Source organism: Equus quagga, chromosome 7 (genome assembly GCF_021613505.1).
Source record: "Equus quagga isolate Etosha38 chromosome 7, UCLA_HA_Equagga_1.0, whole genome shotgun sequence".
NCBI classification, from domain to species: Eukaryota; Metazoa; Chordata; class Mammalia; order Perissodactyla; family Equidae; genus Equus; species Equus quagga.
This window is the reverse complement of record NC_060273.1, coordinates 36,301,186-36,364,821: the sequence shown is the minus strand read 5'-3', so window position 1 is coordinate 36,364,821 and position 63,636 is coordinate 36,301,186. Positions and strand designations below refer to the sequence as shown.

Genomic DNA, 63,636 nt, shown 5'->3' with positions numbered 1-63,636 from the left:
TCAAAGGTCTACAGCTCTCTACATGGAGTCCGGCACAGTCCTGGAAGACAAAGTCATGTAGGGAGACAGCACACAGAATTTGTGTGTTGGAACAGATGACATGTCTAGAAGGAAGAAAGATGGAACTGGAAGGAACAGGGCAGAGATTGAGTGAGCACCCCAAGATCAGCAAAAGTGTTGACTAGGGCAATCTGTATCAGCTCTTTTCCAGGAGGGGCCACCTCTGGAGATGGAGAACAGATCTCAGAAGATGACGATGCCAAGTGGACAAGCCCAGGCCTCCAATCGGCCTCACCCAGAACAGCTCGGTAAATTGAGGCTAAGCCTTGCTGCTAAGCATAAGGTCAAGGGGCACAGAGGGTTTCTGAGTCACAGAGTGACCTATGGAAGGGGACATTGGAGAAGAGAGGGAGTTGAAAACAGGAAACAATCAGATCAGACCTGACAAGAGATTATGAGGAAATGAAGGGACAATTATAACAATCTTGTTGGAATGAAATCATCACGGGAGTCTGGACCCCAGGGTATCACTGCAATCGGTTATTCATTCACTTGACCATGGACAAGACCTTTTCATTCTCAACTCCCCATCTGTCATATATTGAGGCTGAACTCCATGTTCTCAGTGCCCAGGTTCTAGGAGTCCATGAGCTAAATTCAAAACTTTCAATGTTGCAGAGATAGAGAGATGAGAATGTAGGGGTGGTGGCAGAGATCAGTAGCCAGTTGGAATATGTTGCAACTCAAATCAAGTCACCAATGATGAAACATATCTGATGTTTTCCTACAGCACTGCCTAGCTGGCAACATCTTTGTTGAATATTAAACAATAGCCTCTACTTAGCACATGAACCTTAGGAAGTTCACTTATAATCAGATTAGTTCAGGCAGGTTGAGAATATGAAATCAGCTCACACCAGGAACACACTGTTATGGGGCAAATCTAATGCCTGCCACCTAAAGTCAAGCTTTCTTTGACAGTTTAAATTCTCCCAGAATATAGCCACTGAAGTAGAACCTAAAAGGAAATAACGTGTATGTCCAGACACGATAATCACCAAAGAAAAGTTCTTATGGAAGTTGACTAAAACATGATAGGTTCATACTTACTAAATTGTCTGTGGGACTTTCAATAAACCCCAATGCTGAGGAAGTTACTTTAGCAAGGACAGAAATGAAAATTTTTCAAATACCTCTCAGAAAGGAGGCAGGGACTGTGTACCATTCTCTTGGACTCTGGTAGCCTGGTTGAAATGGATTCTCCTTTAATTTTTCTCTCCACTCTTACTCAAAACCCTACAAAAATATACAGTTCTCTAGCAAAGGACAAATATAAAAACCTGTATTATTGTAATTTTGGTTTCTAACTACACTTTTTATTCCGTTATAGGATTTAAAAGATAAAATAATAAAACTAAATCTCTATTAATGAGTACACACTATATAAAGATGTGATTTATGACATCAATAACATAAAGTGGGCAGGTGCAGAGTGTACGAGAGTAAACATTTTTTATGCATTTGAACTTAGTTTAAAGTTATAAATAAGTTTAGGATGCTTGAGGCAATCCCCATGGTAACCACAAAGAGAATCTCTATAGAATATGCACAATAGGAAATGAGAAGGGAATCAAAACACTTACCAAGCTCAAAGGAAGGCAGTAAGGGAGGAACAGAGGGACAAATAGCTGTAAGACACATAGAGGACGTCAAAGTGGGAATAGCAAGCCCTTACCTATCAGTAGTTAATTTAAATATAAACATAAATGGATTAAACTACTCATTCAAAAGACATAGATTGTGAAATTGAGTAAACCAAAATAGAATCCAACTATGTTGTATCTACAAGAGATTCACTTTAGATCTAACGACATACATAGGTTAAAAGAGAAAGGATGGAAAAGGATATTCCATGCAAATGAAAACCAAAGGGAGCAGGGGTGGCTATACTAATATCAGATAAAGTAGACTTAGTTTATTCCCCATTCCCTCTGCCCTAATAAGACCCTTATCATCTCTGATCTAGACAATAATCACAGCCTTCTGGGTGATCCCCTTGCAGAGGGCCACCTTTGCACGTCTAATCAGGGTCCTTATGAATTTGACCCCTCCTACAGTCAGGTGCTGACCATTCCTTATTCAGTGAGAAATGACCATGCATAAGCTGGGTGTCCAGCATCCCTCCTCAACCTCATGCAATGTCAGACTGGAGTCTTTGCCGGTCCCTGCACACCCTGTGCTCTGCACCTTTGCTCAGGCTGCTCCGCCTGCCTTATTCTCTCCCAAAGGCCTCCTCAACTTTAAGATTCCTTCAGGAATTTGAACATCGTGGTTTGAACACACACATTTACTTCTCAAGCCACCTGAAACCCCAATAAAAATGAACTAAAGGGCTGTCGTAAGGGCATAAATCCACAGGGACAAAGACAATCAGAGAGGAGTCAAGAACCACCAAATGTTTGAAAGTAGAAAGTAGATGTTGCCAAAAGTCACCATGAGCTCTTCATGACAGATATCTTCCTAAACAGTCTCCTTAGTCCTCAGAACAACTGTATGCACTAGGTACTCTTCCCATCACTGCCTTTTTACAGGCACCAAGAGATTAAGTCACTCGGGCAAACTCACAAAGCCAAAGAGCCAGAATGTAAACCCAGATGATCTGGCCGCAGAGTCTATGCCTGTGACCACTGTATATCTTCCATGAAAGGTCACTCACTTGGCAGAGCAGAGAGAGCTGAAGATGAAGCCTGCAGCCCTGAAGAGGCCAGAAGCAAGCAGAATCACACTACTGGAGCCAAGAAAGACTCAGTAACCTATAAATCAGAAGGTGTGAGACTGAAAACAGAACACTGTCTAAAGTCTGCATAAGAAAGAGTTAGACTTCCAGATTCCCTCCTGTGCTGGATTGAATAGTGTTCCTCCCCAAACTTCATGTCCACTCCAAAATTCATGTCCACCAGCAACCTCAGAATGTGGCCATATTTGGAAATAGGGTCTTTACAGATGTAATTCATTAAGGTGTGATCATACTGAAGTGTGTGGGCCCTAATTCAGTGGGTAACGCTCCTCAAAGAATAGGCACAGAGACGCACACAGAGGGAAGGCAGCTGTGTGAAGACGGAGGCAGAGATTGGAGTGATGCTGCCACAAGCCAAGGAACATCAGGGACTGCTGGTAACCACCAGAGGCTTGGAAGAGACACAGAACAGATTCTCCTTCAGAGCCTCAAGTAGGAATCCTGATGACACCTTGAGCTCAGAATTCTGTCTTCTAGAACAGTGGAAAAATAAATTTCCATTGTCTTAAGCCAGCCAGTTTTTGGTACTTTGTTACAGCCACGTCATCTGCCCTGCAGAATACTGAGGGACTGTTCTCTTTATATGTTGAACTGGATGGCCTCTGGCCTTGAGGTCCCCTGGTAGAAAGGAGAAAGAGATGTTGGACTGAAAGTGGGGGTATTCGCGAGATTTCCATCACCCTCTGCCACTTGAAAGGCAGGCCAGATTTCCACTTCCTCGGAAGACAACCAGAGAATTCCTCCTTGAGAATCTGCACAGCCCAAAGGATACACAGATCCTGATATTTAGGAGTTCTTCATCCAGATGATTCTACACCAAAACCCAACATTTGAAAAGCTCACACACTATCAAATTCAAGCATACAGCCAAGGACTAGCTGTAGCTCAAAGGAGAGATCAAAACAAACCGAAAAAAGAGCTGAAAGGAACAGAAGAAATGTGGGAGGAGGAAGGGAGCTTCAAAAACAACCACACCAGCCTGACAACTGTGCTTACATGAATTCAGAGCAGAGAGCAAAAAGGAAATTTTGGAAATAAAAAACATAACAGAAGATATAACGTTATTCAGAAAGTAGAAAGGGGGAAATACGGAACTCACTTCAAAAAGAAAATAAAGACAAAGAGATGGATAATGGAAGAAAAGAGATAACAAAAGTAGAGAATCATTCCAGGAATTCCATCATCTAACCAAAAGAGGTTTCAGAGCAGAAAATAGAAAAAAAGAAAATGAAAGAAAGAATTTAGGAAAATTTCCCACAACAAATGCCATCAGTGTGTCCAAGAGAATAGCCCGAGCTACATGGTGGTAGTTAAATTTAAATATAAACTTATTAAAATTATACAATATCAAAAATGCTGTTTCTCGGTCATATCAATCACATTCAAATGTTCAATAGCTTCACGCAGTGGAGGCCACCACACCAGACAACACAAATATAGAGGATTTGCATCACTGAAGAAAGGTTGGTTGGACAGCTCTGCCTAGAATAACGGATGAAAGCATATCCACTAAAGCACATGGTCATGGAATTTTGGAGCACCAGGGACAAAAAGAAGATCACAAAATCTTCCAGGAAGGGGAGTTGGGTCAAGACATTGAAAGGGTATCAAACTTTTCAACAACAATGCTAGAAAAAAGACTCTGTGTCTTCAAATTCAGAGAAAAAAGATATAGCCCACCTAGATTCTGTGACCAAATCATCAATCAAACATGAGTGTAGAACATAAAATTATCCTGACATGCACGTTCTTCAAAAAAATTTTACTCCTTGCATTATTCCTCTGAGAGCTACAAAAAGATGCTCTCTACCAAAACAAGGGAGAAGACCAAAGAACAAGACACTCATGGGATTTAGGAACAGGCAATTCAGCACAGAAGAGAGGTGAGGGGAAAGTCCATGTCAATGGTCCTGCAGAAGCCTCCAGAGCAAGCATCCTAGGCCAACGCAAGGAGAGAGCCTTGGGAGGACTTGAACTTGCAGAGAGCACAGTTACACTTTGGGTGGAAAATGGATGATGGGGCACAGAAAACTCATCAAATTACAACAAGGAACTCTTGATTCCAAGGAAAATGAAAAGTTGTCAATAACAGAAGAGAAAACATGGATGTGTGTGTTGCTCAACTGTGAATAGCAAGGACTTAAGTCATATTGATACAGACACCAAAAAAAAAAAAAATCCATATCCTTGTTTTGGGAAGGCAGAAGGTGAGTGTGAGGCAAGGAACATATTAGAAAATCAAACTCTCATCTTCCAGAGCAATCAAGAAACAGCTATATAAGCATGTCATTTAATGAGACAGCAATAAACAACAAAAGAAACTTGTAATTGTGTTGAGAATGGATTCGGGAATGCCAAAAAAAAAAAAACCAAACAAACAAAAAACAAAAACAACAGAGTGAACAAGACACCTCTAGTTTTCTTATAAACCTTGTAGAACCATTTGTTGTTTTCGAGCATGTACGTTGGGAGGAAGTCATTGTCGGTGTCCAGGTCCCAAAGTCCCACTCGAATCTGTCATTCACTCAATCAACCATGGACAAGACACTTCCAATCTTAATTCCCTGTTGTCACATAAGGAGGTTGGACTCCATGTTCTCCATGTCCAGGTACTAAGATTCCATGAGACAAGTTCAAAATGTCCAAGGTTGCAGACCTAAAAGATAGAGATAAAATGGAAGGATGGTGGCTGAGATAAGTAGCCAGTTTAAATATGTTGCAACCCAAATCAACTCACCAGTGATGACACATATTAGGTGTTTTCCTATGGCACTGCCTCACTGGCATAATCCTTGTTGAATATTAAACAACAAACTCACTTTGGCAAATGAACCTTTGGAAGGTCAGACCATAATCAGAATAGTACAGTTAGGTTGAGAATAGGAACTCAACTCACCCAAGGAACACACTATTATGAGACAACTCTAGTGCCTGTCACTATAAGTCAAGATTTCTTTGGAAGTTTCAATTCTCCTAATATATAACCACTGAAGTAGAACCTAAAAGACAGGGACGTGCATTTCCAGACATTATAATCACCAAAGAAAATTCCCTATGGAAAGTCACTGAAACATAATAGTTTCATACCCATTAAATTATCTGGGGTTCTTCCAATAAAACCCAATGCTGGGGAAGTTACTTTAGAAATGACAGAAGCCAGAATTTTTCAAATAACTCTCAGAAAAGAGGCAGCGACTATGCAGTATTCCCTTAGGACTTTCATAGGCTGATAGAAGTGGGTTCTCATTTTTGTTGTTGCTGCTGTTGTTTTTTGCTACACAGTCACTCAAACACTTACAAAAATATATAGTTCTCCAGTAATGGTAAATATATGGACAAATGTAAAAACCTGTATTATTGTAACTTTGGTTTACAATTCAACTTTTTATTCCCTTATAGGATTTAAAAGACAAAAGCAGAAAAAATAACTATAAATCCATGTTAATGGGTAGACACTATATGAAGATGAAATTTATGACATGAATCATATAAAGGCGGTGTGTGGAGCTGTAAAGGAGTAGAGTATTTCTATGCAAATGAATTTAAAGGACATTGTTATAACTGTAGGATGTTTGATGTAATCCCCATGGGAACCACAAAGAGAGTCTCTATAGAAGGCGCATGATAGGAAATGAGAAAAGAATCAAAATGTGTCAGTAAAAAAATCCACCAAACTCAAAAGGAAGGGAATCAGGGAGTAACCAAGGGGCAAACAGCTGCAAGACATTCAGAAGACATCGTAATGGTAACAGCAAGTCTTTCCCTACAGTAATTACTGTAATTATAAATATAAGCGGATTAAAGTATCCATTCAAAAGACATAGATTTTAGGATTGGGAAAAACGGAATCCAACTATTTTGCATCTAAGAGATTCACTTTAGATCTAATAACACACATAGGTTGAAAGTGAAAGGATGGAAAAAGATATCTACACAAATGAAAACCAACAGGGAGTAAGCGTGACTATAGTAATATCAGGCAAAATAGACTTTTATTCACTCCTCACTCCCTCTGCCCTAGTCAGATCCTCATCATCTCTGACCTAGACAATAACCACAGCCTCCTGGCTGGTTTCCTTTCAGACAAGACCTTTGCACATCTATTTAGGGTGCTCCCAGTTTATACCCCTCCTGCACTCAGGCATGACTTATGCCTTATCCAGTGAGAGGTAACCCCCCTGCTGAGTTCCCAAACCCTCTTCTCAACCACATACTACATTAGACAATGAGTATTTGCATCATAAAAGAAAGACATCCTCAGAAATCCAGTGACTGAGTCATCCAGCAAATTGACTTCCAGCAAATTGATCTGTGCCAAATTGAGCAGCTTCCTTCACTTCTGCATCTCAGGAGTGTGAATCTTAAAAAAAATTACCGGCTCTATGGGGTTTCATCACATTCCTGGAATAATTCTCGGAACCTAATTTGTATAACTTTTCTTAATCCTCCCAATTGAGGCTCACCAAGTTTAAATAACTAGATCCACCAGCATGCAAGTGGCAAAGCTGGTTAATGAATCCAGGGAGAACCTACTTTCTCAATCATTACATTCTATAGGCAAAGTAATCTTTACCCTCACATCAGAACAACTGCAGGGACCTCACTCTTTCAAATGTGTAACACACCCCTGTAAAGACACACATATACCTGTACACATACACACCGTTGCTACCATCACCACTAACACCAACTCCCTCCCTTGCCCAGAAAGTTCAGCTGATGGTCATGCCCCTGGAGAGTCCCCAGTGTTCTCTACTGCAGCCACGCAAGATGATGTCTCAGGGCCTCTGTTTCTGTATTGGTTATTGTTTGCTCTGTAACAAATTACCCTAAAACTTAATGGCTTAAACAATAATTTCATTGTCTCATAATCTGTGGCTGAGGAATTCAGAAGTGTCTTAGTTGAGTGATTCCAGCTCAGAGTCTCTCATGAGGTTGCAGCCAAGCTGTTTGCTGAGGCTGTTGTCATTTGAGTCATTTGAAAGCTGGAATGGACTAAATAATCTATTTCAAAGGTAGCTGGCTGATGGGCCTGGAAAGTCAGGGCTGACTGTGGCAGGAGGCCTCAGTTCCCTGCCATTTGGCTACTTGGGTGTCCTCACAATGTGGCAAATATTTTCCCAGAGTGAGTGATCCAAGAGGGAAGAAAGTATGAGCCTCCATGTCTCTTATGACTCATCCATAGAAGACACACATCACCATGTCCACAGTATCCTAGTGGCTCCATAGATCAACTCTATCTATGTAGGAGGAGACAATACAAGTGTGTGAATGTCTCAGCAGGAAAGAATCACTGAGGATACTCTTGAAAGCTTGCCACCACAGCCAACAGCCACAATGTGCTCTACTGAGAGGTATATCATGGAACACGAAGACTTGGAGTCATGATGTCCCAGCATGTGATAGGTGGTCAATAAAGTCAATACTCTTTTTTTCACTTTTCTCCTGAACCATGTGACTGTCTACCAAAATGAGCATTTTTACCATGCAAAGATCAAGTTTTCTTTAAAGAAATGAGAAGCTTCATTTAAAAGGTTTACAAACTGGGGAAGTACACCCCAACTAGCAAATTGATATGTGATCCCCCCTTGATATAGGGTCGCTGGGTTTTAAAGGCAAAAATTGCATGGTATACAAGGCTAAGTCTGAGTTCTGTTCTGTTTGGTTGCCCTTTCTCGTTACAGTTTGTCTTGTGTCCAGGACTCTGCAAATGTTCTAACCACAGGGAAAAACTACTGGATTGTTCTCTGGCCATCTGGAGACATTCAAGGTTAAAATATAATTTTCTGTTTCTGCCCATAGTTCAGCCTTGAGGTCATCATGGTAACAGTCACATTGATTCTGGCTTCATCATTTCTCTTTTTTATCATTTTCCCCTTTTGATCATAGGTTCACAGGATTACACCTTTAATCAATTCACAAACTATTCAGGTCCCTCGATGCAAAATTGCCCCTTGGCTGTTTGGGTTCCATCCAATCCCACATAGGAGGCATCAAAGGGCAGCATAGGCTGAACATAGGTGGTTACTGGAGCCAGCATCATGTGTGTTGCTTGTGGTGGAGTGGCATCCAGGTGCTGCTGTATCAGACTTAGTCAGAGAAGGGAGGGCTTGTCAGCAAGCTACTATTTTATCAGAAGTCTTTCTGTAGTTCTGAAAAACAAGTTCAGAAACTTGATTACTTTGTTTCCCTCATCAATCTTGTGGGTAAGAGGCATGGTTTCACCCTAATCCAGGCAAAATTTTAACTCTTTTGTTCTTGGTTTCAATCGCCACTGTCTTATTGATCCTTCCTCAATCTTAGAGAATGGGGACAAAGACCACTCTGGTTAATTCCCGCTGTGAAAGGGCAAAGATTAGGGTCAATGAAGTTGCTCTACTTTTGTTTAAAAGGACTTTTTGGAACCAAGTGGGGATAATGAGGAACAACTTGCATGACTAATATTTTAGTACTCTAGCCAATGACTTTGGAAGAACAATTAAGTCCACATTTTATGATTGCATAGACAACCATATATATTAGCAAAATAGCCAAAATTTTAGAATCCCCTCCATAATGGACCTCAGTTCTTTGGGAATCTAGGAGAAGAGGCCTGTACACCAACAAGTTTGGTTCAAGAAGTAAGGTAAGAATCTAGCAGTCATTTATTACATATTTCTAGAAGATTGTCTTCTGGACAGTAACTTGCAGTCTGTCAGGGGTTCATTTGTCCATTCGGAGAAGTCAGTGTTTAGAGTGTGAAGCCAGCCAAGGTTTGAGTGACCCTGGTTGTGATCTTCTTCTATAGCAAAGTTCTCCTTCCTGTGGCATTGCTAATATGGGTTCACCCAGTGGGGATGATCTTCTGGGTGCTTGCACTTCCAGGATTTGAATGGGACCCAGTCTTCATGAGAAAGATAGTGAAAAGGGACATCTGACAGTGTCTAGTTACTTAATTTCAGTTCCCACCAACTCTTTTGGATAAGCTCTAGAACAAAGGAATTGTCTCCTAAAGTTAGACCCATACTGTGTAAGCAAGTAACCAGGTATTTAAGAAAAAGAATTTCTAGGTAAAAAAAGAGAAAAACAAGGGTAAGGGTTGGAGCAAAGTATACATCAATTTCTGAGCCCAGAGAACAGCCAGGTAAAAAAAAATTCTGGATGTTAGGATCAAAGTATCTTTTGCAATTTGAAATGTCTCTGATAATGTCATTGGTTGTTCAGGCAAAATTTTGAATGGCTTACACAGCAACAGGCATGAGGATTGTCTAATCATTCCCTATTGCGTGATCTGTCCTAAGTTTATATCAAGTTTTCCAGTTTCAGTTTACAGGGCTTCAGGAAAAAAAGGTGGTTTCAGTTCTCAATATTCCAAATGAGAAGGTTGGAAAAAATTGAAAATATTAGTTTGCAGATCTTTACCAGATATTTGAGGTGAGTAGGATTCAGGAGCCACTACACATTACAGATAGAAAACAAAAACCTCAAAGACAATTAACAGAACCAGAACCTATTATCCACAAATGTGTTATACTTTCTACTGAAACATAAAATTTCTCCCTAAAATCGTCCTCATTTCTACCAATGATAGCCAAATTGAGGCTCATTTGTTTGTAAAATAAGTCTATCTTTATTAAACTTGGCCCAATTATTTACCTAAGTAGAGCAAGAATAGCAATTGATTATATAGGGTCTTTTCAATCTGCTTTGCTGGAACTTTTTACAAGGAATCTCGGATTGAAGTTTCAAACTTTCTTGAGGCCAGGAAGGTCAGGCAAATGACTTGTCATCAGACACCGTCTGCAATTCCTATAGACCTCAGTGAATTCCTCTCTTCTTGAGATACCCCAAAATATCCTGAGGTTTGTACACCTGTCAGGGAAGTGACCTTCTTTACTCACCCCAAGGTTGCTGGGAACCCTGTAAGCAAGGTACCAAGACAATATTTCCAAGCAGCTTTATTTGTCCCATAAAGTCAATCCTTGTTTCTTCAAACGGTTTGATCATATCCAAGTTTTTGCCTGCTTTTCAAATATGGCATTCCAGTCAAAGCCTTGGTAATATACCCAGTTTTTCCAACTGTGTCCTGTTATAAGGGGAACCAATTCTCTTTGAACCTGTGCAAACAACTTTATTGCCATGAAAATAAGAATAGTTACTTATCAACAGTTTCCAAACTCTGGAAGGGTCAAGTAAGGAGAAAAAGATAAATTCTTCAATTCTGCATACAAAATGCTAGGTCATAGTTAGCTTAAGAGAACATATTTCCTTAAATTAAGAAAAACAAAACATTAGAACCTCTTCCTCAGTTCAAGTAGTCCCATGTAATTTAATATTTCTTCCAGTTGAATCTAGTTTTTCCATTAGCTTTCCTATGTTTTCCTGATGATTGAGGATTATAGATACCAAGAAGTTTAAAAGTTTAAAAATCCAAGAAGTCTAAAAGGTTTTTCTTAATGTTTGTATGGTTTACCCAGTGACATGGGTGCCTCAATCACTGGAAACTGTGGAAAGTATATTCCAGGTGGGTAATACGTTTTCCAACAATGTCTTTGCCATTGTGACATTATCAGCTTTGTGGCAAGAGAGGGCTTTAAACCATCCAGAAAACATACGTATAATCACAGGAGCATAATGCTAACACATATTAACTAGAATTTGAATGAAATCCAGCTGCAGGTGTTCAAAGGACCCACAGGGAGTAGTTGTGAGGCCTCTCGGGACTGAAATAGTTTTTCTTCTTTTTTTTTTTTTTCTTATAAGGATTGGCGCCTGAGCTAACAAGTGTTGCCAATCTTTTTTTCCTGCTTTTTCTCCTCAAATCCCCCCAGTACATAGTTGTATATTTTAGCTTTGCTTCCTTCTAGTTGTGGCATGTGGGATGCCACCTCAGTGTGGCCTGAAGAGTGGTGCCATGTCCACACTCAGGATCTGAATCTGTGAAACCCCAGGCTTCCAAAGTGGAGTGCACAAACTTAACCACTGAACAACGGGACTGGCCCCAGAAATAATTTTTCTTAATGCATTATTGTGAGTGAAAGAATGTAAAAACAAGAAAATGGGGTTGCCAGGCAGCCAGAATAAACAAGCAGCCATCTTGGGTTTCCTATAGCCCTTACTGTTTAATTTCCCATAGTCCCAACTGTTTTTATAATTTACAGCTTTTGTTAACATGACTGAATTTCTCTGATTCAAGAGCAGACTGCTGCTGTGTTACAAGGACATCAAGATGGCAAAAGTCTAGCAATGAGGAATTCTTTTTCCCCAGAGAAGCAAAATGACTTTATCCACGTGTCATAAGTTTTATAGGTTCTGTTCTTGCTGCCTTTGCATGATAGTCAGCTAAGGGCACTTTCCTGAGGTTTAGTGTGAGCCTCAATTTTGATGACACACAATATTTTGTACCAGGAATTTCACATAATTTGTATTAGGAATTTGTACTAGGAATTTCACATAATTTCCGAACTCTTATAACAAGTCCTTACAAAGACATAACATAAAGAAGGCTTAATGTTATTTCTTATTTGATAATGCATTCCATGTCATATAACATATCAAATAAGTCTAAGTGGTTTACAGTCTCCTTCTCTACAGACGCAGAGAGAGCAATGTTTTGAATAGTCTGAGGGCCCACTGGAAATTCCCAAAGTTCCTTTTTCAGTCAAAAGAAAAACTTTAAGTGGGATTCAAACTATTGGAGAAATTTGTGAAAAATATCAAAAGGTTTTAAGCCACTTGTTCAAATAGAAAACAATACTTAGTTATCCATTCAATCAAAGTGACAACAGAAGATGTCAAAGGCAAGCAGAGAGAGTAAAACAGTTTAAAAAACACTGAACAGAGAGATTTCAGTCTTTTTGTATAGAGGAAATTATTTTAACACAATATAGATTTTCTGTCTTTTAGGTAAACTTACCCATAAATTTAAAAAAAACGTTTTGCAATTTCTCTATCAAGAGCAGACTAAAACTTCAAGAAAATTATCCCTTTAAGAGATGGAAATCCAAATTCTACCTTTGCACCAATATAGTTTTTTTTTTTTTGAGGAAGTGTACCCCTGACTAACATCCACCACCAATCCTCTTCTTTTTGCCAAAGAAGATTGGCCGTGAGCTAACAACCATGCCAATTTTCTTCTACTTTATATGTGGGATGCCTACCACAGCATATCTTGACAAGTGATGCATACGTCTGCACCTGGGATCCAAATTGGCAAACCCTGGGCTGCCAAAGCAGAATGTACGAACTTACCACTGGGTTGGCCCCTGAACCAGTATACTTTTGATATTAAAGCTTATTTACTTTATTGGATTTCTTGTAATCTTAGCCAACTTGATCATACACAAACTCTTTCCTCTGGGTTTTACTTCTACAAAGCACATGTCACTTGCTTTTTACATTCAGAATTTGTTCCATGCCTCCTTTGCATTTTTCTTTCCTGGTGTTTAAGGATAAATTTATCTTTCTTAACAAAACAAACAAAAATATGTTCATTCTTTATATCTTCTTACTGAAAACATATATCCTATTGTCTACTTTTCATAAACATTTTCTCAATTTCAAAACTTACAAAATTTATCTAGAAAAGAAATAACGCCAGCCAGTTGTTACAGAATATTTACAGATTTGACTTATAGAGCATAGCATAATTGCCTGTGCATTACATTAAATGAATATAAACTCCTTCTATGTACTATAGTTGAAATAAATCATACACATTTGGAAATTACAGTATGAGATTCACTTGTGTGTATAGGTTCATCCTGCATGCTCTGCTTAACTGGGAGTGATAGAACAGGCAGAGGTAAGAAGATTCTCACGTTATTGCTGAAGTGTGTCAGCCTTTGAAGAGCAAGCTTTTCTTTCAATTATGTTCAATAGCTTTTCTGGGGGTATTCTCTGTTGTTGTTGTTAATATCTAGTAAAGCCATATATGATGACACTCATCTGTGTTGTGTTGACTTCAAAAGATGCTTATTGTGGCAAAGTTCTGCTGCTCAGATCCCCCACTCCTCCAGGAAAAGCTTCTTACCTTAAGATTGGTCCCAGTCATGAAGCACCATGGCTAGAATGTGGCTTTTTCCTCTCCAGAAATGTATTTCTGCTTCTTCCACCTCAGTCAGTGCTGTCCATTGTTGTGGGGTTTCTTTTAAACCAGGTTCTTGTTCTCTTTCAGGGGTAATTGTTCCAAGTGTAGTTGTAAATTTGTTGTGTCTCTGGAAAAAGGTGAGTTTGGAGTCTTCCTACACCACCATCTTTTCAGCAATCCAAATAGAGCTCTTTTAGAAATTATACTATACACAGGCAGACAAATACATATAAAGAAAGACTTACATACATAGACACAAACAAAGATCTTAAAAACTTTAGCCATGTCTCAGGAACAAAACTCAAAAGTATAGTTAGATCTAAATTGCTCGCTGGCAGATGGATCTGCTCAGATGGCTAAGATTTTTACTAAAGAGTCTTTTCTTTCTTCTGTAAGGATTCTTTTTAGAGCTGTTTTTGAAGTCATTTTGTCTTCTAGACAAATTCAGCATATTAATAAAAGAATGCATTCCATTGTCTCTGAGAGGTTTCAAATCCTCTCTTTTAAGGGTGACTCTTAAGGTGGACTTATCTGACAAAATGTTTCCCCATAATGACCACTATAATTTCAAATTATCTCAAAACTTTACCCATTTTCACTTACTTAGTTTTAGATCAAGAATTCCATGGGACTTGAATTAGGGCAGCTCAGCAGAGGAGAGAGCAGCAGCAGATTTGGTTTTGTTTCACTGGCGTGGTCACCAGTATAGCGGATGCCCTCCAATCTGGTATGATTCTTATTTAACTATTTCTGTCTTTTCTTTTCTTTTCTTTTCTTGTCTTTTTTTTTTTCTCTTTGGTTGTCAAAGATCTGCCCTGAGCTAATGTCCACTGCCAATATTCCTCTTTTGGGTTTGGAGCCACCACCACAGTGTGGCCACTGACAGAAGAGTGGTGTAGGTCCACACCCAGGAACTGAACCCAAGCCACCACAGGGGAGTGTGCCAAATTTAACTACTATGTCATCAGTGCTGACCCTTAATTATTTTTTTAAAGATGAAAATAGAGATTCCTTATTTTGTTTCTAAGCCTCAAAAATATTAAAATATGCTTTCCATTGTCTTTGAGAGGTATGATATCCTCTCTTTTCCAATTGCATGTGCAATCAAACCAATTGGGGAATATGACAGCAGCCTAACTGTGGCCAATGTAATTTTACATCATCTCTAGTAATTTGGACCCAGGTGACAAGGTGCATGCAAGTATTTGGTCTATAATTTTTCTACACAAAGGCCACAGAAGAGTGGAAGGTGACTGGCCATCTGTTCCCTCTTTAGAACAAGCTTTAGAACAAAAGGTGCCCATTCTAAATTGAGAAACATCTCTGAATGGAGCAACTTTCCTTTAAGCCAGCTGAACCTTAAACAAACCTGAAGTTGAGGGATTTCCCCTCTTAAGGAAACCTGAAATTGAGCAATTCACCTCCTGAGTGATTCCCCTCCTTAAAGAAAACTTCAGACTCCACCAAAGGATGGAACATCAAGGATTTGAGAGGGCCATAACTTTATCCTCTCCCTGAGGCCAACAGAGATGCAGAGGAGAAGACAAGGGGCTCCATACATGCTGGCATGCAGTGTCTAGTGGTCACCAGGAAACAATCAGGTGGGAGCTTCACATCCCCTCCCTGTCACCAGAAATGTCAACTGAAATGAACAGCTTTACAAAACAAACATATAAAGTTTTAAAGAAAAGAGAGACTTTATTTAAAAGGTTTACAAATCAGGGACATATACCTCAACCCACAAGTAGGCCCCTCAGACTAGGGTGGTTGGGTTTTTAAAGACAAAAAAATTGCAATGTATACCAGGCTAAGTCTGAGTCCAGTTCTCATTGGTCACCCATTCCAGTTACAGTTCATCTTTTGCCTAGGGTTTTCCAAATGTTCTAACTGCAGGGAAAAATCACTGCATTGTTATCTGGCCACCTGAAAACAGATAAGGTTAAAAGGCAATTCTCTATTTCTGCCCAATTTTCAGCCTTGAAGTGGTCACGGTAGATATTACATCAACTCTGGCTTCATTCTTGTCTATTTATTTTATCATGATTCTTAGTGTCATCCTGCTTACACCCCAGCACTACTTCCCCTGAGTTGACGCACTACCCCTCTGCTGCTTCCTGTGATTCATAGTAACTTAAAAGTTTATTCCTTTCTCCAGTTTCCCTGAGTTCTCATCTCCCTTCTGGGTCCTATATATCTTATTCTACCTGAAATGAAGAAGAGATGTTCCATTTATCTATTGTGGCATAATAGAACACCCTAAAAGAGTAAACAGTAAGGATATTTTATTTTGCATGTGAATCTTGGGTTGACTAGGTTCAGCTGGGCAGTTCTTGCTTGGAGTTTCCCATGAGATCATAGACAGGCTAGAGTAAAGGTATCTTGAAGGTTTTCTTCATAGGTCTGAGTTGGAAAGACTCAAATAACAGGGGTTGAAATACCATACCTGGGTCTCTTAGGACATTTCTGTCTTACTTGATAGATACACAGATGATAATAGATAGCTAAATAGACAGATATATAGATAGATATAAATGATGGAGTAATGGATAAATATAGATAGATGACTGAGTGATAGAGACAGATAGATAGACAGATAGATGGTGTGTAGAATGATATATACATTCATATACATTTACACTGTTACACTCACAAGAACTTTTGGTATGCTCAAATTAGATTTTATTTTGACAGGAAAATTCTTGGCCTAAAGAAGCGAATATGGAAGTTTAGATAACCAACTGATGACCTTCCAACCCCATAAGCAAGCATGTGCTCTGCAGAAGTTTTCAGCCAGCCAGTCAAGGAGAGGAAGTAAATCACTGAATTAAGCAACATAAAACTGACAATTCTGTGGTGCTGCCTATTTCTGACCCTTGAATAGATAAACCTATCTCATCTAAGCATTTCATGTATCCTGAACACCGTACAACCTGAACATGACCAGCAACACTTGTCGGAACTCTGGGACCAGAAAAGCAATTCTAAGGGAGGGCAGCAGAGGGCCCACATGAATGCAGTGGGAGCGTTTCCCTTGAGTCACTGCAGCACATCCTCCTCAGTGTTTCCCATGCTTAGCTGTGATGACAAAGGCACTCCTAAAATGGGGATGTGTATAGTGTTCTTAGGGAACTTATTAAACAGCATCATTTGTGACACCAAAGATTTCATACTTAAATCTCAATGAGAGATGTATGCAATGATTTTCTGAAATGGTAGATGAAGCTGGACTTGAGAATTGTGGAGCCCAAATTTCAAAACCAATATTGGCCTCCTGAGGTCTCAGGATAATATGTCAATCAAAATAATAGCTGACATTTGTTAAGTGCTCACTGCATGCTCGGTGGTCTATGTCATATATACTTCACAAACATCATCTGATTCCATTGTAACTTGAGATAGGTGCTGTCATTATGCCCCTATTTTGCAGATGGGTACTCTGAGGCACTAAGTACTAACATATGAAGGTTTTAAGTAACTTGCTAAAGGTTGTACTAGTAAGTGTATGTAGTGTAGGGAGGTACCATACCCCTTTCATTGGGCTGTGTACCCATCCCCAATTGCTGGGAGTATTGGCTCTTACTAGCTCAGAGATGCCCCATTCTCTGGAGAATCACCTTGGTCAACTAAAACCACATCACCTGGGAATTTAAGCATTTTCCCAAAGCCACTGATTGCTCTAGACTCAGTGATGGACTGAGCTGGGATTCAACCCAGGACCTCCAGCTACAGAGCCCTCCATCTCTCAATCACTCTGTAGTGATGCTTCCTTATATTAAAACAGTACAAGTAAAATTAAAGTGAGAGAGGGGGAGAACTGTATAAGCCAAAAGGTTCTTTTGTGGCTCTTAGCCCCACAAACAATCACAAACTTACTAAGATCTCTTCAAAGAACTATTTTCCTAAATCGTGTCAGAATAAATTGCAGATCTGGTTATTTCATAAACCTCTGTATTTCCTACAAACAAGGATATTCTCCTACATTACCACAACATGACCACCAAAGTCAGGAACTTAATGCTGCTACATTACTGCCATCTAACCCTCAGAGCCCGTTGAATCCTCTTGGTTGTCCCAACAATGTCCTTTACAGCAGAAGAAGAACCGTGCCCATCTGTTGTGATTTGACGTCATCTCTATTTAATCTCCTTGGATCTGGAACACTTTTGGGTTTCATGACTTTTAGTCTTTGAAGATTACAACCCAATTACAGACCATGAGTAGAACATTCCTCAGTTTGGGTTTGTCTGACTTCTTTTAGGATTTCTTTCAGGTTTTTCTCCTTGGCAGGACTATCACAGAGGTAATGCTGAGTTCTCACTGAGTCCCATCAGGTGACACTCAATCAATTTATCCCATTTCTAGTGAAGCTCTCTCTGACCACTTGATTAAGGGGCTATCTGCAAGGTTTTTCTACTGTGAAGCTACCCTTCTTCCTGGTAATTAATGGGTATTTTGAGCAGCAGTATTTTGAAACTGTGTAAATGTCCTTGTTGAACTACAAATTATCCACTTATTTATATATTTATGTATGTACACATTTTCCTTTTTTATTCAATGGGTCACTGATCATGCAGTGAGAACTTCTTTATTATGATTGTTAAACTGCCCGATTTGGTCAGTGGAAGCCCCTAGGGCTGGCCTCCATGTCTTGTTGACATCTCCCCATCACTGTTTAGCATTCTCTTGCTCTCTAGCACAACAAGATGTTTGAGGTTCATCTTGTGCTTTCTTCATCCCAGTCCTGGAATTCTCTAAGGAGTCCTAGTTCCTTGTAGTGGAAAATGGTATTTATAAGCCAAGATGTGGCACCAGGTATACTCACTGCTATTAGGGTGTCACTGTTTCTAAGCCACAACAGTAGAGATAAGTAGGGAAAGATAGTTTTTATTTCTACACACATGCACACCCCTAACTATCTATTATGTATCAATAATCTATCTATAAAGAAAAGCATGAATTTACACTGATACATTCAGTTCCAATCTCTGATACCACAGGGTTCATTCTGATTTTCTCCCTTTTACAGTCAGAGACTCTATTCTCCAACAGTGAGAAACCTGGCCCTCGTCATCCTTAATATAATTACTTATTTGATCAATCCCCCTTTATATGGCCAATCCTGACTCTATCACTTTCCACTCATCACACCGTCCACACCCTACTTTTGTTCTCCACACCCTATTGAGGCTCTGGCTTCTCTTGCCATACCATCTTTTCACAGGGACCCCCTTCGCACCTTGCTTGGGCTCCCACACTCGTTCCAAACTACCCCTCAATGTGCACAGCCTCCCCACACTACTTGGTCTCTGACTTGGAGACACTTTGACTCCCTTCTTTGCTCCCATTTCCCAATGTGAGGCTGCTCACCTTGCTGTGTGCCACCTACTGGCTTTAGGATTGAATTATCCAGAAAGGGAAAAGGAGGGAAGGGAAAGGAGAAGAAGGAAGGTGAGGGAAGGGGCAGAAAAGGAAAAAGAAGAACTTTGCACCTGCTGATACCCACTGAGACTGATGAATATTTGTAGCCTCTCTGCCCAATCAACTGACCTATCAACCATTCCTTATTTCATCTCCGTTGTGTTAAAACAGTTGGGAGCTGGGGATAAAGTGCAAAGAGGTATAAGAAAACATGTTGCCAACCATCAACAAAGTCATGGGAGGTACGATAAAATCATTTAATCAAAACTAATAATATAAGTGCCTCGGATGAGAGTTATAAAAAATATGCGCCCCCAAAATTGGAGAATTAAACTATGAATACACTTTCCAAGCACGATGCAAAGTCATGGTGGATTAACTCTCACATACCTTAAAAATCAAATGGGAGCCCTGAAAAAGGCCCCACTCAACCAGTGATTGTGATGCTTGAAAATCTTTAGTTACTGGATCACAGATTCAGTTCTATAGATTCTCCCTAATATGTATGAAGGCATCAGATAATACTTTTGTAAACAGATGTTTATAAACTTGTTTAATATAAAACTTTATAGAATATTCAAAATGAAAATGTGATATAAATGTCTCTACTACAATCACTACAATAATTCTTGTTTTCATTAAAGTTTGTTGATAAAATTGTTGAGAAAGTTTTATTCTTGATCAGTGCTTAGGAAGAGTAGATGGTACTAACTGGGGGTGAATGGAGAATCAGATAAGCTGAGTCCACATATCTGGCACTTACTTTGTCCCCCCCTTTATATCACACAAACATGTGATACTCTAAGTAGACACTGAGAAAGCTCAATGAATGTAAGAATCCATAGGCATCCATCAAGTGGAGTAGGTTAAGATAATCTTTATTCTGGATTTCATTCACAAAGTAAATTGAGGTCTCTCCTGTTCTGGGATACAGCTTCCTTGAAGACCAAAGCAGAAGACCTCAGGGAAAGTCAGGCTCCACTCATGGTCCCAGCTCTGGACTCAACTTTTAGAACAATTGGTTTTTCTGGTTGAAGAAATCCATAAGTGACTAATTTCAGGGGAATCTGAAACAGTTAAAAAGCACATGAGAACTGAGTAATGAAGTCCCACCAAGAACAGAAGCAAAGTATACAAGCTACATTAAGGAAAATAATGCTTCACAAACATGTGGACATTAATTTTAGTGTCATGTATCTTTGATTATTTACATTGATTCTATAAGCTGGGTCAGATTGGATACTGAAAGTTTTAGCTGTCCATTCATTCAAAAAATTATCTATTGAACATGTATTCTGCACCAGGCTGGACACTAAATCATTCTGGTTTGTATTCCTTTTAGATCTACATTTTAAATAAAAGAGATGAACATTTAAAATTTAAACCAGAATCTGAAGCATTATAGCAAACTATTTTTAAAAGCCATATAGAATTAATTTTGTATACATTAGCACTTGCAATGTAATCCTGAATGGGCCTTACACCTTTTTGTTGTATAAACAATCCTTGACTTTCTAAAGAGTCCAGTCACCTCTTCCATTGGAACTCATCCAGCTTCATGGTGAGAAGAGGTCTTTGTGAAGCATTTTGCCTATTCTCTAATATCTCTTGGCTCCCATGTGCAGGGCAGATGGTGAAGTTCTGAAGACCTACAGTGTTTTGATACTTTTAGCTCCATTCTCACTCAGTCACCCCTTCAGTGCTGTGGGACCCAGCAGAAGAGCAACCTTCTGAACTCAGTTGATAAAATACCAGTAAATTGCCATGAAGGGTGAGAAGCACCAGCCTGTGGATGACTGGGAGCTCACAGGGAGTGTCTGCTCCATCACATGTGTATGAGAGACCTGTTTTTTCTCAGGACTTGGTCTCCTGTTGGTTCACACTTACAGGACTGCCACACAGCTTCCCTAAAGTCACAAATGAGATGGAAACTATCTCTATCCTCCTCTACCTGAAGAAAGCATACTTAAGAGAAGGAACTGTATATTAAATGCATAAGTCACAGAAATAAGCCTTATCACAGGGCCTTGCTTGATATGAGTCAATGTCTTCTGTTCTGTTCTCCAGAGGACAGATTCCACATCTTTCCATAAATATAAAACCTCGTTATTTTATAATTTCAAATGGCATACGTATCCTCTGCAAACAGACACACACAATATGCACATACACAAATGTCAGTTGTTAAATTTTTCAAATTAAAATTGTTTAAAATTTGTCTCCAAGAGCTCTAAATCAACTTCAAACTACTCCTTAATCATTTACTGGATGACTGCAAGGCACCGTTGGTAGTCTATGAAAGCAATAATGTGAGGTGCTAAAGTTAAAGATATTCATAGGTACAAAGAAAACATAGAGAACAAAACTGGCTTGTTTCAGGACAAAGTATAAAGTTAGGTGGTCTGACCAATGACATCAGCCTGCAGTAACTAATAATAGAGCAGAGGAGAGGGTGGGCTCTAGACTGTGAGTGGAAGACTCCATGGAGGGGCTTGGGTATTGAAGGAGGACTTGAAAGGTGAGAACATAATGTGGAGAAAAGCAGGAAGAATATTCGTTGAGTCATTATTAGGACATAAAAGACAGACTGGAGCAGCGTTCCTGGAAGGTGAGATCAAAGAGGCAGGATGACCCTGGACTATGGAAGTCCCTCACATCTGGTATAAATGCTTTCAATCCATGATTCTCAACCTAGGCTGCACATGAGAAACTATGGGGATGCTTTTAAGCCACATTCTGGGAGAATTATTTTACAATTTCTGAGACAATCTAGGCATAAGGATTTTTTTTTTTACTAATGTTATGATAGATTACAACCTTGTGAGATTTCAGTTGTACATTTTTGTTAGTCATGTTGTGGGTACACCACTTCCCCCTTTGTGCCCTACCCCCACCCCCCCCTTTTCCCTGGCATAAGGATTTTTTAAAGCCCCCTGGTTATTTCATTATAAAAAGAGTGGTTGAAAACCACTGTCATGAAGCTTTAGTAGGTTCTGGTGGAAAAGATCATCCTTCAAAAGTCATGACGTGGTAGTCACTGCACGTCTTGACTGTGCACACTTCCCCTTCCTTCCAGGGGACTTGAAACCAAATTTAAAACTTTGCTCAGCTTCAAAGTACTGGGCATAATCACACACGCTAACTGTGTTGACTCTACCTGACTTTTACATTTAGGTCTTTATAAAGCCACAGTCTTAGCAATCCAGAACAAAGGATCCCTAAAGTTCACAGATGGTTCAAAATAGATTCTCTGGCCAATAGAATGAATTACTATTTGAATAGAATACATTCTTTTATATATCTATCTATCTATATATATAAAATAAATATATATGAATATATAAAAATATATATTTATAAATATATATAAGTATATAAATATAAATATATATAAAATATATATTAAATAAATATATATATGTAGAATATATATATGTAGAGAGATACTCCTTCAGTTAAAAAAGAAAAAAAAACCTCCCAATAAAACATTATTTATGTAGGAAGTTAACTGTCTGACCTGTGTTTCTTTACAAGGTTTGAAGGAGAAGTTCTGCAGCACTCTGACAACAGCAACTTTCATGTTCATCAGAGCAAACCTCATGCCAATGCAGTTTCGGGGGCCATTTCCAAAGGGCATATATATATAAGGATTTATGCTGTCCTTGTTCTCCTTGCTGAACCTGGATCCACAATAGTAGATGAAAATAAGTTATTGAAACATAAAAAGCACAAGAACTACAGGTTTGGAGTTTTCACTTAGACTCCTCAACCAATGGTATACAAGATGCCCTTGTGGGTAGTCATTGACATCCTGCTATCGGTATTTTACTGAGACAGTTAAAAGCTACAGATCCTTTCCATTCCCATGACTCTATAGGAGCTTTCAGTCTTGTTGAGGAGATGAGTCAAATGCTGTGTAAAAACAAAATTTATCTTTAAACATTAAAACTGTTTCCAGGGTGGTGAGATGTTCACAAAAAGAAATGAGAGTGATTGAAGGAAAAGTAGGTCTCTACCTGAGCTAACTTATGTTGGTCATGTGCGCATGGAGGAAAGAAGCAGGAGAAATGTCTCCCATTATTTTCATTGCCATTTTCCCTCCTCCCCTTCCCCACTCCTCCCTGTCTCTCTCTTTCTCTGTCTCCCATAGAATAGCTCATATCAGATGATTTTCATAGGAGTAAGATGCTACTCTACAATAGCATAATCACTGACTTCCTTGTCTATGCATTCCACTAGGCTTTAAATTCCTTCAAGGTTAGACTCATGTTTTATCCAAATTTCATTGTTCAATTTTTTATTATATTAAGGAAAAAATGTGGATTTGGAAAAAGTGATAATGACATTGTGGTTATGTATTCTTTAAAGAGCCTTCATATTTTGGAGAACATTCAAGAAAATTTCATATGATGGGCCTTAAAATAACATTAGAGTTAGGAGAAGGGTAGCAGCGGTGTGTGGATTGGGTAGCTGACATGGGTTGATGGTTGCTGGGTAAGTTTTGTTGGGCACATATAGATGCATGAAAACAGTTCCAAAGACGTGTGTAGGGAATACGGTGTGTATATGTCAAATACACATATACTTGTGTTTGTCGAAAATTTTCCATAAAAAATTCCATAGAGTAAATCGTAACAATGTTTAAAAAAATAGAATGTAGGAATGTTTGTGGCAAAATCAGAGAACTGAAGAGAGCAGTAAGGAAAACCATAAAGGAAACAAAAGTCCATATTCCTAAAATCAGATAATAGTTCACCAAATAATGGTATATGCATAAAATTACACACACAAACACATATAGCGTAACATGGATGTTGTTTATAGTTTACTGTTACATAAAGTAAGCAGTTCAAAATCAATATAACACAACTTTAATTTCTAAAAATTAATATATGCAAAGAACCGTGTCCATAAAGACATACATCACACTATCAGTGAGATTGCTCTTAAAGTATTGGAACTGTGGACGGCTATAATTTTCTTTTATCTAGTCTAAAGATTGTAAAATTTTGAAAACAAATAATGATCATGCTTGTAATGAGATTAAAAAACATACAAAAATTAAAATATGTACAAATAAAAGATTGTACAATCACAGGTTTGTCATCTATATTAAGAGGCATCAGAATATCCTTGAACCAGCCTGAACCAACATGGGTTCCCTTTCCCAAGGGCCTTGTACCTTTCTGGATGGAACTCCTCAGGTTGTGGCCAGAGCTCTGTGTCTCGGTGAAGAGCAAAGGATGGCACCATCACCACTGTTCCTTTGGGAATGAATACCCCACCAAGTTCCACATCTTTCTTACAGGTCCTTTCAATTCTACCAGCAACTGGGAATAATCTGAGAGACTCATTCAACACCATGTCAAGATACTCCATCTGTACCAGAGCATCATAGGTGGGAGGTGCCTGGGAACAAAGAAACAGATTTTGATAAACTGAGAAATGGGATCAACTTTCCACTCAGCTTATGCAGGACTACTGAAATGTTAGGAGTAAAAAAAAAAAATTTATTTTGGTAAAGGACCTTAGCAGTTATAGACACTTTAATATCTGTCATCTCCTTTGACCTCCTCGATGGCTCATTGAGATGTGTAGAGTAGCTATGACTATGGGAGACTGTTGGGACAATCTTTTAACTAGGTCCCAAAATCCCTCACATTACCATGTAGGAATTTTCTTTTCTCATGTGAACAAATGTGCCTAATATATTATGACCCTTACTCTTAAGTAAAATACACTGAAGTCACTGTTCCCTTTCAAAGGACAGGCCACATATCTCTACCAGGGAAAGAGAACGTGTAAAAGAGCAAATCCTCAATTCCACATAAAGTTTTTCAGTTGAAAATCCTGCTTGCTAACACTTTAGCTTATATATAAAAAATTTGGAAACACTGAATTATACAAAATCTCTATAAATAACTTGAGGAGAAACTAGTACCGTTCTAAACCAAATATGACAAAGAGAGGATAAGAAGGAATGCTACCAGGACAGACAACTTCATTTCTCTTGAAAATTTTAAGAACACCAGATCCTCACTCTCAGCCCCACCCACTGTTGCTGGAACAGTCTCCTAACCGTCACTTCAGGATTTGACTCTAAGCTCTGAAGATCTGAAAAACCCACTCCAGCCCCAGAGGGCAGGTGTCTTCACAACCGCAAAGAATTCCAGTTTTGGCAGAGATCTTAAAACTGTGTGGACAATATGTGGCTATCATCTGGTGTTATATTGAAGAGGCAATATTGCAGAGGTTAAGATTTTGGCTCAGGAACCAGACACCCTGGATCACAGCTCAGCTTCTTCATCACTAGTTGTATGACTAGTGTATGAAAGGTATTTCATCTCACTGCAGCTTAGTTTCTGATATGTTACATGGAGATAATTAGAGTTTACATTTCACAGCACTGTGTGGCAGAGATATTCACTGCTCACCCAACATCCATGTAGTCCCCCAAATTTCTCAGCCAACTTGAACGTAGGAGAAACGGGCTTTGACAATAGGCTGTGAGCTGAGGTGATGTACGTCAGTTTGGGGACAAAACATTTGAAAAAAAATCACTCTATTCTTTATTCTTCAGCCAACACGAAGTCCTCATGTTCCAGATAATCAGCTACAAGAAGGCAGAGCATCGAAGTGCATATCCCCAAGTAACTATGTGGAATAGAAACTCCCACTCCCATCCTCCACTAACCTCCTTTGGACATTTAAATGTGAGATAGAAGTAAACCTTTGCTATGCAAAGTCACTGAGATTGATGAGTAATCTGTTACTGAGGAATAACCTAGCCTTTCCTAACTGATACAGAATTTTATGAAGATTAAATTCGTTAATAAATAAAAAGCATTTAGAACAGACATATTTAGTATGAAGCGAATGTTATTTATTAGTATTGTTGATGCCTTGTAATTATTATCATAAGAAAGGGAGAACACAATGCTTAGCTAGTCTCTGTCTCTAAGTTACCTATTATACTGTAATCAAAAGAATCATAAGATGGGCTTTATCAGAGAATACAGATAATCTCTAATTTACATAGGCCCTAAAATGTCTCCTTACCTTATATTTGGAGGACCCATGACTCAGAAACTTCATAAGACTTGTCAAAACCATAGTTAGGACTCAAAGTCATGTCTTCCGTTTCCTACCCTATGCTCTTTCCTGTACACCAGGCTTCTTCTGTCTGCAAAGTTTACCCAGGGTGATCACACTAATGGTTCCAACTCTCCATTCGCTCCTGTGTTCATGGCCTTTGCCATCTACCCTTGTGGTGCTCTCCCATTATAACTCTGGGGTTGGTCATGTGGCTTGCTTTGAACCAATGGAATTATGGCTAATTGTGATGCAAGCAGTTTTGAAAGACACCCACAGGACTGGGCTTCATGCTCTGCCTCTACCATTGCCTGGAGAAGAACACACCCAGACTCATTTTCTGTACTTTGAGAGATGTGTGGATCATATCAACAATATCAACAGAGATAACTTATTGTTAGGTGCCACTGAGGTTTTGTGATTTTTACTTAACATTATTGTGGGAACAGACAATTGATATGCCAGGACCAGCACTTTTTTCAAAGATCTCATATTTATGTGAGCAGAATACACTACCTAGGTTTCTCTCTTTGCTTTTGTCTCTTTAGATCCTCCCTAAATAGCACGGAAAGAACTGATATTTATGCTTTCTTGCACCACTTCTAGGAAGTGGTGAGGAGATATTCTTGTGAAGGCTTCACTTTCCCCCTCCCTCCAGGTATCATCCACTCACCATATTGGGGAAAGTTGCATCAATCTCCTCCTGCAGCTTCTGCTGGACATCAGGGTGAGTGGCCAAAAGATACAGAAGGAAAGAAAGAGAACTGCTGACGGGCTCATAGCCAGCAAAAATAAATATAATAGATTGGGCTACAAGCTCCAGATCAGACAGAGCTAAAAGGAGAGGAAAGACAGTTTAGGTAAAGCATGTCATTGTAAAACAGCACAGATTACATTATTAGAAATCCAAATGAAACTACCAAACCACTAGAGAAAAAATAGAAAAGCAATTCACAGTCAAATTGAGAGTGGTTTGCACTCTGATGGCTATCTGACCAAGCCAGAAAAAGGCAAAAATTATCTTAATCCTATTTTTCCCAAGGTCTATACTATTCTTGGCCTTCTGCTCCTGGTTATGAGACCCTGTATTATGCCACCAACACAGCTGGGTAATTTAAGAAATAGCATTTCTGGCTTACATACACAGTGTTATTAGCATGTCCCTTGGAGAATCCGAAAAGTACTTTACTACAACTATATAAGTAATATGTGGTAGCATCCTCCTCCAAGGAAAAACTTAAATTACTCTAGCTAAAATATAACTTGAAAAATTTTAAGAAAGTTTTCAATATTAAGGCTTAATTGTAGAGAAAATTAAAGGATTTTTCATAGAATCATCTTTGAGGGAACTTAAGAGAATAACACTGCACTAAAGATAAACACTTGCTACTCAAAGCGTGGCCCATGGGCCAGAAGCTTCAGCAGTACGTTGGAGCTTATTATAAACACAGAATCTCAACCCCTGCCCTAGAACTATCTAACCAAAATCTGAAGTTTCACAAGATGTAGTGGGTTGTGTGCACAACCTAGCTTGAAAAGCATGGATTGTACTTGAGAGGCATCAGGTATTGGAAGACCTGGGGCACAAGTCTTCAAATGGAAGACCTCAGATATATACAGCAACTACAGAGACACACAAAATGCCAGAAGAGTTGTAACTGACCTTAGTCTAGTCAACAGCGTTAAAATAGGAGAAGAAAGAACGTGTCAGTAGAGGGCATTGGCCAGCATGAAATGTAGAAAAATAGGGTCCAGCAGGAGTAATGACAATGCTTACTCACTAATGGCTTGAATGTCATCTTCCTCAGCATATGCTGCCCCTCTTTGTCTACTTTATGCTCAGAAAACTGCCCTTGTGATTATAAGTTAGCCTCCCTTTAGTTTAGTTTTTCTCCTGAAAGACACTAAGTATGCTCCGGCTCTAATCTATTTGATTGAGACTAGATTAGGAAATTTAGATTCTTAGAGCACTGAAATAAACATGGTACCAATCATACTCATTAAATTCAAAACTAAAAACTTTTCAAAGTAAGTGTAAGAAAGGACTACAAATTGCTGGTTTCCCAATGACGATTTCCGTGATGCTGTTGTGGGTAAATTCAGTGATCATATTCTTTCCTCTGGTTAGTATGAATCTCATGATACTCCAAGTTTAGATCTGTGCTGTCCAATGTGGTAGCCACATGTGGCTATTTAAATTTTAACCAATTAAATTTTAATACTATTTCAGTTTCAGTTCTTCAGTGGTAGTGGTCACATGTCAAGTGTTCAATAGCGGCATGTGTCTAGTGGTTTCTATATTGAACAGTGCAAATATAGCATATTTCCTTCACGACAGAAAGCTGTATTGGACTAGACAGAGAGAGACAGATAGAGAGAAAGATAGAAATAGATGTAAGCATTAGACATAGATATATTATATTTATACTCTTGTTTTGGAGTCGGATCATCACTGCTGTCTAGGGACCAATTGTTAAATGTTCAGGAATTCTGTGAAGTGTTTGTCAAACCATTAGTAACTTGAAATTGAACATATGGGAGTATTCTCGTCATAGAAATAAACTAGAATCAGAGACTTTTTTGAGAGAGACAGAGACAGAGCATGTTTACATCACTGGCTATCGGTAGATACAGAAATATTTATGTTTGTCATATCTGTGTAAAAATATTTGATGTTCTTAGCTACCTCCACCGAGAGGGTTTAGAAGCAAAGACACCCTCAGTAGCAGTGAGCTACTATAAATGATCAGAAACAAGAGGACACATTTTTGTTTCTAAATACCATTTCTTACTAAAAGGAACCAGGCTCCTTGGAGAAATGCTTGATTGCAAGTCTGGTCAGGAGAAATACAAAAAAATCTGGAATGTCTTGCATCAGAAAGCAAGGAAATGTTCAGAAAATAATAGGTGAAAAGGATACGTGATACTTGGTAGACCATAATGGTGGATATATGTCGTTATATGTTTGTCAAAACCCATAGAATGTATAACACCAAGAGTGAACACTAATGTAGACTATGGACTTTTGGTGGTAATAATGTGTCAACGTAGGTCATTGATTGTGACAAATGTGCCACTCCAGTGAGGGATTTTGACAGTGGCAGAAGCTGTATGTACCTAGGGCAGGAGGTATGTGAAGAATCTCTGTATCTTCTGCTAAATTTTGCCCATGAATCTAAAGTTGCACTAAAAGATAAAGTACTTGAAAAGTAAAATTTCAAAAGGAAGAATATTAAAAAAGGACACAGGAGCCCACCTGAAAGAGCTTCCATTGGACAAATCTGAGAGAATTTGAGGAACAAAATAAAGAATTAAGTAGGAAAAGATTAAATTAGTAATAAATGAGATTATAGAGATACAAACAAATAAATAAATAAATTGGAGAGAATGGAAAATTATCTCTTAAAAGGGAAACTCAACACATAAATGTAGAATAAATGATGGAATTAGAAAATTATCATTTTGCAACCATCACAGTAATAGCAGTTTCAGTAAAAAAAAAAAGATCCACATTAATAAAACTAGTAGGTGATTTTGAAGATAAACAGAATGTTTACACAATCTCAAAGGCTTCTCCCATTAGTTACTTACTAATTACACGGAGAAAATTAAAACTTTACAGTATATTAAGCTAGTGAACTTTAATCAAGTGTCAAAGTGAATGTCACCCAACACTGGAGCAATGTGCCTCCAGACATGATGAAGCCTTGATGCAAATTTCCAGGCAGAGACTCTGATTCACTGGGTCTGGATGAGGTCTAAAAATTGACATGGAAACAAGCTCCCCAGAAGTTCTGATGTAGGTGATCCACAGACCACTGACTGACTTCTAGGCATGAAATACATGTTTATGGTTGCCCATCAAGCTTTGACGAAAGTTGTGCATGCTTGCTTCTAGAAGGTTCCCCTGACTACAATTTATATCTGAACATGCGCCGTTCTTCAATTTGGCAGAAATTCTCATCTATCTGGAAAACTTCCTGCATGTTTTTGGAACCATCCCCACCCTCCAAGTTTCCCCATAGTGGCCCTCTGAAAACTCCTTGGTTACCTTTATGGGTGTCCATTTCTTTGGAGTTTTGGGAGTTAATCATCAGCTGAAGGAAATCCACTCGTTGCTGGAAGCAGAAGAAAAATTCCAATGATACACAGTCACTTGTGAAGTCCAAAATAAATCAGGAATGCAGTACTTAGCCTTTTTCCTGAGACTATAGGCCCTTCAAGTCCATAAATGTGACTAGTCTTGTCTGAACAAAATCATCCAGCTTCAAACTTGGAGAGCATGATGTTTACCTGAGAAAAAGCTAGCCATCATGTCCAACTGCTTCTTGATCCTTGCTCTCTTTGATCCTTGGCTTCTCTGGCTTCTGAACACAGCTTCCTGGTCAAAGAGTTGCCTGCACCCTTTCTTGTCATGCCTCCTTGCTCAGGAGAAAGACCCTGACTTAAATCATTTTTCTCTCCTGCCTTAATTCTTAATGAATGGCCACATAGATTAATAACCTGAAATTTGCAGAGATCAGCAGCAGCTTTTGTGTAAACATCTTCAAATGCCCCACCCACTCAGAATTCTATGCAATCTTCAGTCACATCCTGTGGTACTCAGCCCCGTCTACCTGACCTGCAGACCTGCAGATGCTGATGTCCAGGACTCATGAAGTCAAAGCTGGGTTAGTCAGCTTACAGCTTCAATACCCAGAGAAGACTCCTGCCCACTCCAGACTAGGTTAGGGCTGAAATTCAGGATACACTATACTTCACGAGGTAGCCTGCTGGAGCCCACCATTGAGCAATGCGCAAAATGAAAGGCTTGAAGGAAGTGATTTTTGGCCAATATAAGATCTGGGGAAGTTATAATACCAGTAAAATAATTTGTAAGCTGTAATTTTTATCTTTTCACAATTTATTGAAGGGAAGTGGTAAAGTTTTTATGTCAACAATATTCATGTGGTAACATACTAATTTTAACGCTTATTAAATTTTAATCATTGCTTTCTGACTTATTTGATTATCTCCTTCTCCAGTGTCCACCTTCTTCATTCCCTCCAAAATGTTAGAACTCTCTTACTCTAAACCCTAGAGTTCTCTATCTACCTTTAAAAATTTACAGAGAAGTGCACAAATCATATGTATACAGCTCAATAAACTATCAAAAAGTGAATACTCTTATGTAATCCCCCAGATTTTACCTTTTCTTTATCTTTGAGGCGACTTTCTTTTATCCTTTTTACAGATTTTGTGAAAAAATCAGTAACACTCTTTGGAAATAGAAATATATTTAATAATTCAAAAACTGGATTAAGAAATGGAAAAATTGCTGTAGGGAAAAAAAAAAGAAAGCACAATGAAAATACACATTTTACCTGGAGCAATTATAATTTCCTCTACTAACTAGAAGAGTAAAAGACACCAGGGTTCTTAGCCAGGAGCAAATCCCTCTATGACCTTGGCTTGGACTTCCATGCCAGTGGTTGAGCAACAGTGAGTCCATGCTTAGGGGCCTTGACTATAGCAATGACGTCAGTGACTCTTTCTGCATCTTTGGAGTGACCCAAGGAATGGGATTGCATTCCTTGACCTCTTAGCCTTTTATCCATTAGGCTAGAGTCTCTTTGGATAAACCAGACCATATTCTGTTAATTTAATTAATCATGTATATTCAAGAAATTGGAGTCAGGATAGAAATAATATATGATGTCTTTCAACCACAATGAAATGATGTTAGAAATCAATAACAGAAAGAAAATTGGGAAACTTAGAACTATATGAAAATTAAACCATAAACTCCTAAATAACAAGTGGGTCAAAAAGAAGTCCAAAGGGCGATTAGAAATTACTTTGAGATAAATAAAAATGAAGACACAATATACCCAAACTTACAGGATGTAGCAAAAGCAGTGCTCAGAGATAAATTTATGGCTATAAATTTCTGCATTTAGAAAGAACAAAAGTCTCAAATAAATAATCTAATTTTCCACCTTAACACACTGAAAAAATAAGAGCAAATGAAACGTAAAGGAAGCAGCAGAAAGGAAATAATAAAAGTAAGAGCAGAAATTAATGATATAGAGAATTAAAAAATAGATAAAATCAATGAAACCAAAAGTAGATTTTTTAAAAAAAACTTCAGCTAGATTGACCAAAAAAAAGGAGAGAAGATTCAAATTACTAGCATCAGAAACAAAAGAGGGGACAGTACTACTGATACTAAAAAAATTAAAAGCTATAAAGGAATACTATGAAGAATTGTACACCAATAATTCAGATAACTTAGGTGGGATGGACAATTTCCTAGAAAGGCAAAAACTACGGGAACTAATTCAAGATGAAATAGACAATCTGTGGTGGTTACCAAAGGGGAATGGGGTGGGGGAGGATGAAAGGGGTAAGGGGCACATGTGTATGGTGATGGGTGGCAGCTAGACTTTTGTGGTGAACATGATGTAGTCTACACAGAAGTTGAAATACAGTGATGTACACTTGAAATTTATAGAATGTTATAAACCAATGTGACCTCAATGACTAAAAAGGAAATATACGATTTGAATAGACCTACAGCAAGTAAAAAGATTGAGTTAGTAATCAAGAACCTACCCATAAAGAAAAGCTCAACTCCAGATGGTTTCAATGGGGAATTCTACCAATTATTTTAAAAAGAATTAACATCAATTTTTAACAAACTCTTACAAAAAATAACAGAGCAGAGAATACTTCCAAACTCATTCTATAAGGCTAATATTACACTAATACTAAAAACAGACAAAGACATCACAAGGAAAGAAAACTATAAACCAACATATCTTATGAACAATATATCTTGTGCACAAATCCTCAAGAAAATACTGGCAAACTGAATCCAGCAAAATATAAAGAAAGGTATACACCATAAGCAAGTGAGGTTTATCACAGGAATGCAAGGTTGTGTAATACACCATATCGGTAGAATAAAAAACAAAAACCACATGATCATCTTAAAAGATGCAGAAAAAGCAATTCACAAAATTCCAAATCCTTTTGCGTTAAAAACACTCAGTCTGCGGCCAGCCCCATGGCATAGTCGTTAAATTCGCACACTCTGCTTTGGCAGCCCAGGCTTCACCAGTTTGGTTCCCCAGCACGGACCTACACACCACTCATGCCACGCAGTGGCAACGTCCCACATACAAAATAGAGGAGGATTGGCATGGGTGTTAGCTCAGGGACAATCTTCCTCAAGCAAGAAGAGGAGGACTGGCAATAGATGTTAGCTCAGGGCAAATCTTCCACACCAAAATAAAAAAAAAAATACCACACACACAATCATCTGGGAATAGAAGGAAATCAGAACCTGATTAAGGACATCCACTAAGAAATGAAGAACTAGTTTCTCTATTATCTGATAACATGATTCTATATATAGAAAATCCTAAAGAATCCATTAAAAACCACTTAGATATAATAAACTAGTTCAGCTTCAGGGATCAAAATCAATATACAAATAAACTGTATTCCATACACTGCAACAAACAATTCAGAAAAGAAATTAAGAAAAGAACTCAATTTACATAAACTTCAAAAAGAACAGAGGAGCTGGCCTGGTTGCCTAGTGGTTAAGTTCGTGCACTCAGCTTCTGCAGCCTGGGTTTCACAGGTTCAGATCTCAGGCACACACCAACACTCCACTCACCAAGTCATACTGTGGTGGTGTCCCACATACAACAAATAGAGGAAGATTGACACAAGTGTTGGCTTTCTTTCTTAAGGAAGAAAGGAAAGAAAAAGAAAGGAAGGAATGTAGGAAGGAAGAAAGAAAGAAAGAAAAGAACAGAATACCTAATATTGTCAAGATGGCAATGCTCTCCAAGTTGATCTAAAGATTTAAGGTGTTTCCTAGGGAATCCTAGCGAGGTTCTTTATAGAAATTGACAAAGTGAATTTAAAATTCACATGGAATTGAAAGGTACCCAGAACAGCCAAACAATCTTGAAAAAAAAAGAATAAATTTGTAGGACTCACACTTCCGATTTCAAAATTTACCACAAGGCTTTAACAATCAAGGTAATGTGGTACTGTCATAAGGATAGACATAGAGATCGATGGAATAGAATTTAGAGTCTACAAATAAACTGATGTGTCTATACTACACTGGATTTTGAGAAAGTTTCCAATACTGTCCAGTGGGGAAAAATACTCTTTTCAACAAACTCGATAGCCACATGCAAAAAAATGAAGTTGGTCTCTTACCTCACTCCATAAACACAAAAAAAGAATACTTCAAAATGGAGTAAACATCTGACATAAGAACTAAACTATATAAATTTTAGAAGAATATCAAGGGGTAAATCTTCATGACCTCAGATTAGGCAATAGATTCTTAGATATGACACCGGAAGTACTGGCAATGAAATAAAAAATACATAAATTGTACATCATCAAAATTTAAAACTTTCTGCTTCAAAGAACTCTATCAAGAAAATGAAAGATACCTACCAAATGGGGGGGGAAATTCAAATTGTATATCTGATAAGGATACATAGAGTACATAGAGAACTCTTACAAACAAGAAGACAAACAACACAACTATGAATGGTCAAAAGCTTTGAATGTACATTTGTCTAAAGAAGGTATAAAAATGGTCAACAACATGTAAAATGTTGCTCAACGTCACTAGCCATTAGGGAAATGCAAATCAAAAGCACAATTAGATACCACTTCACACCCACTAGCATGGCCATAATCAAAAAACAAAAAAGTATTGAACCAGTGTTGGTAAGGATGTGAAGAAAATGGAAACTTTATACATCACTGGTGGGAATGGAAAATGGTGCAGCTATTGTGGAAAACAGTTTGGCAGTTCCTTAATAGGTTAAACACAGAATAAGTATACAACTCAGCAATTCTACCCCTGAGTACACTATCAAAAGAATCAAAAACAGGTACGTAGATTAAAAAAATCTTGCACATGAATGTCCATAGCAGTACTCTTACAATAGCCAGTATCTGGAAACAACTCAAATGTCCATCAACTGATGAATGGATAAACAAAACATGGTATGTCCATACAAGGGAATACTATTCGACCATAAAAAGAAATGAAGTACTGATACATGCTACAACACGGATGAACCTTGAAAACATTATGCTAAAGGAAGAAAGCCAGCCACACAAGACCACATTTGTATGATTCCATCTATGCGAAGTTTCCAAGCTACCTAAATCTATAGAGACAGAGTAAATTAGCATTTGCTTAGGACTAAGGAGAGGGAAGTAGTAGTTAAAAAATACAGAGTATCTCTGTTGACAAAAATGTTCTAACAATTGACTATAGTGATGGTTACACATATCTTTGAATGGAATAAAAATCTTTTTCAATTTTATTGAATTATAATTGATCTGCAATACTGTATAATTTTAAGATGTATGGCATAATGACTTGACATATATATGTATATTATATATATATATTTATATATATATAGTGAAAAGATTACCACAATAAGTTTAGTTAACATCCATCACCTCATATAGTTACAAAAGAATACATTTTTTCTTGCAATGAGAATTTTTAGATTTGACTCTCTTAGCAAGTTACAAATATGCCATACAGCAGTATCAGCTATAGTCATTATGTTGCACATTACATCTTCAGGACTTAACTTATAACCAAAAGTTTGTATCTTTTGACCACCTCCCCCTAATCCCCCTATCCCCTACCCCACCTTTGGTATCCACAAAACTGATTTCTTTTCTCTATCAGTTTGGTGGTTTTGGTTCTTTTTAGGTTCCACATATAGGTGAGATCATACAGTATTTGTCTTTCTCCGTCAGATATTTCACTTAGCATAATGCCCTCAAGGTCCATTCATGTTGTCACAAATGGCAAGATTTCCTTCACTTTTATGGCTGGATACTATACCAATTTATATATAAACTACATTTTCTTTAGCCATGCATCTGTGGGTGGATACTTAAAATGTGAAAAAATTGAGTTGTACATTTTAAATGGTTGAGTTATATATGTGAAGTATGTATTAATAAAGCCCATTTAGGAAGGAAGGAAAGAAGGAAGGAAGGCAGGAAAAGAAAAATTGTAGTCCACATACTTATTGAGAGAATGAATGGATCAAGGAAATCAAATCTTAAGAGTTTCTTTGTATTTTCCACAAAGGGATCTTGTGGGTTGTTGAGGGAATCGATGTTCACTCCAAATGATGTACTAGTAATCACATCCATGCTGTAGGCCCCAAAAATGCTGAGGAGAGAAAGAAAGACATGGAAAGCTAAAATCAGCACCTCTTTACTATCCTTATGCAAAATACACAGCATGAACTGCATGTAAGTTCATGCTCCCAGGCAATACAGGTAAAGAGACACATACCTTCAGAACCTTTTACTGGATCATCTGAAGAGTCTACGCTACCATCACACTCACTTATGAGGTGTTTATCATGTGCCAGTGATGCAGTTGGCCCTGTGTTAGGGGAGATGGGGCACTAAGGCATCTTAGAGCCTCCTCTGAGTTGAAGGAGCTGAGTCATAGGTGGATAGAGAACCATAATCAGACAAACTACCATATGATGTACAGAGTACGGGCAATAGTAGGTATATAAGCACTGTGTCTGAGCAGGACAAAGGGTGGAATAATTAACTCTTCCTAGGGTAGTCAAGAGAGATGACACTGAGCCTCACCACAGTATCTATACTGAAAGCTGACTCTTCTTTAGCACATTACAAAGGAATTACCCCTATTCTAATTTGCCGGTAATGTCACCCCTCCTTCTCTACACTCCTGCTAAGACTCCTGAAAGAACCATTCCTCCTCAACTCCAGTAATCTCAGTTGCCCTGGGTACAGACTCATTTCTGTAATGTAAAAACTAAGAATGTCCCTAGTTACAAAATAATAATAATAAATCATCCAAAATTGATTGGGGGATCCCATAGCTAAGTGATCATATGCCCCCAGTTTTCCCCAAGACGGTCCCAGTTTACATTGGTGTTCCTGCATAATTACATATACAAGTTTATGCAATAGATGATATGATCACCATATGCATAGCCTATCTGGGGCCTTCTCTCTTTTGAGACTGAAGGAAGGGGAAGTGGTGGTAAGATTTAGTATTTAGTATTTTGCTGGTATGCTCAATGAAATCATGAAGGGGTTTAAGTTGTTCCAAGTTCCACGTTGTAACTTTCCTACTCCACGCACTGTCCATCGATATGTACCAAACGTCTTCTTTTCACCATTCCATACCCTCCACACTGAAAACTTTGGTATGATCATGTTTCTTCTTTCGAAACTACATAGTTTTGAATTCCAGAATATACAAGTTGATAAATAAGCAGATAAACTAATCCTGTTTCATGTACACAGGAGAAGACCCATTCTCTCCTTGCTGCCCTGCACTCCTTGGGTGGCCCATTGGAATTGTAGCACCACACACCTACTTCTGTTTGTTCACTAGAATAACTCAACAGTTTGAATTTGGGTTGCATGGCAGGTAGTTGGAGGGTCTCTTGACTGAGCTCAGAATCCCAGCATGTGCACTCCTACTTACTCTTTCAAGGCAATGGGCTTGCCTTTCTCTGCTTCTTTCTTCAGGTTCCTCACCAACACATCTCCATACTGGCCAATGATGGGGTACATCTAGACACAATATACAACACCACACAAAGTTAAATGAGGAGACTCAAGTCCTAGAAAGACCTAGCTTTCACATGCATGGAGCAGCAAATGACATTGTATAATGTATGTTATAATGTCTCTTCTAGGAAACAAAAAGAAAACACCATTTTTAGGCAGCTCAAATTCAGCAAAATACCACTTAAAAAAGACTATGATCTTATTTTTTACGTGAACCCAGATGTATTCTTTAAGTTTCTAAGTAAAAGTTTCTACTTTCTTACCTCCTTGAGCTTTCCACTGGTGAAGGTTGGAGACAGCAAAGTTCGTATTCTCTTCCATTGTTCATCCTCAGATATAGAGATGGCATTTTTCATAAACCCCACTGGACCAAAAGACTAGACTCAAAGGCAAAAGACATTTTGCCCTACATAAGTTTTGGAGGTCTCAACACTTGTGAAAAATTTGTTAAATGTGCATCAATTACTCAACAAATATTTAGTGACTATCTACTTAGTAGCAGATCCTATGATAGGTGATCAATAAATATTTATCCCAAATGTCTAGGTTCCTGTGAAGGTGAAGGAGACATCTAGCCACCCAATGTTGTTTCCAGCCTTTATACTCCAATCTCCTTTTAAATGCAAATGACTCATGTGGTAGGGAAACTGTTCTTCCATGAGAATAGAACATAAAGAGCCCTGGTTCATTCTCCAGGGCTGCAGAGCAGAAAGGGATTCATGATAGATATCCAGATGGCCTTGTCAAACTGTATGTTGCCTCAGACTAGTTCTGTCTTTAAATATATGTACAGCAAAAGCAACTCAAAATAAGAGATTTCTTGATATGGTGATTTTTAAATAAATAATATTTAATACTTAAAACATTGGTAATCTATTTGCTATTCTGAAGAAGTGATACAATCACATGGCAATCCCTTTCCATTACATTTTTTCTTCAGGTATAGAAAGGAAAAGAAAGAAATAATTATATTTCTAGATTGGGACTGGCCTACCAAGCTAAGCTGCTTGAGACTTTATTTCATCTTCCAAAATTATATTTTGTATTAAAATGGATACATCCAACACCCAGTCATGATAAATACTAGGAAGCGAGGGTAATTTCTTCTACTTCATAAAGAACATCTATTAAAAACCTACAGCTAACATCACACTTATGATGAAAGACTAGAGTGATATCACCAAGATGGCGGAGTAGGAGACTCAAACATCCATCACCCACAAACAATATACAGATGTTGACAAAAGGAAAACAGGTATAGGAGAGCTCAGAAGCCTACTTAAGAAGCTTCAGCAACACAGTGGACCAAAAGAAACAAGAATACTGCACAAAATTTGTAGAGGAAATAGTTTCTCTTTGTCTGCCTCATTTCATCCCACAGGCCAGCACTGATCAGCACTAAGAGGGAACTCTCCAGGCTGAGAGAGTTCCCCTTGCCAGGAATAGCACAGCAGAGTAAGTGACCAGTTTCCCCAGCCTTTCAGTGCACTGAACAAATGACCTGCTTTGGTTTCAATCCATCCAGAGACTGCATAGCTGAGACATCTGGAGACAACTAGGAACAGAGAAGAATGGCCGGGGCTGCCAGTATCAGCCATGCAGTGGGAGTGACCATGAATCTTTGTGACCTGCTCTGCAGAAGACTCTGGAGCCTATGCTGCTGAGGAAACCAACAACCAGCATAGATGCTATGGATGCCTGCAAAGCACACCTCTATAGAAAAACATTACATCACAAAGGAAGATGGGATGAAGAGAGGAAGAAGAAACAAAGCATCTATGAAACACCTGCACATTCAAAATGGCATTAATAAATACTTTCTATCAGTAATTACTTTCAATGTAAGTGGACAGATGAATGAATAGATAAAATGCGGTATGTATATGTATATATATATATATATAATTCAGCCTTGAAAAAGAAACAAATTCTGCCATTTGTGAACAAATGGATGAACCTGGAGGACAAAATGTTAAGTGAACTAAACCCGACACAGAAAAACAAATATCATATGATCTCATTCATATGTAGAATTTTTTTAAAAAGTCAAACCGATAGTAACAGAGAGTAGAATGGTGGTTTATCAGAGGCTAGGGAAAAGGGGAAGGGATGATATTGATCAAAGGGTACAAACTTTCACTTACAAGACGAACAAGCTCTGGAGACCAAATGTACAGCATTATGACTATGGTTAATAATACTGTACTGTATGCTTGCAATTTGCTAAGAGAGTGGATCTTAAGTGTTCTTACCACACACACAAGAAAAGGTAACTATGGAGTTAATTAATATGTTAATTCATTTGTGGTAATCATCTCACAACGTATACATATATCAAAACATCACATTGTACACTGCAGATATTTACATTTTTTACTTGTCAAAAATAAATTAATAACAATTTTAAAAATGTTGAAAAACTGAATGCTTCTTGCTAAGTTCAGGAACAATGCAAAATAACCACTCTCACCACTCTTCATCATCATACTGGAAGTCCTACCTAGTACAGTAAGACAAGAAAAAGAAATAAATACCATAGAGACTGGAAAGAAAAAAATAGAAGTGTTCCTATTTTCAGGTGACATAATTGTCAATGTAGAAAATCTCAAGTAACATAAAAAGAAAATCTCTGGAAATAATAAATTAGCTCAGCAAGGTCGTAGGATAGAAAATCAACACACAAAAGTCAACCACATCTATATAACTACAATGAATATGTGAAAATATGATACCATTTACATTCACTCCAAAGAAAATGAAATATTTCAGGTGTAAATTTAACAAACATGCACAGGATCTCTGTGGTGGGAACTGCAAAATCTTTGTAAAAGGAATCAAAGAAACCCAAATAAATGGAGAGGCATACTGTGTTAATGGATTGAAAGACTTGACCTAGTAAGTGTAAAGATTTTTCCCAAATTGATCAATAGATAATATCAAAATCCAAGCAATTTTTTTGTAGACATAGAGAAGCTTATCCTAAATTCATATGGAAGGATGAAGGAGCTCGAATAGCTGAAACAATTCTAAAAACAAAATAAGAAAGCGAGAGGAATCACTCTACGTGATATTAAGACTTCTCTATAGCTACAGTAATCAAGATTGTGTGGTACTGGTGGAGGGATAGATACAGAGATCAATTAATAGAATAGAGCATGAACATTAGACCCACATAAATAGATCCAACTGATTTTTGACAATGGTGCAAAAGCCATTAAATGGAGGAAAGAGAGCCTTTCCACAAACAGTGCTGAAGCAATTAGATATCCATAGGCCAAAAACAAAAGTGAACCTTGACCAAAACATCACACCTGATATAAAATTTAACACAAAATGGATCATAGATTTAAACGTAAAATGTAAAGCTATATAATGTTCAAGAAAAAGTAATAGAAGAAAGTCTTCAGGACCTAGTGGAAGACGAAGAGTTTTCAGACTTGATATCAAAGGCACAGCCCATAAAAGAAAAAATTGATAAATCAACCTCAGCAAAACAAAAAAGTGTTTTCTCTGCTTTTTATCCTCCTTGATAAGAAGAAAACACAAGCTACACATCATGCCTATAAAAGAATAGTAAGAGGGAGCTTTATGGTGATGGGACAGTTGTGTATCTTGAGTGTGGTGGTCATTACACAAATCTACATATATGTTAAATGTTCATAGAACAACACACACACAAATGAGCGCACATGAAACTGAAGAAATCTGCATAAGCTCTATGGATAGTACTAATGTCAGTTTCCTGCTTTAATACTGTACTATAATTATGAAGTTATTACTACTGGGGGAAACAGGATGAAAGCTGCACAACATGTAATCTCCCTATAATTTTTATTTTGGGAATATCCTGTGAATCCGTAATTATTTCTAAATAAAAACTTAATAAATAAGTAAAGTTTTTAATTTTAAAAAATGGATGCCTACTCGCCGGTTTGTGAAGACAGAATAACATTCTTTCACTAGTACAGTTTTGATCAAGTCTGGATCTGTGATAGCCAACACAGGCTGTCGACCATCATAAAACCTGTTGGGAAAACAGAGCTGATTAAATTTAACAAGCCAGATTCTACAGTTGGAGCCACACCTGGAAATCCAGACTTTCATCCTGACATTACATGATCTATAACCCTAGAGATCAGGGCTGGAAATAACATTAGAACATTTGTTAAGTATAGGCGTTGTGTCTGTGGATTTTTCCTATACCATACTCCATAAATTTTTGCATGTTTAAAATATTTTATTACAAAATGGAAGTAAGGTTAGTAAATAATGGATGGCAAGTAAATTATCTAGGAACAGAAAAATTAATTAATGAGAGTCAGTCATGAAAATTATAACTTTGAAGATATATCAAAAATATGATAAGTGCATAAGGCATAACACTAGAGGAAAACTGTAGACATACTAACACAAATGTGTAATAATGTGCCTACAACCGGAAAAAGATTTGGAACGATCAAAATTGATAGTAGGATTCTGAGCAATTTCATTCCCTGATTTCTAAAGTTTCTAAAAATGGCTCTGGACTGAGATAATCTTTCACTCCAGGAAACCTATTCATAACAAGCCTATCCAATGGAAGTTTCCAGAATACTCACCCCCACATTTTTCTGTATTTTTTAAGACATTCCGTGTCAAAACCCCCGAAACCCTGCAAGGAGAAACAAAATAGGATTATTAATGTAAATGTATTGAAACCTACCTCTAATTGGGACATAAATTATTTGAATCCCACGAAACTGGGCTTACTATCTTTCACTGGCAGAGGGAATCTCTTATTCATAGATGTCTTACGGGGAAGCAGAGAAAATAATGGAGCTGTTCAAAATGGAACATTTAAAGTCACTCTAGAAATTTCTCTGAGTATTGCAGATATTAAATGACTTACCCATGTCTGTGAATACTAAGTAACTCCTTGTCTTTCTCAAGTGTTTTTGCTTGTGCATGTGTTGTCTCTGAATCAAATAACCCTCTGAATTATTACCTTCATGGACACAGGAAAAAACTGAAGCTGAGAGAAAGTAAGAGTGGCCTGCACACTCTTTGATCTCCTAGTTAAGCATCATTTTCATTTATCTCATGAGCTTTCTCTAGAATCCCAGCAGAATTAGGAAGTTTAAGACACCAGTGGGCGCCAGCCTCGTGGCCAAGTGGTTAATTTTGCGCACTCCACTTCAGTGGCACAGGGTTTCACCAGTTCAGATCCTGGGCTAGGACTGCTCATCAGGCCACGCTGAGGTGGCGTCCCACATAGCAGAACTAGATGGAACTACAACGAGTATATACAACTATGTACTGGGGGGTTTTGGGGAGAAGAAAAAAAAGAGGAAGATTGGCAACAGATGTTAGCTCAGGGCCAATCTTAAAAAAATAAATAAATAAAAGACACTAGTGAACTCTTTTGTTCCAGCAGATTCCATAAGTCTAAGCCATGTTTGTTCAGAAAGAAGGTGAGTGAGTGAATGAATGAATGAAAAAGTGGACCCAACTTCCAGTTTTCCAGTTCAACTTGGAAAAGATGGGAGATGTCACCACTCCACATAAGACAGGGAACATCAAAACACCTAATATGACTTTTCACATATAACTTTTAAAAATCCTTCTGTTGCTTTCAGTTGCGATGTTTTAACTATGTGAAGAAGGTTCCAGAAGTGTGGATCTAGGAGTGTATCTACTAAGGGGGCTGATCTGGGAAAGGTAGAAAGGAAATTATTGCTCTTTCAGAGGGAAAAAAAGCACAAATTTTCTTAGGTGGTAATGAGGCACTGAAGATCTCAGTTGGGAGAACTGGGATCTGAGAAATAAGCTTCACATCTGACAGAAAGGAAATCTGAGGCAGAGAGGAGCCTGCACACAAGTCTCTGCCTCCTTACATTTGGACAAAAATGTATAACGTTCCGTCCAGGGGCCACGACCTGGCTCAGGCATCAGCTGGGTTAACTACAAAGGCTCTGCCAGAACTCACAGTCCATTTGTCACCTAGTACACTCTGCTCAGTTATATTAAATTTTTTAAAACATGTCTCAAACCATCTCCTTTCCAGTGATTCTGTATAAGTGAGTCTGTCTACGCTAAAAAGAAAAAGAAAATACAACTCGATCAATGGTTATATATCTGAAGCCAATAGACAACCACCATCTTGTCACAGTCTACATACTCCATGCTCAGACTCACCCACAAGATGCCTCCTTTGAAAGAAGAGAAGTAAAACAGAAAGCTCTTCTTCCACCTCTCAAACCCCGAAGATATCATGGGTAGCAGAGGATTAGTTAGAGCCATGGAAATAACTGCAGGGGTTTATCAGTTCTTCAGAGAATTCAAGTATGTGCAAATTACCAAATGATGAATACTGAGGCTGCCTAATAAACTGAATTTTAAAAACTACCCAAGAGGAGGAAGAAACGAAAAGGCTACCCAGAGCTTATGCTATAAAGAGGGAACTCTGACTTTACAGTAGACAGTTTAATGAGCCACTACTGGGCACATCCTTCATTCTTTACTCCTACTACACAGTCTGATTGTTGCTTCTTGGGAACTTGCACATGGCAGAAAGAAAATCCTCTTCACAATGCATACAAGTTGGAACATCAAGTCATGTGCTGAATCAGCCAGAGAGCTGGGTTGACCAACTGAAGGAAAACCTGAGACTCCTAACAGCTGAAAATAGAGCCTTGTAGTAAACCTGGCCATGTACCGGTTGAGGCCTATGGCAACAGTCCTGGAAAGTGTGAAACTTCAGAACTTCCTCCAGAGCCGGGGCATGTGTATTATGGAACTAAGCTGGAATTTCCAGTCATAAGAAGCAAAGGAGAACTTCAAATAAAACTCACCTTACGGTAGCCCAGGAGAGTTCCCAAAAAAGGGAGAGGTTTTGGCCCTGGAATTCCCAGTTTCTTAAAAAGTCCATGTGTATAGATCCCATATCTATAAAGTGAAAAAGAAAGCCAGGTCACAGACATCATTTAATATGGTAGGGCTGGGCAGTCACTGACTCAGAACTGGAACAGTCAAGAGAGCATGTAGGTGATGAACAAAAACAGCAATAATTACATTCACTCACCCTCTCCTTTCCCACCTCCACTCTGTGACCCATGAAAAGTAATGCAGTAGCTAAAAGCAGCTGAAGGCTTCATGGTCCCAATACTAGAGTGAATACTTCATAAATGTTTCCAAACTTGAGGGCTCCTGAGTGATTCAGGCTGGAATTTTTCCAGAGAATTCACTCATGTCTATTTAGTAAGTTGACTCTCCCATGATTTGGAGATTCTATTTCTAGGTAGAAAGGGGAAAAATTATTTTTCTGCTGTGATGATGAGATTTTGCATAACGGGGTCCACTCAATAAAAGAGAGTTACTGAGAGCCTACTGTGACATTGTTCTTACCGTTTGCTCAAAGACCTTTATGCTTTTCTTTCCCTCTGTGCCCTGACCCTGATTTAGAATCTGGTACTTCTTAAGACTATCTTCACAGAGATGTTATGAAGCAGCCACAGGATTCTTACTTCTATAGAATGAAAACTATGTTCAAGGCTTCCATTGGCCCTGTAGAAATGGGAGTGTCTTTCAGCTCCATCCACACCTCTGTTGTCAGACAATTTGGTTGACTTGAGTTATAGAGAAGGGTGATTGACTCATATGTTTCCTGAATGATACTGAATAAAGGAACCAATGACTAGAGAATCCATTTACAGACGATACTTCCCTTTCTGGCATGTGATCCTTCAACCTGTGATGCTTACCTGCTAAGCACAATGCCAGACACACTCACCTTTTTCAAGATGGTCACTCACAAAGCAGTTACTTTGCTGCCTCTGTGGATCAACTATCTCAAAAACCCATTAAGACTGGTGTTCCCAATGGCAGGCCTGCTTGCAACTTATCTTTCATGTATCATGTGTGCAATATCACAACTGAGGGTTCTGGATCCTTGCAAGTCTTCCCACTACCGTGTTACAGACAGGTGGCACAGTGGAGGAAGAAGAGAGGCTGAGGGAAGAGGCTACCAACAACCATTTTCACCATGATGTTGCTAGGCCTATAGGTTAACTCTACAGAAGCAAATGAGGAAATTGTGGCTGAAAAATATGCTATATATGAATAGTTCAACATGTCCTACAAAAGCTTTTGGCTAAAAGACAGGGGGCCTTCCAAACTTCAGTACCTTCCTGTTGATGGCAGATGATGCATTAAGCAAAATAAAATGAGTAATGAAATGTTCCAGAGAGTCATATTAAGACCTTGTCTCCTCTTCTTTGGAGGTTAGCCTTTAAAACAGTACAGGATATAAATATTTAGTTCAAATCCAGCAAATAGTATAATATGTGATGGTATAAACCCCAAAAATTTCATGAAAGGATATGTACTTGAAGGTCCCAGCAGAGGTACTTCAGCCAGGCCCACCAAGGCATTTGGATCCTTCCTCCAGAACAGTTGGTGGAAGTGTGTGCACTGACTGCCAGAAACAGGGTTGGCCTCAGTTAGTCCCACCAAGTTCCTTCTTTTGCAATCACAACCATGGCAAATCAATTAACGCAATTTCTGCTTCTGAATTTTCAGTTTGTTGTACAAACTCTCAAGTGAAGCCAAGTAATTGAGTAGATGTTAGAAACATTAATCCTCAAGGAAAGATCCGGTCTAGTGTCTAAACTCACATAGTTCCATATTAAGGCAGAGGGTGGGCTGGGTGAATTCTTTGGTTTCCCTCCAGCTTCCCTCCTTTTGGTAGAGTAGTGCCGATTCCAGTACAAATTAAGGGACTAACAATAAAGCTGATTACTTTTATTATGTTTCCATTGTATTGGGACAAAAAGAGCATTGTCTACTCTACAGCAACTGATTCTTGGTGGCATCAGTCTCTCTAAGTCTACAGTGTTGTATGTCCAGTGTTGACACTATCTTGTGACAAAGCCACTACCAAACAGACCATACACAGAGTGACTTAGATGGTGTCCTAATCTCCAGGCTTCAAGCAGAAGAGATGCCAACCCTGCTGCCCTGTGAGGGACCTCCTGTGGGACCAGGACAGAGGAGTGTCTCTGCTCTGAGGGATGAGGAATATTCTTCCACTTCACCCTGACTCCTACCCGGATGCCTCTCATATCATCACTGGCTCACAGTTTCACTTATTCACCTGCACTGAGAGATTTTAAAAACCTGCTGGGCCTGGACATTTAAATATATATATATATATATATATATACACACACACACACACACACACACACACACACATATATACAATGTTTATCATAGAAGTATAGGTTTGTACCCTAGCTTCACATTCCTGACATTACTCTACAAGGATGAGGTTATTTATGCATGTTTGTTGTCACAAATAATAAACCAACAGCTTTCTTTTCTCCTTTAGAAAGTCCATGTTAGAAATAGTTTCATCACAGTAAAAACTTCGTATTATAGAAGGAAATTAAACCACATCAATTAATTTTAAAATGTCATCAGTCATAAAATACTTTGCCACAATACCCGAAATTCCTAAAATTTCTTTCAAAGAATTAAAATGAGATTTATATTTCCTATGTTCACATCTGTATTCATAATTTCCTGCTCTCAAAAAGTGAAATTAAGATAGAGATCAAATGAGATCTCTAGGCTGAACCCTACCCACACATCTAAAATAACACCTCTTCCAACCTGCTCCATGATGCCAGGAATCCAAGCATTGAGAGTAATTCCTCTGCTGGATGGTTTTGGTTCATCCTCCTATATTGTAACTCAAAGGTAAAAACTATTTAGAATCCAAATTGGCTTTTGGAGCCAGTGCCTTTACAGGTTGCTAGCAGATCTCATATCAGGGGGAAGAGAAATCTCTACACTGATGCCAACTCTCCAAGAGAATGGAAGGAAAAGGTGAAAGAAAAGAATACAAGTCAAGATTTCTTCCAGGTCTCTTCTCTAGAGATTTCTCATTTAGGGGTAAAAAGTTCTGTAAATTGCAGGATGGGGGAATTAAGTCTTAGGAGAGGATTTCTAGAGGAGAGTTACAGAAAATAGGGAAGGTCTGAGTCTGAGGATGGGTTGGAGCAATCTTCAACCTGCCTGGAAAGTCTGGGAGCAGCAGGTGCCTTGTGTAAATGATGCAAGGGGGTGGGAAGGAGGGTATTAGGAGACACCTGAGTAACACAGGGGACAGTTCTTCTACAAGTCTCTTGGAGCAGACACAGGCATCAGAAGGTGAAGATAATGAGACAAAAACCCAAGCCACTCCTTTTGCCTCTGGGATTCCCAGACCTTGAGAAGGGGATGAGGACCCCACTGCAAAGGAACCAATTGCTTCTAATCTGCCTCTGCTGAATTCTGGTTGATTAGTCTAGGTCCAAACTGGTAGTCACTTGAAAGATCATGCCCAGGAGCAAATAACATTACTAAGCCCTCATGGCCACAGAAATTGAGAGTTGTAAGGGAGTTTTACTCTTTCAAAGGGTCTACATAAGATCAACAACAATCCCTCATATGTTTGTAGCATCAAACACCTAAGGAACTTCCCCCTTGATAACTATTTTAGTCTTCAAAACAGATAATGGAAAGGGGAGCCTGGTTAGCACCCCAAGTCCAAGGTTAAGAGGACATGAGCCTGGACGGTTACTCACAGATAGAGGAGAGCCAGGCTGGTAGCCAGGAGAACCCATGTTTCCACAGAAAAGCTTGGGATCAGGTCCATGGCCACTTTCCTGCTGAGATTTTCTCCTCTGAGTTGTGCTTTCAGCAGTCTGTGCTGCTGTTTGCAGACCTGTGGATACAGAGCTTCCCTTCCAGCCCAGAGGCTGGAAGATTTATGTGCTGGGAAAGTGGGTGGGGCTGGTGCTGATTCCAGTAGCAGGGCCACCTGTACTCCATGTACAGGTGCCCTCTCCACCTTGATAGTTGATAAAGCATCATGGACACTCCCAGTATGATCTACCTTGAGGTCATATTGTGCAGTAAATCAATAAACAACTCAATCAGTGTTATCAGTAAGCTCAAATATTACAGAAACCCAGGTAAACCCACTGGCCTTTAATCTCTAACCTGCCCTTAACTTCATGGCTGCATGCACGCCAGAATACTTGAAATTCCTAAAAAAAACTAGGTCTACCAATCTTTACCCATGCAGTTCCTTCTGCTTAAAAATGCCCCTGTGCCCCTGGAAGCCCCCTTCTCAACCTTCAAAGCCTAGTTCATCAGGACCCCCTCTGTTAGAGTCTTTCCTCACAAACCTGCTTGAACAGATTTAACCACTTCCTCCTCTGGGCAACTTCTATCCTCCTTAAAATGTCTATTATTGCCTTCTCTACCCTCCAACACCATTGTTTGTTTCTATAATTAGTTCTCTTATCAGATTGACAGCTTCTCATGGCACAGTCTGTGTGTTAGTCACTATTATGTCCCTACTCCCTAGCAGAGTGCTTTATGCAGAGGGGGCATCCAGAAAAGTTGGTGGAGTTGAGTTGATAGAGGTGGGAATGCTGATCCGCCTGTGTGCCTTTTTCCTGTGGCTCATTGGTGACCACCATCTTCTTCAATTGTTAATACAAGAGGACCTGGCTGCACCTCACTGCCATTGCTGCACATTTAGTCTGACCCATGAGGATTCTGTTGACAAGAGGGCCCCTGAAAGAGAAGCAGGACATGGCATGACGATGGCTGCACCAAGTGGTATCAGTTCATGCTGCTTCCTTTCCAGCCCCTCAGAGGGTCCTGCAGTAGACGGCAAGTTAGAGAGACTCTTGACCAAATAATAGCCCCCTCTTTCTGGAATGATCAATGTCCAAGAACAATGATAGTGAAGGGAGCAAAGAGGAGAACACAGCCTAGATAGCATAGTGGACCCCAACGACCTTAGCCACCAATTACACGACAGGTGTCACTATGGCCAGCACACACAGCACACAGGACAACAGTAGATGACATGAGCTTTTTCCCTGGCAAAGAGTCATAGCAGACGGCTTCCAGTTTTTTGACCAATGGAGGATTTTCTAATGCGTGGTGAGGAGCTGGGAATCCCTATTCCCAGGGAATCCCATATCCAGCCACAAGGCAGAGCCTGGTAAACACAGATCTTGTAACATTCCTCCATTGCTCAAGTCCCTCCTATCACTCCCATCATCCCCAGGATAAAATCGAAAGACCTTGGGTAGGAATGCAGGACCCTCATTCATCCAGCCAAGGCTGGCTGTTTCAGTCTTGTCTCGTTCAATTCCCTGTGTAGACAGGATGTTCTAAGCAAATGGTATGATTTGCCACTCCCCAAGCTCTCCTAATGAGATATTTCTGTGTCTCCTTGTGTCTGCAAAGGCTGTTCTTCGGCCTGGAAACAGCCCAACATGTTTTCCCTCTGGTGAATTCCCAGACATCCTTCAGGAGTCAGCCAGGGTATGATCTCCTCGACCAACACCCCTCCACTCCTCAGCAGGCAGGTGGTGGGAAATATCCCACTTCTGCAAGCCCACAGTTCCTAAAGAGGAACACATAGTGACTCTCAGCACTCTCAGCAACACTCATCCAGTGTAATGAGCACTGGATGCTCATTACAATCCATGTGCATAGGGAGCTTTAAAAAATACAGATGCCTGGGCCCACCAAAATATCTGAAGGTAGGAAGAAAGGACCAGCATTAAAAAACAAAACAACAAAATTGAAAACTTTCCTATCTAGTCATGTTAACATGCAGGTGATCACTGCTGATTCAGATATGATACATATCATGTGAATTTTCTCCTTGAGAGCAGGAAGTTTGTCTTATTGATTCTGAATCCCTGGCCCAGCACACTGCCCAGTATATCAGAGACAGTAAGTAAATGATTGTTGAATAAAGGAAAGACTGATTAAATTAATAAAATACATGAAGGATAATGAGAGATAAGAAGATAGCAAGGAATAACCTGGAAATCCCAAATATGAAAGAGTAGCAGGCCAGACAGTGAATCTCCTAAGCTGTTAACTACTTAGTAAGACACTAATGAGGGAGAGAAATTTGAGAAATGGTCAAATAATGAGAACAACAACCAAGAAAGAGGTGACTGATCACATGAAGCAGCCAACCATGTAATGGCAAAATAAATGCAAACACCACTTAGCGAAGACTACTTATTAATGGGGTTGTTTCCTCCAAAGATGGGAAAGACAAAACTGCTTCCAACATAAAACAAACGTATCTTCACTGTGATTCAAGAGTTTATGGAGACATCTGTTGGCACTGCTCCCCAGTGGACCATTCTAAAGCAAGGACTTGTAGAGAAGGTGGGAGGCACGGTTGCTTCCAATCTTGGCCACACATCAAAGAGAAGCCAGCAGTACTCGAGCCTCATTAGGAGGCAACTGCTTCCAGAAGCCATGTGTCTATTTTCATGAAATAGTGATAATTCTAATTCCATCATACCAAATATGAGATATCCTACTGAACGAATTATATCCTTATGACATTAGATTTTGAATATAAAGTTACACAAAAAGGCATAATCAGTTATTTCTCAGTTGTTCAATTAATATTCACTTGCTGCCTGTATATTTACTCTGTCAAATGCAAGGATTTACTAGAAGTTAACTAGTAGCACAAACTGGTAATTTTTTTTAACTTGTGGGTTGAAGACCTAAATCAAGAATATCAGGGCTATTAATTTAATTGTTGCTAAGAATTGTAAAATAACATTAATTGAAATATTAGAAGGAAAAGGCTAATTCCTAGGAAAACATGTTGACCAAAACCAACCCAAGAAGAAATAGAAAGCTAAATAGTCTAAAAAATGCTAAAACTATTAAGCAGAAGTCAAAAATATTGCCATAAGGAAAACATCATGTCCAAGGAGTTTTACAGTAAATGTCAAGGAACCAATAGATCTTAGCTTGGTTTCCCAAGAAAGGACAGCCTGAGACACAGGCTTTTGTGCCACTATTTCATTAGGGAATATTATCCCAAGTGAGCAAGAGTGAAGGAAAATGGGAATGAAGCATAGGAGGAGGAGAACCTATGCAAGGGGTCCTTACCAACGTGGACAACATTTGATATCAAAAGCAATTGATTCTTTGATCAACAGAGACTATCTTCTGAGAGGCCAAATGGCCACCACATCTAAATCTATCCATCAAAAAGATGGAATGGAGAAGAACATATCCACTGGTTTCCTTCTCTCATTGGTCAAATATTCTTCCCATGGGGCATTAACTTTCCAAAACTTCCATATTATGGATAATTTGGTAGGTTGGGAGGCACCATCAGGTTACACCTCCACAAATTCAGTTGAAATCCATGCAAAAGTGATCCCTGCAGTGGTGGCTGAAAATGAACAAGGGGCCAATACGAGGATAGATAAATTAGTTATTAATGGTATATTACAAATTATTTAAAAAAAATGTAACCACTTAAAACAGCAAACATTTATTATGTCACAGTTTCATGCATTAGGAAGCCTGGTGCAGCTTACCTGGGTGCCTCTGGCTCAAAGTCTCTCATGATGACTCAGTCCCACTGTCCAGCTAGGTTGGAGTCCCAAAAAGTGATGACTGGGGGAAGATCCACCTTCCAGCCAACTTATGTGGTTATTGGCAGGATTCAATTCCTCACATGCTCATAGACCTCGTTCCTCACAGGCTGTTGCCCAGAAGCCTCCCCGACTTCTCCCTCCACCTGAGCCTCTCCTTAGGGCAGCTCACAACATGGCAGCTGGCTTCCCTCAGAATGAGTGAGTAAAACAGAATACCTAAGATGGAAGCCACCGTCTTTTTATAACCTAATCTCAGACATGGAATCCCATTCCTTCTGTCATATTCTGTTCATTCAAAGCACCTGATCCGGCCCTTACCAAGGAGAAGGCATTACAGAGAGGCATAACTACTCGGAGGCAGGGACCATTGATAGCGGACTTAGAGGCTGTGACCACAGAGGGGAAGGCAAGAGAAACTGAAGTGTCACATAAAATCAATCCAGAGAATTGAAAAAGAACACATCATGCTCAGCTCAATCTATGAAGGCGTATAAGCTTGATCCAAATCATGCAAAATAGGACAAGAGGGGAAGATCACATGCCTGTCTCACTCAAGAGCTTCAATGCAAAAAGTCTATAGAAAATAGTAGCAAACCAAACATACCACTGATGATACACCATGGCCAAATTGGATTTAATCCTGGAACTCAAAGGTGGTTAACAAATAAAAAGTATAAATACCAATTATCATCTTGCCGACTTTTTTAACCAAAAGAAGTCATATCATCTCAATAGTTTCAGATAAGACAATATTTGACTGAAAATTATGATGTAAAATAATAGTAGGGAATTTCCTTAATCTGATAAAAGTATCTAACAAAAACCTAAGAAAATGTGAATCTTCAGAGTATAAAAGCATTATCCCCCATTCCTCCATTTTAATGTTTTACTATGTGCACATATAGCCTTTTCAAAAGTAGTAATTTTTTTAAATAAAAAAAATTCCATCAGTTGACTTAAATTTTGCTATAAATGGGAAGAATGTCATTACTTGTTTTTGACAGGAATCCAGCTTGTGGATCCCAGGGTTAAAAGTTCGAAAATCACTCAAAAAGTTAAATGTTTTTGTCCCTTATGAGCAGTCTTGAACTGACCTTCAAGAGGCAGTGGGGAAAGAAGAAGGATGGTGGTTCATTCAGCTGAGATCACCTAGGTTTGCAAGATGGCATTCTTGAATTTTAGTTAGAACAACAGCTCCTGCGATAATCAGATGAAGTAATGAACTGCCTCTCCAGAAAATAAACAAACGCTCATCATTTTTGGCACAGTTCCAAGGAGTTCTCAAGGAGACATGTCACCATGGTGTCTGCCAAGCCCTCGTGACTTTTCCAGAGGCACAGCCCAGCCAAATTCAGCCCACTCTTGAACTCCAGCAGAAGATGCCCTATTCCATGACAGGTCACACGGAGATCCCCAGGGCCATGGGTTCCTCTCTAACTGTCTGAATTGGGTCTTCACTGTCCCAGTGGTACAACACACCATGGGGCTAACGAGTGAACAAGACTATCACAAATCGCACTTATGCAGAGGACCCAGGTGGAGTGCTCCACTGCAAGCAGAAACCTCCAAAGGCATCAGAAGATTTGGGAAGACAGAGATGAATCAGATCCGGAACCACTTTGGTTCATGAGCTTCCCAGACAAGGTGACACTCTGCTTGCACACCATAGACAGAGGGATGTTTGGCCAGAAGAAGACAAGGAGAGAAGGTGCATCAGGTTGTGAGAGTGGCCCAGCTTACAGTTATTATCACTGTTGAGTATGTTTGTCATTTTCTGGCTGCAAGGCACAGTGTCTAAATCGAGCCAACTTTTATTACAGCTGAAAAGAAGTAATCAGATCACAGGCAAAGCTAGTGACCCTCTACTTCAAAGGCCAAGGCTTGTCCCTAGGCCTGTCAGTAGGAGGATGGAGACTGGGCAGGGCCTCTGGAATAAGTCACTGGGCTTACAAGACACAAGAGTGGTCTATCTTGTACTTGTTAGGGAACATTTCTGGGATTTCAAAAAAATTATTGAGGTAAAATTCACATAACTTATTATTAACCATTTTAAAGTGAACAATTCAGTGTCATTTAGTAGACTCACAATGTTGTGCAACCACCACCTCTGTCTAGTTCCAAAGTATTTCTATTCCAAAAATAAAGTCCCATGCCCATTAAGCAGTTTCTCCCCTCTTTCCCCTGTCCTCAGTCCTTGGCAACCATTAATCTACATTCTATCTTCTTGGATTTACCCATTCTATGTGTTTCATATAAATGGAACTGTGTAATATATGGTCTTTGTGTCTGGATTCCTTCATTTAGGATAATGTTTTCCAGGTTCATCCTTGTTGGAGCATGTGTCAGTACTTCATTCCTTTCAAGGCAGAATAATATTCTACTGTATGTATATACCACAGCTTCTACACACATTCATCCACTGATTTGTATTGTTTCCACCTTTTGGCTGTTGTGATTGGTGCTGCTAGGAATATGCAGCACAAGTATTTGTTTGTGAAACTGTTTTCAATTCTCTTAGGTGTATCGCCAGGAGGAGAATTATTGGGTAATTCTATGCTTAGCTTTTTGAGGAACTACCAAACTGTTTACCACGATGGCTGTACCCTTCCACATTCCCACCAGCAATGTTGAAGGGTTCCAGCGTTTCCACAATCTCACCAACACTTGCAATTTTCCTTTTTTTGTTGTTGTTAATAGCCATCCTAGTGGTTATGAAGTAGTAAAATTTCTGTGATTTTGACTTTGTGCGAACATGGTGACTAAGAGTCTGTGAGAACATGCCAGAGCTAGAGAGGGACAAGGAAAGGGTGTAGTTGGGAACATCGCCCAGGTGGCCCCTGAGTTCTCTATGGATGCCAAGGACATCTGTGCTTTCTGTTTTGTAGACAGCAGACAGAGAGGGATCGACCGAATGTGACAGATATGCAGGCCTTGTGTGAGTTCTATAAACACTCTCAGCTTCAGTTGCCCATACTACAAAATGAGTGTTAATAATTATGCCCTTCCATCCAAAGGAACCCAGACCAGACCAGACCCTGGCCCATGACCTCTAGGGTTTTGGGGCCCAGATCTGCAAGTCTGGCTCCTGGTGGCTTGGACTGAAGAAAACATGTGACATTACCCAGCCAGATACCTGACCCTCAGGAGGTCCTCTAGAAATGTTCCCTAATATGAACACATGAACAGTTCAACTTGTGGCTGGCAGAGGACGAGTGTTATAGGTTAACAGCAAATTGTGTAATGTATTTTCTTTTAGCAAGAAGAGAAGATGTGAGTTCAAGCTTTAGTAGAAAAAATAATTAAAAGGTTGAGAGTTTGCTGAGTGTGGACTGTTACCTTTGTCCTTGTTACTGATTATATTTACATGGCTCTTTTTACCACATGATATACAAAGAGCCATTGAGGTCATCATTGTTCAGAGCTTTAATTTCCTGAATTCTAATTGTACTAGTGGTTCCTGTCCAGATATGTGAGCACAGGGCCATGAGCAGGACCACCAACCTGTAGGGTTTGGATCTACAGGATTTACGATCCTGTAGGATTGTAAAGCCCCCCCTGGTTGAAATCTCTCCCACTCTCCTCATCCTTCCCTGAGGCAAAATCTGCTTCTAAACAGTTCCCAAGTGAAGCACTTTCTAGGTACAGAAAATGCAAATCTCAAAGAAACCAAAACCAAGACTAGGGAGAACTGATTCCCTCCTTAAGACATGGTGTGTTTACAAAATTCAGTAAGGACTTCCAGGCAGGGCAGGACTAGAGCAAAGAGAGTGAGGCATTCCACTTGAGCACAAAATTGCCAAAAATCTCAGTAATCAACACAAATTGTGCTCTAACCAATATTTTTAAGGATCAATATTAAGGCAAGAAAAATTATGAGGGACAAAATATCAAAATTTTAAATAAAGACAGGATCAGTAGGTTAATTTAACTCACACACTAGGATTCATCTAGTTAATGACATGCGTGTTGCAGTGTTTAGGAGCAAAGGGTTCTCATTCTGAAACTTACACCAAAATGAGTCAAAAAGTGAAATGGACTGATGGGTGGATAGATAGGTTTAAAGCAAATAAAGCAAAATGTTAATTATTCATTCTAGGTGGTGGGTACACAGGTGTTAGTAAACAATTTTCCCCATCTTTTGGTTCAAATTTTCTTTATTTAAAAATTATCATTATAAAATTTGGGGAAGTGATAACTAGCAATATTCTTTAACAGCACAAATATCTTTCAAACTTATGCCATCTCTTCACTCCCTACCTACCTAACACTACTCTGACTCTCATCATCTCTGACCTGGACAATAACTACAGCCTCCTGGGTGATCTTTCAGAGGGCCACCTTTGCACATCTAATCAGGGCCCTCACAAATATGACCCCTCATCCAGGCCTGTATTGCCGCTATCTCCTACAGGCAGCAGGTGTTCACGCCCAGCTATGGTCCCAGCACCCCTCCACAGATTATGTGCTGTATCAAACTGGAGTCTTTGCAGGCCCCTGAAGACCCTGTGTTCCACATCCTTGCACAAGGTGCACTGCTTGCCTTATTCTCTCCAAATGGCTCCTCTTCTTTAAGATTCCTTCAGAAGCTTAAACATGGTGGATTGAACACAGGCATTTACCCATGAAGCCCCAGTAAAATGAACAAATGGACTTTTTTATTTTTTGAGGAAGTTTAGCCCTGAGATAACTCCTGCCAATCCTCCTCTTTTTTATGAGGAAGATGGGCCCTGAGCTAACATCCGTGCCCATCTTCCTCTACTTTATATGTGGGATGCCTTCCACAGCATGGCTTGCCAAGCAGTGCCCTGTCCGCACCCTGGATCCGAACCGGCGAAACCTGGGCCGCCAAAGTGGAATGTGCGCACTTAACCACTGAGCCACTGGGCCAGCCCCTAAAGGACTTTCTTAAAAGGCAGAAATCTGCAGGAACAAAGACAGCCAGCAAGGAGACAAGAGTCATCACAAACTCTTCATGCCAAACAACTTGGTAAGCACTCTCCTTAGTCCTCAGTATAACTGTATACAGTGGGTAGTCTTATTATCACCCTCGTTTTACAGACACAAAGAGGTCAAGTTACTTGGGCAAGATCACACAGCCACAGAGCCAGGACGTAAGCCCTGGTGGCCTGGCTGCAGAGTCTATGTCTTTGACCACTGTATGTCTGCCATGAAGACATGGCACAGCAGAGAAAGCTGAAGCTGAAGGCTACAGCACTGGAGAGACCAGAAGCAAACAGAACCAGGTGGCTAACACCCAGAAGATTTCAGGAACTGAATTGACAAGGTATATCTGAAATCAGAGTGTAGTGAGGCTGAAAGTAGAGGATTGTTTAAGGTCTGTATAAGAAAAGTTGCACTTCCAGATTCCCTCCTGTACTGGGTTGAATAGTCTTTCCCCCAAAATTCATGTCCATCAGCAGCCTCAGAATGTGACCCTATTTGGAAATAGGATCTGTGCAGATGAAATTAGTTATGTTAACGTGAGTTCATACTGGAGCGTGTGGGCCTTAATTCAATGTGTGGTGTCATTATAAGATGAGACAGAGATGCTCAGAGGGAAGGCAGCTATATGGAGATGGAGGCAGAGATTGGACTGATGCTGCCACAAGCCAAGGATCACCAAGGATTGCTGTTAACCACTAGGAGCCAGGGAGAGGCATGGAGCATATTCTCCCCAGAAACTCCATAGGAACCAAATCTTCAAAACCTTGATCTAGGCCTTTCTCCTCCAGAACACTGAGGCAATAAGTTTCTGTCATTTTAGGTGACCCAGTTTGTGGTATTTTATTATATTAAGGCCACATCATCTACTCTGCAAAAGACTGAGGGACAATTATTTACACACATTGAACTGGACAGACTCTGGACTTGGGCACCCCTGGCAAGAGGAGGACAGAATGCTGGACTGAAAAGCAGGAGAAATGATGAGATTTACATTACCCTCTCCCATGGACCAACAGGCCACACTTCCTCCTCCTGGGGAGAAGACCAAAGAATTCCTCCTTGGGAAGGTGCACAGCCCAAAGGATTGACAGATCCTGATACTTACGAGGGTCAAGCCAGACACCACCGCACTGAAATTCAACATTGACAAATCCCAGACTCTTTTAAATACAAGTAGACCAGCAGGGACCAGTCAACATTCAATGGAAAGACCAAAACAAACAGAGAAAGAAGCTCAAAGGAACTGAAGCAAGGGGGAGGAGGAACGGACCTTTGAAAATAATCACACCAGTCTGAGACCTGTGCTTACTTGAAATAAGAGCAGAGAGCAAATAGGAGTTTTTGGAAAAAAATATGGAATGAGTAGCATTCTGTAGAAAAGTAAAAAGGTAAAAATAAGGAATTCAATGGAAAGAAAAAATAAGGCAAAGAGATGGAAAACAGAACAGAAAAGATAAGCACACTAGAAAAATCATTCCAGGAATTCCATTATCTGGCCCATCGGGGTTTCAGAATGGAGAACAGAAAGAATAAGAGAAATAGTTGAAGAAAAATTCCCAGAAATGAAAACCAATGCACTTCACTGTCCAATATGGTAGCCCCAAGCTATATGTGGTTAGGTAAATTAAATTAATTAAAATTAGGTAAAATGAGAAACACACCTCCTCCATCACACTAACTGTAATTCAAGCTCTCAATAGCCTAATGCTTCTGGAGGCCATCATACTGGACAAAGAGCACTTGCATCATCACAGGAAGGTCAATTGTACAGCTCTGGCCTAGAGTAACGGATGAAAGCATATCAAACAAGGCACATCATCATGGAATTTCAGAACACCAGGGACAAAAAGAAGATCCTAAATACTTCCAGAAAAGGGGAGGGAGGGAAGATATCGGAAGGGAATTAAACTTCTCAACAGCCATATTAGAAGTAAGACTCTGTGTCTGCAAATTCAGAGGGAAAAATTGAGACTGCCTAGAATCCTGTGCCTAAACCATCAAAGTATGAGGGAAGAAAACAGAATTATTACAACATGTAACTTCTTAACAAACAAATTACTCCTTTACACCATTCCTCCAAAAGCTACAAGAAGATGCCTCCACAAAAACAAGGGAGAAAACCAAGGAAAAGAAAGCCATGGTCTCCAGGAACAGGCAATTCAGCACTAAAAGAAAAGCGAGGGGAATGTCCAGCACAAATACCCTGCAAAAGCCACCGGACCCATCAGCCTGGAAGAAACAAAGGAGAGAGCCTCAGGATGGCTTGAACTTGGAGACAGCAGAGTCGTGCTTCTGGTGAAAAACAGATGATGGGGCATAAAAAACTCATCAAATTGCGAGAAAGAATTTTTGATTCCAAAGAAAATGAAAAGATTTCATGAATAAAAATGGAATCAAAGATCTATGTGTGACTCACTGTGAATAATAATTACTTAAGTTATATTGATGCAGATACTGAATAGGAATCAAATTCCTATCCTTGTTTTGGGAAGGTGGGAAGTGGGTATGAGGCAAGGAGGATATCAGAAACCTAAACTCTCCTCTTCCACAGTAATCAAGAAACAGTAATATGAGCTGGTAATTTAATGACACAACAATAAACATCAGAAGAAACTACTAAACAGGTTGAAAGTGGATTCTGGAGGGAAAAATCAGAGTGGGGATCAGGTAGGGCAAGGTGCGTCTAGTTGGCTATACCCCTGTAGGACTGTTACATTATAAAGCACTTCCATCTATAAATACTATTTCTTTAAAGATATTTTTAAAAGACTCAAGGAGGCATCACCTCCTCCCCACTCTCTTTGGAAGCAAGTACTCCTTCTCTGTCCTCCCAAAGGACCTAGGCTGACCTCCCGCCATCTTGAATTGGTCTATTCATGAGTGTGACTTTTCCCCACCAAACTAAGGTGTCATGTGTCTGACACAGAGTGGTGGTCAGAAAATGTCTGTAGATCTAAAAGAAGCCTGGACAGCAATGTTCCTGGTGACCCCAACAGATGATTAAGGTGCAGGTGAATCTCCTGTTAGCAGATCCTGTGAAATCCTCAAATGACATAAAGATGAATGATGCTGGGGTGAGTCCTCCAGTGTTTCTAATACATGTTTCACAAACAGCCATTAGACGTTTTTACTGAAGGCCTACAATGTGTGCAGCAGCATGCTCTTTTGGACATCAACTACCTGGCATTTCTTCCCTGGCCCTCAGTGAGCCAAGCACATGCCCATAGGCACAGATCATCCTCAGTCCCTGAAGCACAGGAAGCACTCAGCTTAGAAAATGTCTGCAGGGATATGTGAGGGCACCAAAACTTCTACTCCAATACATGCATAAATGAATGTTACTTTTATTTCCCTTTTCCCTTTTGGCCTAGAGCATATACCCCAAAGTTACCAGGAGAATGAAATTGATAGATAATGGGTTGAAACTCTTGAGAGAAGTAAAATTTCTTTATTTCTCCACCACCAGGCACCATGCCTGGCAAGAGAGCTTAGGAAGACTTGCTTATCCAAGTGGATGACAGTAAGGGTAATTCTATGCTCATCTTTACGTTTTTGCCTACCAACTGCCAATGCTTCCCTCACTTCCTATTCCAGACCTTTCTCCAAGCTACCTCCGAGACCCCCAGTTCTCACGATGGAGTCCAACACATTCCTGGAAATCAAAGTCCCTGAGGGAGACAACACACAAAATTGCTAGGTTAGGACAGAGGACATGACTAGAGCAATGAAAGATGGAGCAGGAAGGAAGAGGGAAGCAACTTGAGTGAGCACTCCAAGATCAGCCAAATGGTCAAGTCTGACTTTCTGAATCAACACTTTTCAAACAATAGCCAACAATCGAGGTGGAAAATAGATGTCATAAGAGGATGATGCCAAGTGGAGAAGCCTCCTGTTGGCTTTACCCAGAACAGCTTTGTAAATTAAAGTTAAGCATTTCTTCACTGAATGTGGTCAAGGGCCACAGAGGGTCTCTACTGCCTCACTGGCATAATCCTTGTTGAATATTAAACAATGGCCTCAACTTCACACTTGAACCTCGGGAAGTTCAGTTATAATCAGAATAGTTCACACAGGTTCAGAATATGAATTCAGCTCACCTCAGGAACATAATATTATGGGACAACTCTAGTGCCTGCCACTAAAAGACAAGATTTATTTGATAGTTTCAGCTCTGGAAGAATATAGTCATTGAAATAGAAGCTAAAAGGCAGTTATCTGCATGCCAAGACATTATAATCACCAAAGAAAAGACCCTATGGAAGTTGGCTGAAACATAATAGGTTCTTACCCATTAAATTCTCTGGGGAATTTCATCAATAAAACCCAACAAAGAGGAAATTACTGTAGCAATGACAGAAGCCAGAATTTTTCAAATACCCCTTAGAAAGGAGGCAGGGACTGTGCACCATCCCCATAGGACTGGTAAGCTGAGAGAAATAGATTATCTTTTCTACTTGTTTTTCATTTTTTTTTTGCCACACAGTAACTCAAAAACATACAAAAATACACAGTTCTCCAGTAAAGACAAATATAAAAATCCATTTTATGGTAATTTTGGTTTCTAAGTCTGTTTTAATTTTGTTATAGCATTTAAAATACAAAAGGATAAAGAATAACTATAATATATATTAATAGTACATACTATATGAAGACAATTTATGAAATCAATAACATATAGGGGTCTGCAGAGCTGTGAAAGAGTACTCTTTATGGGATTGAAGATGGTTTAAAGTAGATTGTTATCAATTTAGGATGTCTTATATAATCCTCATGCAACCACAAAGAGATTCTATAAAATATAAACAATAAGAAATGAGAAGGGAATCAAAAAATCTCACTACAAAACATCCAACAAACTCAAAGGAAGGCAGTAAGGGGGGAACTGAGAGGCAAAGAACTGTGAAACATACAGAAGACAAAAATGGTAAGAGCAAGTTCTTCCCTATCAGTAATTACTTTGAATATAAATTTAAATGGATTAAACTACCCATTCAAAACATATAGATTTTGAGATTGGATAAAACAAAATCTAACTATGTTGTGTCTGCAAGAGATTCCCTTTAGATCTAACAACATGCGTAGGTTGAAACTGAAAGGATGGTAAAATATACGCCATACAAATGAAAATAAAAAGGAGCAAGGGTGGCTATACTAATACCAGACAAAATAGACTTTAGTTCACTCCCCACTCCCTCTGCCCTAGTCAGACTCTCATCATCTCTGACCTAGACATTAACCACAGCCTCCTGGCTTATCTCCTTTCAGAGAGGACCTTTGCACTTCTACTCAGCTTGCTCACACGTTAGACCCCTCCCACAGTCAGGCATTGCCTGTGCTTTGTCCAGGGAGAGATGACCACCCAGCTGGTTCCCAGCCCCCTTCCAAAACCTCAAGCTGCCTCAGACTGGAGTGTGTGCAGCTTCCGGCACACCCTGTGCTGCCTCACACCTCTACACCTTTGCTCAGGGTGCACTGTCTGCCTTATTCTCTCCCAAATGAATGCCTCCTTAACTTTAAGATTCCTCTCAGAAAATTAAACATGGTTAATTGAACAGATACGTTTACTTCTAAAGCATGCTGAAGCCCCAATAAAGTGCACTAAAGAGCTTTCTTAAAAGGTATAAATTCAACAGGACAAAGATAACCAGAGAGGAGACAAGAGCAACCAAAAGTTTCACCCAGTAAGTAGACATAGCCAAAAGTCATCACAAGTTCTTCATGCCAGACACCTTTCTAAGCACTCTCCTTAGTCCTCACAAGAAGCATGTGTAGTAAGTAGGTACTCTTATTATCACTTCCTTTTCACAGGCATAGAGAGGTTAAGCACTTAGGCAAGGTCACACAGCCGCAGAGCCAGGATATAAACCCAGGTGGTTTGGCCCCGACATCTATACCTGTGACTACTATGTGTCTTCCATGAAAGGCCACTCACTTGGCAGAGCAGAGAAAGCTGAAGCCTGCACACTGCAGAGACCAGAATCAATCACAACCACACTGCTGAAGCCCTAAAAGACTCAGAAACTGAATACACGAGGGATCTGTAAAATCAGAAAGTGTAAGTGAGGCTGAAAACAGAACTTTGTTTAAAGTCTATACACTAAAGAGGTAAACTTCCAGATTCCTCCCTATACTGGGTTGAATAGGGCTCCCCTCCAAACTTCATGTGCACCAGCAACCTCAGAATATGACCCTGTTTGGAAATAGGGTCTTTGCAGATG

The 63,636-nt window shown here is 39.3% G+C and overlaps 1 protein-coding gene across 1 annotated transcript; it reads right to left on the bottom strand.

The window, feature by feature from the left end:
- Positions 1-20,135: 20,135 nt before the first annotated feature.
- On the bottom strand, positions 20,136-48,732 carry LOC124242227 (cytochrome P450 3A12-like). The gene is made up of 13 exons (XM_046667033.1): positions 48,605-48,732; positions 44,828-44,921; positions 42,596-42,648; positions 41,922-42,021; positions 38,261-38,374; positions 37,912-38,000; positions 36,458-36,606; positions 31,565-31,692; positions 30,427-30,493; positions 27,049-27,209; positions 24,466-24,692; positions 22,801-22,963; positions 20,136-20,350 (listed from the first exon to the last, which is right to left on the bottom strand). Exons 1-13 carry the CDS (start codon positions 48,673-48,675, stop codon positions 20,255-20,257), a joined length of 1,512 nt encoding a protein of 503 aa, XP_046522989.1. The 5' UTR covers positions 48,676-48,732; the 3' UTR covers positions 20,136-20,254.
- Positions 48,733-63,636: the final 14,904 nt, after the last annotated feature.

What these genes read in the sequence shown, in the direction of transcription:
- LOC124242227 (XM_046667033.1), bottom strand. Translation starts at nt 48,675, where the DNA reads ATGGACCTGATCCCAAGCTTTTCTGTGGAAACATGGGTTCTCCTGGCT. An exon ending in GCCTCAAAGATAAAGAAAAG is followed by an intron (nt 30,494 to 31,564) that starts GTAAAATCTGGG and finishes TTCTGCTTCCAG; the next exon opens with CAACGAGTGGATTTCCTTCA. An exon ending in ATGCAACTTTCCCCAATATG is followed by an intron (nt 24,693 to 27,048) that starts GTGAGTGGATGA and finishes CTTTGTTCCCAG; the next exon opens with GCACCTCCCACCTATGATGC.